The sequence below is a fragment of the Notothenia rossii genome, assembly GCF_949606895.1.
Source record: "Notothenia rossii genome assembly, chromosome: 12".
NCBI classification, from domain to species: Eukaryota; Metazoa; Chordata; class Actinopteri; order Perciformes; family Nototheniidae; genus Notothenia; species Notothenia rossii.
Window position 1 is genome coordinate 2,328,333 of NC_136911.1, and position 57,500 is coordinate 2,385,832.

The following is a 57,500-nucleotide window of genomic DNA, read 5'->3' on the forward strand; positions in this document are numbered from 1 at the left end:
TGTAAATGATTACATGTCTCTTATTTAGCACATAGTATGATATCCGTGACATATGGATCTTAACAAAGTTCCGCTGTACATCCAGCGTACTGTATCTGACTTTATTTCACATGAGCTCCAGTGTGGAACCCCACTGCACCCCCTGGTGGATCAATGATCCATTGCAGCTGGCTTCATTATAATTACATTTATCTATCACGGGGGCGGTCTCAAGTCAAGCTGGAGGTTTTCCCTTGAGCGAGGGCAGATCACGTACCAATCACGGCCCTCGCGTTTCAAACTGTCTGAAATGAATCGCTACATCTGTAACCTGCATTTGCAACACATAGATCACTCTTTCCCTTGGTAACACTTGTTTAAAAAAACAAAAATGGAACAATAATCTAAAGGTGTCTTCTCTGGAAACTGCAGCTTCCTTAGATTGTGGACCGAATGGTTTAATAATCCCAGAGAAGCACATCGATGTGCTAAATACTGGATTGGAAGATGATACAAATCCTACTGAAGTGCAACTGCAACCTACATGTATAAGGTAAAACTCATAGCACAAATATTCTCTTACATACTGCGACATTTTCAAACACTTGTTCTTTCCGCGAACCATCAAAGAGTAGAACTTGAGGTCAGAAAAAGCAGAGTTTGTGCTTCCTGCAAATGTTAAGGGACATTTTAGGATTATACGTCCACCAATGAGCGTTACCCTGCCCGTATCCAGATCAACCAAACAGGAGGCCTGCAGGAAGTGACAGGAAGTCCACAGGTGTGCTCTGACAGGTGTCAGACAGGAGGCGTGTGGTGCAGTGGGTTGTGCGTTGGTGTTGGGATCAGGGGGTCACAGGTTCAAACCCCACTGCAGTCAGCATGTCGTTGTGTCCCTGAGACACTTGACCCCAAAGTGCTCCTATGGCATGTAATATAATGTAATGTGTCACCTGCAGGCATTGGACTCTATTCAGGACCCTTTAACCCCCGGAGGTCACACTGTTCACACAGATCCACGTCTTCTCTCTACAGGCACAGCTTTGATGCTCTTCAATCCTTCAGTGTCCTCTTTGGTCACTTTAACTTCTTGCAGGGCAACCACTCTCTAAAACCAGGACACGAATCAAAGCTCTGCGCGCCCTTCTGATGTCGGGGAATATCGCTGCAGCTCTCTTTTAACAGAGAAATCCTCTTTTGGGCATGTGGGAGATGCTCTGTTGCATCAACGATAAGTGAGAATGATGTTTGTTGTAATTGAATCCATAAAGGAGAGGATTTACTGTGTGTCACAATAGTTTGTGTTGTTGTTTATTCACTCACATGTTTGTTTTTCACCTTCAAATCTTGTCACTTTCTGCAGCATAGCCAGGCGACCCGATAACAACAGCTCAGCTTCTTCTGTGTTTTCACTTATTCAACAATGTCGGCATTCTTCGACGCAGAGCGGCTGTGTGTGTTTTCATGAAAGGAACTCACAAACCGGCTGAACTCACCAGAAATAAAGGGTTCACCTTTGAAGGCAACGACGCTCCGTTTGAAAGTGCCTCTGACAGTCGCAGTACACCCCCCACAAGATCTCTGAAAGAGCCCGAACTTGACAGTTTTGTGACTGTCTCCATGGAAACGGTGAGAGGCGCTCATTAGGGTAGAGCCAGAAAAATCTGTTTTTGGAGGAGCAAAACCCCCTGACTAAAAAAAAGAAGCTGAGAACGGCATGATTTTTAAAGGAAGCTAAACGATGTGAAAGCAACAAAGGGAGGGAAAGAAAAGCCAAACTTAATGGAGGACAGCAGAGGACTGCGTTATTAAACATATTTGCAGAGCTGTGGATTTAAAATGGCTTTTGACACATCTGTTGAATCAGAGATACTTTTCAAGGGCAGCCTCTCGTCTGGCATCAACGTCATCTACACTGTCTCCTTCACAATGTGTCTTCTCACTCTTTTTACACCTCATAATATATTTTGCACCCACGTACAGATGTAACTGGCACGCACATCTTTACAAGACACTTTTTGTTTCTCGCATTTAATAAATATCTCTGCACTGCAAGAAGTGTTAGGATATTCATTTCAACTTATAGACGGTAAGGGGACATGTCATGCAGGGTGAAAGAAATTAACTAATAGATATCACAGTGACACTTCCCATGTTAATCACTTAAGACAATTACGTTTTGTATTGCATGTTTTCTGAAATTGAATGTTTAAATATGCAAATGAGGGACTATCAATGCAATTCTGCTCAAATTAGGAGAAATCTGTAAACACAAATACACCAAGTTAGTCAAATAAACACCTGTATGTGGATTGTAGATCCTTTCTCTCCATTACTCTAAAGCAGGGGTGTCAAACTCATGGCCCGGGGGCCAAATCCGGCCCGTGACTTCATTTTCTGTGGCCCCACAAGAGCTTGCAAAGAATATAATACGTTTATTATACGGTTACATGCCGATTTACAGAAGCACGTTGCCCATAAACTACATGTCCCACAATGCATCTCAAATTGGACTTATTTCTCAGAATGTTACTTTTTTTCAAAATGTTACTTTTTTTTAAATTTTACTTCTTTTTTTCTCCAGAATTTGTCTTTTCTTTTCAAATCCTTTTTGTGACATTCTCACAGAAGAGATTATTTTACCTAGACTTCTGCTCTCAGACGTAGTTAATTATGAAGTTATTACCCTACCCTATAACAATCCAATGCAGAGGCAATCATGTCATATAATACATTATTTAAATTAATACATATAAAATATATATAAATGTATATTTATATAGTCTTAAAGTTACAACTGGCCCCTGCAACCATAATGCTAATGTGGCCCGAGATGAAATTGAGTTTAACGCCCCTGCTCTAAAGGAAGACGTGTTATATATGTAAAAAAGCACAAATTCTTTAATTTGACCTGTGCAAAAACATGTTCTTTTAGTCTGTAGTTTCTCACTTTAATGATGCCTTTGAAGCACTTGAAATGAGCAATCTCTAAAGCACATGTGTCAAACTCAAGGCCGGGGGCCAAATCAGGCCCTTGGTGGTAACATTTTTGCTCCTAACTTTCCCAAAAGTCTCTTTATTTTAACCAAATTCAGAGACCTAATGTGTCATGATGTCCCGGTGTATGCATTTTTTTTTTTTATATATATATTTTTGCCCTTTAGTGCCTTCAATCAAAAACATCTAAATACATTTTAGTGAGGTGTCCAGGACATTATTTGATGCAGAACATGCAATGTGACTCATAATCATGTATTTTCAGATAATAAACCAAGAGAAATGGCGATTTTTTTCAGAGGCTTTTGGCTTCTGATAATTAACTTCATCCCATTCTTGTGTCTGAAATGCAAATCACGTCGTGTTGTTTTATATTTATATCATTATCGCAGCAGAATATGCAATAACATGAATTCAAATTCAGGAATCAATGGTTCTAAATAATGAATTAACGTTCATCTTGCATTGCATATTTCTTTTATATCTCCATAAAATGCCCCCAGGACTTGGAATAATGCAAAAACAATGACAAAGCGTCGCCAGAGGAGGACGTGAGCAACAGCTTCCTCTTCATGAAATATTTCAATTATTTGTCGGAGTTTTAGTGCAGCAGATGGTCCTAATGAGATGTGAGAGAAATGTATTATCTTTCATTATCACGGCAGTATGTGCTGCTATAATCAAACGTGAAAGATTATACAAGAGGATGGCTTGATTGTGGATGAAATAAATATGAAATAGAAAGAGGTCCAGCTGACTTCTGGGATTACGGTGTTTTGTTTCCAGAAGCTAATAACTTCCTGTCTCCGGAGGTTTCTAACCTTATATGCAAATGAGCTGTTGTAGCATTTATAACCATTACTCTGTTTATCACATATCATAAAACTGGGATTATCAATAATATTAAAAGAGACTTCTGTTATTGCCTTTTCTCAAATATTTAAAATGAACACACTCATTAAAGACTGCCTTCCACACATCTTTCATCTTCACGCCTCGATGCAGAACAACATCATTAATGTTCAATTGAAAGTAAGTGAAAGGCTGAAACGTTTGCATTTTCCGCGTCCGGCTCAGGAAGCTTACTGCAGCGAAAAGGCCCCAGCACGCCTCGTGGAAAGCTGGGAATTAAGACGCAGTATGCCAGGAAGAGAGGACTTTATTTATGGGAGCATCCGGAGTAAGCAAAAGGAAACATGGTAGCGATACCTGGGGACAAAGTGCTGAACAGTGAGGGACCGGTCCCAGGACAGAGACACTGTAGAAAGACAGAGAGGAAGAGCTGGATGTGGCTAATGAGAGCTGGATGGCGTTATGCTAATGCTGCAGAACTGCAAAGTAAAATAAATGAAAAGTTGATTTTGTCAGATCAGGATGAATCAATATCCTACAAATCAGTGATGGAGTAAGTACATCACGTATTGTAATTAAGTGCAGATTTTAGGTGTACTTGCACTTGAGTATTTTTCTTTTAATGCTACTAAGACCCCATTTATACGGGAACGTTAACGTTTACTTACCGTATGAGTTTTCAAAAAAGTCTTCCGTTCTTCACACGCATTCGAGTCATTTAACGTGTCCGTTCACGCGAGACCGCTCGACCCGCTGGAAACGCTGTAGTACATCTGCCAGGCCTGTAAGTGGCGCTGCTGCCGCCACAAAATACACCAAAAGCAGCGAAGAAGACCCGGGAGCATGGTTGCCATGGTTGCCCTTCTGTTTATTCTCGGCGGTGGACGGCGTGTTCTCCTGCTGTAGATCTCTCCAGTAGTCCACCAGCAGATGAAAAACACCCACCTCTTAGTTTAGTTTAGTTTATTATTTTTTTTCGAGCGTGTGAAAGCAAAGAAAATACAAATGAAACAAAAGATGATACAGACATGATACAGTACTATAGGCCTACAAATGAATGCAATAACACAACGAAATATTTAATTAATAATTGAATAATCTGTAGTATCATTGTCTGATATCAATAAACAACAAAGCTTTAGCTAATTACATGTCTGAAAAGGGGTCGGAAGAAGTTTACACTTATTTAATCCGAACCCTTCTCCCTTATTATTTTATTTTTTTACATCTTAATATATGTCAGTGGTTCTCAAACTTTTTCTGTCAGGCCCCCCTTTGGAGAAAAAAAAAAGTCGGGCCCCCCCCAACACAAATAGTCAGGCTCAGTGGCGGCACCAGAGATTTCTTTTGGGGGTGCTGTGGGGTAGCTTGACGTTTCATAGAGGGTGCTCAAACATTTAGGGTTTCCCATTAATGTACCGGGCGCTACAGTGGAATTTTCTACTGTAACAATCCACACGCAAATACACAACGTACCCACGACTGTTACAATGAAGGCTCGATAATCAGCTCACGGCATATAGGTGTAAGCAGGGGTAAAGTGCTATTTTTATAGGTGGTGTGTGGACCTCACATAGGGGGGTCCGAGGGCAAGCTCTCCCCTGTGTAGATTTTTAAATATTGAAGTTAAAAGCATCAATCTGGTGCACTTTGAGAGCAACATGAAGAGATCCATGGATACATCTCTCAACGACCATTTGAAACAGAACTGTAAACAGATTTACTTTTTCTCTATGGATATTTTACAAATCACTCCCTTTTAAACTTTATTCTTGTTTTAATGTCATATAGTATTTCATACCTGTTTTTCATTTATGCTCTTATTTTTGTATAACTATAAGGATCATATAAACGTGTGCCTCGGAAATAATTGTTTACATTAATGGTGACCAAAACGTTTGAGACCCACTGAGATAACACTGAGAGTCCTTTAGCTCACTGAGCCTCTCAGTCTGACAGGAGAGGACTCTGCTATCCGTTAGCGTAGCTCGCTAGCACCAGAAGCTAACAACAACGATCTCCGGTACCGGTGCGCTCTCTCTCTCTCTCGCTCCCGCATACACACAAAATGGCTCGTTCCACACACACACAGAACCGAGCTTTAATGAAACACAGAGACCCAGACGTAATAGTACTGTATCATATTATTTTCGAATCAATAATCTTTAAAAATATGATTTTCTTTTTATTTATTTTTTTTAATAACCATTTTTCCTCCTGGTCTCTTGCCTTAAACATGATTTGTGCAATTTGGAATTCAACAAGATCTGACAGTTTTAATAATTTTAGCTCTAAGAATAATGGGTTTGTATGATCCCTATAGCCGACATTTTTAATAAGTCTTATTGCTCTTTTTTTTAGAATAAATAGGGATTGTGTTGTAGTTTTATAATTACTGACCCAAACCTCTACACAGTAACTTAAATAAGGCAACACCAATGAACAGTAAAGAATGTAGAGGGAATTTTGATCAAGAATCTGTTTTGCCTTGTTTAATATTGCAATACTTCTTGAGACTTTGGAATGAATATGTTTTATGTGTGGTTTCCACCTCTCCGCCTCTTCCAAGGGACGAGGGAACCACGCGGCAGAGTTTCAGTTAACATTTTGTTTCGCCGGTCAACGTGTCCGTTAAAGTTTCAATCTTCCGGACAAAATTAGAAAAGTGCCGGTCAGAGGTCTTCCGTTTACAGATCTATCCGCCTTGGGACCCGTTATCGTTTGCGGGGTCCGCTTCTATCGTTTTGTTACGGCTATGCGGATACAACCCGTATCGTCCTCGTGTAAACGGGGTCTAAGAGGCCCTTTTATCGTTTTTTGGGGTGTTTAGTGCATGTCAATGGTCTCCAAAGGCTAAGGAGTACTTTTAAAGTGTGGTATCATCACTTTTACTTCATCTAAATACTTCCTCCAACACTAACATTTGATATTAATTACTGTTAACACGGAGTAAAGCTCTCACTATCAACACACACTCACTGCAGGAGAGAGGAAATACATGTATATACTGTATGTAAAGTGTGTGTGAGTGTGTCTTCCGTACATGGTTGGTTATACAGTATGTTAAGAGTGTGTGCATTTATCACATGTGACTATTCCTGGAAGGGGATGATACAGCGTGAGAATTTGGAAGGTTTCCAATCACTTAAAAGAGGAAAGAGAGTGATGCTGGGAGCCAAGAGAGAGAGTGTGTGTGTGTGTGTGTGTGTGTGTGTGTGTGTGTGAGTGTGTGTGTGTGTGTGTGTGTGTGTGTGTGTGTGTGTGTGTGTGTGTGTGTGTGTGTGTGTGTGTGTGTGTGTGTGTGTGTGTGTGTGTGTGTGTGTGTGTGTGTGTGTGTGTGTGTGTGTGTGTGTGTGTGTGTGTGTGTGTGTGTGTGTGTGTGTGTGTGTGTGTGTGTGTGTGTGTGTGTGTGTGTGTGTGTGTGTGTGTGTGTGCGTGCGTGCGTGCGTGCGTGCGTGCGTGCGTGCGTGCGTGCGTGCGTGCGTGCGTGCGTGTGTGTGTGTGTGTGTGTGTGTGTGTGCGTGCGTGCGTGCGTGCGTGTGTGTGTGTGTGTGTGTGTGTGTGTGTGTGTGTAGAGGCTAAAGCAGGGATAGTGAGTCCAAGAAAAGACAGAACCCCAATTTGGCTCCGCGCACCTGTCTCTTTTTTTGAATTTTGACATGGCCTCCACCTTTGTGCGCTGATGGCATGTGGGGGGGAGGGGGAGAGCTTGTTTCCCGCCCCCCCCCACCCTCATTTCCCCTCCTGAGGACACATGACAGGGAGCAGAACAGCCAAACTCCACTTCCTGCCAACCCCCCCTTTCCTGACTCTCCTCCCTGTCTATTTACATCGAGAGGCGGACAAAATATTTACTAATCCCCACTGCTGAACTGTGAGTGGGGGGGTTATAGTATATGAGGCTTGACAGCAAATTAGTGGCTGCCCTGACACATGGCTCGACAGCTCCCCTCCCTCCACACTTTTATTATCAGCCATGCTTGAATTATTCAGTGGCAGCCATTAGCATAACAGCAGCCATTTTATATTTAGCTCCCCCCGTGTTGACTGCATCAACATTTCACTCCAAATATTCCTCCAACATCCGAGAGCAATTAGCCACAAGAGGAGGGGTTCGATTCTGAAATCACAAGACGTCTAATGTCTGCCATAACAGAGAAGAAAGGGTCCATAATTCTGATTAGCAGGGAAAGTACTAATGGCATTCTCCCCCAAAGAAGTGTATGTGCAGTAGCCAATCACCAGGTCTCATTTTTCACCATTAGCTGAAGTGTGAAGGAACCCTAATCTCGTCTCACAGATCATTTGTCTTCCTGCACAGAGAGCCGGACTGAAGCTGCAACGAAAGCTCACAAAGCTCAAATGAAAACCTTTGCATGGCAGCTGATCTGCTCGGACACTTTCTAAAGTATGTTTGTAACTTAAGATAAGTAATAAAAAGTACTTTATTGATCCCAATTTGGGAAATGTTTGCGTTGCAGCAGCATACAAAACGTAAGTATATGTATAGAAGTATTCCCAGCTAAATGTGCTTAAGGTATCACAAGTAAAACTACTCATTATGCACCATGGCTGTTTTAAAAGTATTAAATATTATAGAATATTCAATTATTCCTTCTTTTAATTGCTTACAAATACATAGTTTGTTACTTTACACCATGTTAGGTGTTTTATTCATGTATTGGTACTGTAGTATCGTACTGCATTGTATCATTAAAAAAAAGTCATGTGTTTTTTATGTAAATAGTAGCTGCCAGCTATAAGTGTTAAATAAGTGTAGTGGAGTAAAAAGTGGGAATACTACAAAGAAGTACTTAAGTAAAGGTACTTATGTACTTTCCACCTCTGTATAAGTGAGAGTATATTTCCGTCATATACCGGTGTGTTTCTGTCTCTGCTCATCTCCACCAGCTGTAAACTTTGACTTTGTACACACATCCTTTCCTCAAGTAGAAGTACAGATACTCGTGTTTAAAAATACTCTGGTGAAAGTAGAAGTACTGACTAAACTTCTTTGCTCAAGTAAAAGTAAAGAACTTTGAAATGTTCTTCAGTAAAAAGTACCCATAACTAGCAGCTGTTTTAAAGAGTACCTGACCTCCCTTTATATTAATAGAATAATAATGTCATTGTTAGCTAATGAATGTTTCCATGCTGAACAACGGCAACATGACAACGTTTTCATTGGTCCCTCTTCTTTAGAGAAGACCAGGAAATGATGGATACACGGATCATGTTCAAATCAATAGACACGCAATGACTCTAAATAATAATGATCACGCCACCAAACACACATTCAGACTAAAGGAACCAGCCTGTTTGGAAAATGTGAGAAGTACAAAGTACAGGTATTTGTGTTCAACATGTAAGAAGTAGAAAGTACAGGTATTTGAGTTCAACATGTAAGAAGTAGAAAGTACAGGTATTTGTGTTCAACATGTAAGAAGTAGAAAGTACAGGTATTTGAGTTCAACATGTAAGAAGTAGAAAGTACAGGTATTTGGGTTCAACATGTAAGAAGTAGAAAGTACAGGTATTTGAGTTCAACATGTAAGAAGTAGAAAGTACAGGTATTTGTGTTCAACATGTAAGAAGTAGAAAGTACAGGTATTTGTGTTCAACATGTAAGAAGTAGAAAGTACAGGTATTTGTGTTCAACATGTAAGAAGTAGAAAGTACAGGTATTTGTGTTCAACATGTAAGAAGTAGAAAGTACAGGTATTTATGTTCAACATGTAAGAAGTAGAAAGTACAGGTATTTGAGTTCAACATGTAAGAAGTAGAAAGTACAGGTATTTGGGTTCAACATGTAAGAAGTAGAAAGTACAGGTATTTGGGTTCAAAATGTAAGAAGTAGAAAGTACAGGTATTTGTGTTCAACATGTAAGAAGTAGAAAGTACAGGTATTTGTGTTCAACATGTAAGAAGTAGAAAGTACAGGTATTTGTGTTCAACATGTAAGAAGTAGAAAGTACAGGTATTTGTGTTCAACATGTATGAAGTAGAAAGTACAGGTATTTGGGTTCAAAATGTAAGAAGTAGAAAGTTCAGGTATTTGTGTTAAAATGTAAGAAGTAGAAAGTACAGGTATTTGTGTTCAACATGTATGAAGTAGAAAGTACAGGTATTTGGGTTCAACATGTATGAAGTAGAAAGTACAGGTATTTGGGTTCAACATGTAAGAAGTAGAAAGTACAGGTATTTGTGTTCAACATGTAAGAAGTAGAAAGTACAGGTATTTGTGTTCAACATGTAAGAAGTAGAAAGTACAGGTATTTGTGTTCAACATGTAAGAAGTAGAAAGTACAGGTATTTGTGTTCAACATGTATGAAGTAGAAAGTACAGGTATTTGTGTTCAACATGTAAGAAGTAGAAAGTACAGGTATTTGTGTTCAACATGTAAGAAGTAGAAAGTACAGGTATTTGTGTTCAACATGTATGAAGTAGAAAGTACAGGTATTTGGGTTCAAAATGTAAGAAGTAGAAAGTTCAGGTATTTGTGTTAAAATGTAAGAAGTAGAAAGTACAGGTATTTGTGTTCAACATGTATGAAGTAGAAAGTACAGGTATTTGGGTTCAACATGTATGAAGTAGAAAGTACAGGTATTTGGGTTCAACATGTAAGAAGTAGAAAGTACAGGTATTTGTGTTCAACATGTAAGAAGTAGAAAGTACAGGTATTTGTGTTCAACATGTAAGAAGTAGAAAGTACAGGTATTTGTGTTCAACATGTAAGAAGTCAAAGTGGTCAGAAAAACAAGTAGTGGAGTAAAGTACTGACACCAGAAAAATGTACTTAAGTGCAGTAACTAAGTATTTGTACTCCACTACTTCCCACCTCTGATCACATAGTGTGTTCGTTAATTTAATTAAACTGCAGAAAGGTTTTAGTTATCAGGGGAAATAAAGCCCACGCAGCCCGGGGGGGGGGGGGCGCTGTCTCTTAAATATGTCCACGCTGTGTCTTAAAGTCAGCGTGTTGTTAACATATATTTAGACATTACAGTCGATGATCTCTGATGGGAAGCTTCTTGTCTTCATGTATAAGTTAGAGCGAGCATTTCTGACGACATTAACATATGGCTAAATAATGAATACAGTAGGTATATTATTTATGTTTTGTTTCAACGCAGCTCATAATTTATGGCTCCTGGTGACCCGATGGATTTGACATTAATCAAGCTGAGAGGTTCGCCCCGACACAGGAGAAACACGGAGAGACTGAAACTATATTTGACTCATTATTAACATTATTTGTGGGAAACTACACACATATAGTAAACCTTTCCTGATGTTTTGACTGGTTAAATAAACACTAAGATGGTAAATAACAGTATTTAGGGAAACACAATAAGCATACGCAGCATTTCCATGATCAAAACCTTTTTAATTATAATGTGCAATATAAAGAAATCCATATAACTAAGTACACATTATAAGTACGCGTACTTCATTCGAGCATTTCCATTTCCTGCTTCTTCACACTTCATACTTCTACTATAAGCATCAAAAAGTTACTTTACAAAATATAATAAATCAAAGTAAATATAACCAAATGTATTATCTGTTATTTAAGTCTTACAAAAAATGCATTCATCCCTTGGTTTACATCACAAGCTACCCAGAAGTATTTGTAATCATTTATCTTATAATATCATGTGAAACGAAAATAGGGACTATCCAAACGAGTACTTCTACTTTAAGGTACTTTGATACGGATACTTTTGGACTCAAGAAACATTTCTAATGCAGGACTTTTACTTTTTATACTGAGGTTTTCCTACTTTTACTGGAGCAGAATCTCTGTTGTATTGTTTTAAGTGTCGGACCCCAGGAAGAGTAACTTTTGTCGAGAGCAAAAGATAATGGGGATCTTTAATAAACATAACATAAACATAACCTCAACGCGCGAGGAGGAGGAGGAGGACATGTTCACATCCATTATTGTTTCCGTCTGAAGTGTCAAAATGTTTTCTTGGAAATTAGAAAAAGATTGTTTTAAAAGCCCGACACATTAGCCTCTGAAACAACAGCTGTAATTACACCTCCGTCAGCAGAACGCCACTTTCTCTCAAGTGGAAAAGCACAAAGAAAGCTTTCTGCAGACGCTGTTGCATCGAGGCCTCTGAGCACAAAGCTAATAGCCACTGATCTCACGCTGATCCCCCGGTATATCAGCAACATATGCCCGCTTCTCTCCGTGAAAAGAGGAGAACGGTATATCAGCAACATATTCCCGCTTCTCTCCGGGAAAAGAGGAGAACGGTATATCAGCAACATACTCCCGCTTCTCTCCGGGAAAAGAGGAGAACGGTATGTCAGCAACATATTCCCGCTTCTCTCCGGGAAAAGAGGAGAACGGTATATCAGCAACATATTCCCGCTTCTCTCTGGGAAAGAGGAGAACGGTATATCAGCAACATATTCCCGCTTCTCTCCGGGAAAAGAGGAGAACGGTATATCAGCAACATATTCCCGCTTCTCTCCGGGAAAAGAGGAGAACGGTATATCAGCAACATATTCCCGCTTCTCTCCGGGAAAAGAGGAGAACGGTATATCAGCAACATATTCCCGCTTCTCTCTGGGAAAGAGGAGAACGGTATATCAGCAACATATTCCCGCTTCTCTCCGGGAAAAGAGGAGAACGGTATATCAGCAACATATTCCCGCTTCTCTCCGGGAAAAGAGGAGAACGGTATATCAGCAACATATTCCCGCTTCTCTCTGGGAAAGAGGAGAACGGTATGTCAGCAACATATTCCCGCTTCTCTCCGGGAAAAGAGGAGAACGGTATATCAGCAACATACTCCCGCTTCTCTCGGGGAAAAGAGGAGAACGGTATATCAGCAACATATTCCCGCTTCTCTCCGGGAAAAGAGGAGAACGGTATGTCAGCAACATATTCCCGCTTCTCTCCGGGAAAAGAGGAGAACGGTATATCAGCAACATACTCCCGCTTCTCTCGGGGAAAAGAGGAGAACGGTATATCAGCAACATATTCCCGCTTCTCTCCGGGAAAAGAGGAGAACGGTATGTCAGCAACATATTCCCGCTTCTCTCCGGGAAAAGAGGAGAACGGTATATCAGCAACATATTCCCGCTTCTCTCTGGGAAAGAGGAGAACGGTATATCAGCAACATATTCCCGCTTCTCTCCGGGAAAAGAGGAGAACGGTATGTCAGCAACATATTCCCGCTTCTCTCCGGGAAAAGAGGAGAACGGTATATCAGCAACATACTCCCGCTTCTCTCCGGGAAAAGAGGAGAACGGTATATCAGCAACATATTCCCGCTTCTCTCCGGGAAAAGAGGAGAACGGTATATCAGCAACATACTCCCGCTTCTCTCCGGGAAAAGAGGAGAACGGTATATCAGCAACATATTCCCGCTTCTCTCCGGGAAAAGAGGACGTTTCTCTGTCTTACTTTGAACTTCGTGAATCGGATTTACACTCAATACTTCCTTTCTCTTTAGACTAGCACAGAAAAGGCTGCATTGATTCTCACTTCTCTCAGATGTAATCTAAAAAGTGTATATTTTATGACAGTTCCATATTTCAAAAAGCTTTAAAATTAATAAAGAAAGTAAGAAAATGGGATCTTATTAACAGACGTGTTGGTGTGCATCTCTTTGCAAAGCTCCCTTACATCTTTTTAAACTTATTGGAAGAACCTTTTATTGTATACCTGACTTTTTAACGTTTGTAAATGATTAAAAACAACTTTTATCCATCCCGAATATTATCAGACGTCTTGGCAATAGTGTCCCAAAAGATCTGCTTGAATCCTACGCAAGAGCAACTAAGGGCTGGCTCACTAAAAAGTTAACAGCTTCAACTTTTCACCCCCTGCTGTTCCAGGATCAGCGTTTTCACGGAGCTTCTCGCTGCAGGTCGTGCATGTCTTTGTGTAGAATAAACACCGTGACAGTGATGCAGTGTATGACCTGTGTGGATGTGACACATGTCCTCTCCCTCTCTCGTCCTCTCTCAGTGAGGAGAGGAACATGCTCTCTCTCTGCGCTCCACAGCCTCCTTGTTCTCTCAGCATACTGTGGGGATCCTCCGCAGCCGCCCAGGTGTGACTGCATGTCAGAGAGAAGTCCCACAATTACACCCTCCTCTCCTCCAGACCCTCTTATTAGCCCCTGCTGAGGTACACAGATGCTGTCATGCATTCAGATTTCAGGTGTGAAGCTGCAGGCCTCAAATGCCTTCTTTGAAACTTTTTTTAAATGTTATTTTTGTATTTGATTTGTTTATTCCACACATGGCAGTTATTTTAAAGCAAAGCATGTTTACTTGAACTGGTTTTTTGTTGATGTTTTTATAGCACATGGTGGAAAGGAGCAGGGAGAAGAACATCTTATTTTATTTCCCTCTTCTTACAAAAAATAACCATTAAAAAGTAAAATAAAAGCAATTTTCTTTCCGTCACAGTTGCTTACAAATACTGGAACAAATACGTGCAAAAACCCGTTCACCTTTGTGTGATTTCCCCTCAGTCTCTCTGTCTAGATCTGCAAATCAATTCTGCAAAAGTTGTCTTAATGCAGGGATATTATGATAGTTACTAAAGAAATCAAGATGTTTTTGATCTTATATTGAATTCACTTTTAAAGACCATCATTTCGTTGCATTGTTTGGGAACTTTGATTTGCAGATTTGTATTAAAGGTCCCATGACATGGCCATTTCTACTGATCATAATTCCATTGTTGAGGTCTACTAGAGTAGATTTACATTGTTCAATGTTCCAAACTCACATTGGTTACTCAAACAGCATCTCTGTATAGTATGTGTATTCACTCTCTGTCCTACACGGCTTGTTTGAGCTCCTGCCCCCCCCCCCACCCCCTCTCCCTGTGAGCCCAGTGCCGTCCTGCGAGACAGCGAGACACAGCGAAACCCAGCCCGAACACAAACACAAACACCCGCAGCCTGGCTGGGAGTTTTTGTGTGTGCTCAGGCTGAGTTCCGCTGTGCCCGCTGTCTCGCCGACCCCACACCAGTTAGCCAGCTCAGACTGTCCGCTCCTCGCAGCAGAGAGCCTCGCAACGTCCTGCCGATTGTGTGTGTGTGTGTGTGTGTGTGTGTGTGTGTGTGTGTGTGTGTGTGTGTGTGTGTGTGTGTGTTTGTGTGTGAGGAAGTCCGCAGATTGGTCCAAACGTAACAGCACTGCGGACGTAACGTAACGGCCATTTGGACCAATCTGCGGAGCCGTTACGCTACGTTACGCCACTAAACCCGAAATACGTCACTATACCCAAGAAGAACAAAATGGAAAATGAGAAATCCCCAACGAGGCGTTCTGGGGCAGCATAGACAGGTCTTCTCTGTGTTAGAGTTTTACTCCTACAGGGTGTACTTTGAGGGTTTTGACTCTGCAGAACGTTTACATGCAGAAAAACCTTCATAACACACAAGGGGACGGGTGATAACCAGAAAAGCATGACATGGGACCTTTAACATGTTCAATTCTTTAGCTAAACGACAATTCTATTAACTCTACTTCTGCACAGTACAACACCAACATGTATGTGTATAGTAATCTACGCTATGTAACCAAAAGAAGATAAAATCAGAAAAATATGTGATTCTATTTTAGCTAAAATGAGTCTCCCTCAAAATGTATCGTATGGTTTCAGAATAAAATGCACACGCGGGGCGATTTCTTGGCCAACTATCATGTACCAGACGAGTACTTCTACTTCTAGGTACTCTGATACAGATACTTTTAGTGTTTTATACTGAGGGTTCTTCTACTTTTACTCGAGCAAAATCTCAACTCAACGTGTTTTCATCTGTTATCTCACCAAGTATCATGATGTTCCTAAATTATGTACGGATGCTCTCTTTTCTATTATGTCAAATGGCTTGAAAAATTATGCATATGGTGGCTGTAAATGGAAAACAAATGATGGCTGACGCCTCCAGACCGCTGTGTTTGGGTTGAGATGTGAATTTGAACGTCTGGCTCCGTCTATGGTGGGGACCAAAAGGCTCAGGCTCAGGCTCAGGTGAAATGTTTTAATACGGCTGTCAGTTACTTTCTGACCCACTCACAGCCTTGTTTCCTTTGTCATTCCAATAAACAAACTTTGTGATGTGTTGATAAACTTTGCAAAATGTTTATTTCCTCTTGTTTTGTTGTGAGATTATTTCCTGGTGGGCGTCAGGTTTTGACTGACACTAACGTAACGTGTGCACTGACATGAAAACACTCATCTAAGTCACACAGAAACACAATAAAACAGATGAAATGAAATTACAACTTCACACAGACTGTGATGGATCCTCTCGCCTGGGACATTTTAAAAGCCGGTCTTTTGTTTTGTGCAAAATGAATGGGAGCTTCACGCAGAGTGAAACTCCAACTGTGCTTAAGTGGAGTAAATAAACAATTGGCTAAAGTAGAAAGAGTTAATTGTCTTAAACTAGAATTAAGTAACACCTTATCATCTGGTTTAAATCCAAAATGCTACTAATTATAGGAATTATTTTGCCTTCGCCCCTAATTTATTTGTTGTTTTGTCTGACTGTTTTTGTTCTTGTTTTTGTTCTTCTGTGAAGCGACCTTGGGTCCCCTGAAAGTGAATTATTATTGTTCTTGTATACATACTAAGACCCTATATAGTTAACTTGTAGTAAGGAATATGGGCACACACACCATCTGTCAATATTGAACTTTTTTGACCTGCAGTAAGTAGAGTCCCTCCTGTTTTACCCACAATGCATTTCTGCCTCGAGGTCAGAGCAATCCAATAGGTCAACGCTGCATGAGATGTGCTGCAGAGCGAACACGTTGTTTTAACATGAGACGTGTGCAGATCAGACACTTTGATTTCATTTAAAATAATAATATAACTCCCCAAACATGAGCCACTGAGGACCGGGAGGATCTGATCTGCGGCTAATGAAACGTAAAGCTTCATTTAGATGGATTCCTACCAGGAGAATTAGTCCCCCCAGCCCCTTTGATGGCAGCAGATCTGATGGCAGAGAAAGAAAAAGAGATATAATGATGTGCGGTTTCTTCTCTGAACCTGGGAGTATCCCTCGGAGCAGGCTGATCAGCGGGGTGGATTAAAGGGTGCTGCTTTTTACTCACTGCGAAGAGGGAAATACAAAACAAAATCTTACCAAGTATTTTCCTCTAATTTCTGCTCAGAATATGCAGTTGATATCTGACAAACAATGCAGTGAGATACAGGCTCTTGCATCTTAAGTATCTCTTTAAGTCTCTTGCAAACATGTTATGTTGAGTTGTATCTCAGATGAAACTAGTTTTTTTAAGCTGCTGAACAAAAACTAATTTTCGAGCATTCCAGCTTATTTTGTAAAACAACATTGAACTGTAAAAAAGAAATCTTGCCAAGTATATATTTGTCTAATTTCGAGTCAGAACATGCACTTGATATCAGACAAATTAAGAAGTAACAATGCAGTGAGATATAGGGTCTTGTTTATAGACAATTCATCTTAAGTATATCTGGAAAAACCTCTGGTATCTCAGATGAGTTTTTTGAAGCTGCTGAACTCAGAAAAAATAACACTTTTGAGCATTTCTGGCTTATTTTGCAACACAAAAACTTGTAATCTTGCCAAGTATATTTGTCTAATATCCAGTCAGAATATGCACTTGATATCCATATAACAATGCAGTGGGATATAGGGTCTTGTTTTTAGAAAAGGCACCTTGAGTATCTTTTAAAGTCTCTTGAAATCACCTTATTTTGAGTTGTATCTCAGATGAAACTAGTTTTTTGAAGCTGCTGAACTCAGAAAACAGAAATTGTTTGAGCATCTCTGGCTTATTTTGCAACACAACATTTCCAAATCCTGGTTCGAAATAAGTTGTCTAGCTTATTACAAGATCTAATTTATCCAAACATCCAATCCCATTTCAATAAATCTTATCAAGCTAATCTTAACTTGTTCTGATTTGTTTCCATATTTCAAGCGAAAACACCTCGTTTTTATTATTCTTTTCCTTGTTTTTGGAGCAGCATTTTTTCCAGTGTAACAAAGGGAGATGCATGCAAATGAGGGGGGGGAAGGATCGCATACAGTTAAGGTACATCGGGAAAGGGCTGGGAGGAGGATAAGGTGAGGTAGGGTGGAGGTGGGGGTGTCTGACATCGCCCCCACGGTCATAACAGCTAGGTCTGCATTTGGGAGCAGCTGCCGTGCCCTCTGCTTCCTCCCCTAGAAAATATGTTAGGAATATTAATCGTGCTGCTGACTCTGCTTAGGGCAGCTTTCGGCACTGAAGGTCCAGTGAGCTGCGATGATGACACAATACAGGGTGAACAGCAAAGCTTCATCTCTGGAAACTAACTGCTTAATTGGAGAAAGCACTCGAGACAATACCAGCTTATTTACAGAGGAGCATTTCACATTTTGTTTCTCAGCTGGCTCCAAAAACTCCTCGCTTCCCTTTGATGCTATTTCAGTATTTCTACCTTCGGCATCACCCCCCCCTCTCTGTCTCACATTGTCAGCTCGTTGTCTGACGGCTGCGATGTACTTCGACAGGAGTTAATTTGAAGTACCAGTCGGCACAAGTGGCTGTTTTGTGACCCTGTTTGTGTTGGATGAGCACACCGTCCTCTCTGGGGAGCCGCCTGCAGGCATCCCGCAGATCTGACACGGCTCTGCGCGCTCACACAAACACAGAGGAAGGGAAGGACAAACATACAGTTCCCCAAGAATCCTGCCTGAATACATTACTGAGAAATCAACTTTACCAACTTCCCAAAGCTGGGGTCCAAATAGGTAAATATGAAGCGTGCACTATACTCCAGAGCAGAGGTGGAAGGAGTACCAATAGGCTATTGTCAAAATACTTCATCACAAGTAAAACCTGCATTCAACATATTGTATTATCAGCTAAATGTACTTAAAGTATAAAAAGTACTCATTGTGCAGATGAATTGCCTTTTAGTGTGTATATAATTATATTTACATATGGGACATTTGTAGATGATATTGTTGCATCAAGTAGCATAGAGACCAACAAAGTTCTGATTGACTTTTTGTGGATTATTTAAATGAATTCTGACTTAAAGAGTTAGTCCACTAGTTTAATGTTTAGAGATGCATATTAGGGCTGCTCGATTATGGCAAAAATCATAATCTCAATTATTTGGGTCAATAATTGTAAATGCGATTATTCATTAACTTTGAAAACATCAATTTATTGGAGAGAAAAAAATGTGAACAGTATATTTTTAACAGTTGATTACCCTGAACTTTAAGTATAATTCAACTGAAAAAACTAAAAAAAAGAATTTATATATATATAAAAAAAAAAAAAGTAATAATAAAAAATAATAGTTTTATTTCGATTACGTTGTTTTCGTAATCGTTGCAAGCCATAATCGTAATCGCGATTAAAATATGATTAGTTGAGCAGCCCTAATGCATATAGCTTTAGGTGTTTAATAAATCTAGTACAGTAAAAGGACATTATTTCCATTAGTAGAGAAGTGTAAAGTCATTCAAATGAAAAGTAAAGTACCTCAAACTGGTACTTAACCTGAGTAAATGTAGTAACTTCTCACCTCTCCTCAGGAGCATGCAGGAACGTCTTCTGTAATACAAATACTACCCCCCCCCCCCAACCCCGGTTGTGTATGGGTGCATAAAAAAAAGGCAGCCACCATGCAGCATTTTGATATTCATGCCCTCCCCTTCCTCTCACAGGGATTTCTTTGCAAAATCAAAACCAGATTCAGGACCTTTGTGAATGTACACATGAGGGCCTGAGGGATTCTCGGGCTCCCCCCCTCATGCCACTGAAGCACCTCAGCACTCAGCGGGACCCTCAGATGACAGAAGGAGCCGAAATGTCAAAAGAGGGATGGAAGAAGTGGTGTGGAGGAGAGAGAGGTGAGGAGGAGAGAGAGGTGTGGAGGAGAGAGAGGGACCCTGGTGTGAGGCGGCGGGGAGGGGCCGGGAGGTCAGAGGCAGTGAGAGCCAGTTTAATCTGATAGGAGTTCATCCATGCAGAGGAGCACCAGCGATCTGCACACACTATACACCAGGCTCAGGAGAAGAGGGAGACATAGGGATGTGTGTGAGGAATGCAGATGCTGTGAGTCAGGGGAGAGAAGAAGCATCATGGTGGGCTTTGAAAACATCAGGGCACGAGTCATGCACAGGTAGATGTGGATATAAGAAGAGGGAGTACTTACATCTTCTACTTGAGTTATATAATAATACCACAGAGCAGCAATACTCGGTTCTACAAGTACAAGCTAGAAAAGTACACAAGTATTACCATCAAAATATACTTAAAGTACCAAAACTGAAAGTTACAATACGGCAGAATGGCCCTTCTGGAATAATATGCACTTCATCACTGGATTATTATGAGTAATGCATTTATGTGAACATCATGTCAGTGTTGCAGCTAAAGATGGAGCTAACTTGAATGCCTTTCTATTCTGTCAGGTATCTTAATCTATATTTCATTAAAAGTATGAACCTGCAAAATAACTTATTTGGTCACATTTCTTTTTTACTGCAGTGCGAGTACAATGGAAATACTAAAGTACCTCACAATCACACTTCCATACAGTCCTTAGTTACTCTAAACACTGATTGTAAGAAGGTACCTCTCGGTGGCTTGTAGCGTAACAGATTGAGACCAGGAGCTCATGATGTGGGATCCATACAGGTGAATATCGCCCCCTCCTCTCTTTCCTCTCTGAACAGCGAGGGTCACCCTGCTCTGCTTCCGCCACACTGCACCCCCTCGTCATGCTCTGTAATTAAAACCACAGGTGGGCCCCGTAATACTGTCTGGATGCTCCCAGCATGCAACAGGCACCATCTGGTTCAGAGGAGGCTTGCTTTTTATCCCTACAAACAGCCAGGGGTTCAAACATCAAAGACTCAGATCTTTGATCGGACCTCAGCGGGGTCGAGAGCAGAGGGAATAATATCCTCTGTCTTTTGAATCTTTCTGCAACACAAAGCGTGAAATGGGAGAGGCGAATCGGAGCTTGTGAGCCGACAAGTCGAGCCTCACCTGCACCGCCTCTCCTGTATCATGTCCTCCCAAAATGTCTGCCTGCAAACCTGTGAGAGTATTCTCCCAAGACTCCCGCGGCGCTGATTACTTTCGCTCCGGTGCACGCCTCGCTAAAGCCAACATGCTCACTGCTCCTTGAAACATGGCACAAGTCATGAGAGAACATGACGAGGTCACAGAGCTTTGACTACGATCAAACCTCTGGTGTGTTTGTTTTTCTGCTGAATTTAATATTCATTTCCGTGTAAGGGTAAGCTGTTTGTAATACTTGCCAATTGGGAGCAAATGCCTTTCAAATCCGAATCAGAGATGAGGAGTTATGAGGGAGGCAGAATCCCGTCTCAAAGCCTTCTCTCTCTGTGTAATACAGCCTTTAAACAAAGCAGCCGTCTCCAGACACGAGATGACAGACCAGTTTTGAGTTATTTTCTCTGACAGGAAAGTGTAACGGCTCAGGATGGAGCAGCTCATTTGAGATCAGAACAGAGAAGGACAGAGTTGCACCCGGGGCGGTGGCAGATTGCAGATGTCTGACTACAGTATGCATGATGGTGCAAGCGAGCGGCGCTCTTAGAACAGCGGAGAAATTCACTTAAAGTTCGGTCTCTGAGGAACAATAAAGACCCCCAACAGCGTGTTTAAATGTAAGCTAGCATGAACCCCCCCCACCACCTCTTTTCTCTGGCTGGGTCCCCTCCTCCCTCCTCCTTTAGTGATGTGACACAAAGTGTGCGACACAATTTGTATTTGCATGTTAGTTTTATGCATCAGGAGGTTTAGAGCGTGCCGTGTGTGTGTGTGTGTGTGTGTGTGTGTGTGTGTGTGTGTGTGTGTGTGTGTGTGTGTGTGTGTGTGTGTGTGTGTGTGTGTGTGTGTGTGTGTGTGTGTGTGTGTGAGTGAGTTAACTGAATGTGTCCTGAGCATCTGTTGTAGTAGTAAGGGCCTAATAGAGGTGGGTTTAAAGTGGGGGGAGGGAGCACTGGTGCATTATATGACATGCTGAACCTTTTGATCAGAGCTTAAAATGCAGCTTGAAAACTGTGTGACGGCACATAATAAAGCATGAAAGCTCATTTAAACAAATGTCTGTTTAAGCGTCCCTATTAGACATTTGTTAAATTGTCACTACTAAACCCCTCCCCAAGAAAGAAGGTTATCCACTCACAGCATAGCAACCGTAACTAGGCACGGCAGGCCTGAGCAGCTCTGGATTTCTCAGAGGATGTGAAGTTCTTTTCAAACGCTTAGTACACAAATACAAAAGCACAGGTATTAGGATCAGCTTAAACAATATGTTTATCTGTGGGCCAGTAGAGGGGGAGGAGAGGGCATGCCACTCCCCCTTAGTAGCAACATATTATAGTATAAATGTTGTCCTGATACCCAGGTTTGTGGCTTTAACGATGCCTCAAAGTTCAACAAATATCCGAGAAATGCTCCATGGCTAAATCCATGGCGCTGTCCGTGGTGCTGAAAGAGAAGACGGATTTAAATGTGACTTTTCCCCGCCCTCTTCTGTCAGTTTTGTCTTAGATTTAAAGTGTTTTCTCACCTATATATTTAGTGTTGTCCCCGTAGGTGTTAGCAAACACAATTAAAAGGGTTGTACATGAGGCGTGTCGTTAGTAAAACATGTGATATTACTCATAGTTGCTATTTTGTACTTAAAGAGTGGGGAGGTGGAACTGTTGCGTCAACGAACACAACCAACAGACTAACACATGAAGAGATTTGCTTTTCAAACCAGTCGTTAGAGTATATTCTCTTGATCTTGACAACTTTGAGGGGGTTTATTTTGTATAACTTACTCTTTGGGAACTATATTAAGGCTAGTAAGGGAAAGGTTAGAAAGTGACACATCTGTGCAGTAACACGTCACTAGCTGCTAGTTGTCTTAACTAATTTCAACTCCAGCTGATGATCCACCCCTTTGTCTATTTTACAGATTAGTCAAGAGTGTCGTCGTCAAAGCCAAAATCGCGACAACTGGAGACCCCCACATTGAGCTTCGATGTGACTTCACGGAGAGTATTCCCATGTTGTAAACAGTCTGTGATGCTAGCCAGTAAAATCACTGATCGCTGACTAAAACAGGAGTTTGATATTGTTGTTATTATTTAATCTGCCATGTGATTTCAAACCACATGGAGCGCAGTGTGAGTCGGAGGCGTATCAACACAACAGCTAGACTGTCGGAGCTACGCTGAAGATGCAGCTACCGCAAAGCATCTTGTTAATATGGAAGTGAAATAAGTTCCAATTCAGCCTTAAGGTTTTTAAATTATAAAAGGCACGCTCCACCTGTGGGAAATCTGTGTGAAAAATGATTTAGAAATAGCAAAGCCTTTCTGACTCAAGGAGCACTCGGAGCACAAACCTCTGATGTGATCGCTGACCTTGATCCAGATCTCTTTGTGGAGAGGGACCCACTCTCCCCCCGGTTTTTGCACTGGAAGAGCAAGAGTGAAGCATTCAATGGCAGACTATCCATTACGGCCGCGCGCAGCAGGGGTATTATTTATCAAAACGCAGCGCTCATTGATGGATTGAGATTCATGTCTAGCGGTTCGGATATGATAACCCACTCTACTCGGCCTTCAATTCACATCTCTTTCTGCCTCACAATTCATCCCTCAACCCTCACTTTCTTCACACTCCCCATCTGTTCCTTACCCCATGTGTCATAAGCCCCAGCACCCTCATCTCAAGCTATTCTCCTTCCTCTCCCCCCCCCCCCCCCCCCCCTACTCCTCCATTTCCTCACCTCTCCTCCCGTGCCCAGCGAGAAACCGGCGGCAGCAGAATCCCGATCAGCCACTTTGTGCTCTAAGAAGGCTTGCCAAACCGCCTTTCCCATTAATCAATAGCTCCGCTGGCTGCGGTTAACACCTGTAACCTCTGCATTACATGGAGGGAGATTTCCAGTCCTGGAGCAGAATAGCAAACACCTAACTTATCCCGGCTGCAGCCAAACCCTGCTCGGTGCAAAACATTTCACCCGCTGAGCAGATAAAGTCCCCGGGATTAGAAACATGGACGTCTCTCATGTATTTTGAGTGAAGGAGTAAGTGCTGATCAGAAAAGAGAAGCCTATCTGAGGGCTGCTTCTGAATCCACACTTTGCCATATGGATGGAAAGAGAGGTTTACACTTAGATGCTGAGATAGAGGTAAATGAAATTCATACCGCAGTATCTAGGTCATTTGTAAGGCCCAAAGCAACATCTCCTTCCCTGCCTGCTTTTCCGTGTGCTGCTGGAGTGTGAGGAACATCAAGGAGATGAAAACACTCTCCACATCCTGTGTGTGCAGCAACAACGCTGCGCTGCGAGCGTGCCAGCGTGGAGTTTCTTTTGACAGTTTCAAGATAGAGCGAGCTATTATTGTTCTACTAAATGCATCAATGTGGTATTTGCTGAAACAATGTGATTCGCTTAATCAGTCAAATAACTCTCGGAGTAAAAAACAATGTTATTAAGAATGAAAAACAAGATATTAACACAACTATGCACACAAATCTAAACCCTGCATTGGAGTTAAAGAAAGAGGTAGCACGGTAGCTAATTCCCCTACCGTCCAAACCTGCAATTAAGGATTTCTTTGGCCATTTAAGAGCACGAGAACGGCTATTTATTTCCAGTATAAACCCAAGTGACTGGTATTGTGTGTGAGATATTGACCCATTACAACTCGTGCAACGTACTGAACTTACATATATATCTAACAAACCTCTTTAAGAGCTCCTACTGACTAAAAAAGTCAAATAAATTCACTGCAAAGACTGGACCTATAACCTTGTGCAGAGTGTAACCTTTTAAGGGGCGAGAGATACATACAGTAGTTGTGTTTCCATTAAAAAGTTGCACCTGTTTGGACTCAAATCAAAATAGAAAATGAAACTGTGTGATTTTCCAGACTACCGAATGCAAAAGTGTTTCAAAGTATGCAACAAGGCTACATCATTAATCAAGCTGCAGAAACCCAACCCATGATAGCAATTCTTTAATGAATAATTTCTCTCTCTTCGTCATGTGTTCCTTTGGTGTTGTTATACGTTAAAGCATTTGGATGGAGGTTGAAATGGTGTTTCAGTGGCAGGAGAATCACAGTTAACACTATTAAAGTAACAGCGTGTACAATATCACTTTTATTCCTCTGCCTGTTTTATGGTTTCAGATATATTGTTTTGTTCCTGCTGGTAACCGGACAAACATATCCCAAAAGATCTTTCAAAAAGTTACTCTGGGGCATTTCAATATAGAAAGGTTTTAAGATGTCATTGAAATACGATGCTGGTGCGTGGGAATAAGGGAAATTCATCAATCATACGTTCACTAGCCTTTTTAATGTAACGTAGTCACATCAGTGCATAGCTATTGCAAAGTTACTATCGATGATATGGCTTTTGATGGTACTAAACAAACGTAATGTCTTTTTCTGTTGGAGCACAACTACTAGAAGACCGTGAGGAAATGCATACAACATTGTCCTTACTATTTATGGCCTTTCAAGTCTTCTTAAATACTTATTTTTGTAAATGAAGGACGCATTAAGAGCAGGGTAGGCTTTAAGGCGGGGCTAAATCGTGATTGACAGTTCGCTACAACAAGGTTTTACGGCGTGGGTATTGTCCGTCTTTTTTTACATTTTAAGTTACATTTTAGTCACCTTATAAATGTCTTGTTTAGGGTTCAGTTGTACTTTGCCCCCTCCCCCCCCCTCCCCCCTCTCTCTCGTGTCACTTCTGGTATTGAAAAAGCAAACACAAAGGCCTCGTAACTTTGACATCGAATGGTTTAGGGTGTTTCACCTCTCTGATACTCAGGGGTTTCCTTTGCCAAAAGAGAAAGACTCACAATAAACCAAGTGAAATAAACTCAAAGCATTATTGCTCAACAGTACATTTCAGTAGGATCAGCAACTCTAGGCAAGTGTTGTTAATGAAAGGCATTCTGGGAAGATTGTAGGAAACAACGACAGACTAAAGTATGCTTCTTCAAAAGCTGATGATTTACACCTTCAGAGAATCCTCCTTTCAAGTCATAAAAACACTGAGCCTCATTCAGCTGCATCTCAGCACTCATACATCACTGTTACGGTACGTCCACAGAGCAGCTTTAAAAAAAATCTTCCAACGCTTCTCTGCCCATTGACTTTGAATGGGGATGACGTCACTTTGCCTCGCTTTTCGCCGAACTGCATTGTGGGGAAGCAAAGCGAAGATTTCCAGGATTTTCAGGATTCAAAAGTGGAGCAATGTTCAACTTTTGAAGCTGAGCTGGAAGCGTCAGCCAATCAAATCCCGTTTATGCAAATCTGACAGTTCAAGCGCTATCCAATCAAACCGTGTGCAAGCTGGGAGAGCCAGACCGCAGTTCATTTCCTCATATTCCAAACGAGAAATTACGGTAGCAAATCACCCGGTTCTTTACGACCAGAACTATTTACCGGGATACAAGCTGGAGGAACCAGGCATGGAGGGAGGTGGCAGAGACAGTGGGTGAAACTGATAGGTTTTTGCCTGCTTGGGGAGTTTATATATATATATATATATTGCTCGCATAAAATCCCCGGGTTTTTTGCTTTGTATGTCGGGGGCGGGAGATTCATGTGATTGGTTGTTGGTCGCAAAAAATCCCCAAGCTCTCAGACATGCCCAGCTCCAAGATTTTCTCAAAGCTGCTGTGTGGACGTACCGTTACTCCTCCTCCACCTCTCCCTCCTCCTCCTCTTCCTCCTCTAATCTTCCACATATCCACCCCAACCCATCCTCCATTCCTCCCTCTCTCCACGTGAATCTCCAGTTCTCAGGAGTCTACGTTTCTCTGGCCCTGACCCTCAAACACTCACACACCGACCTCGCACACACACACACACACACACACACACACACACACACACACACACACACACACACACACACACACACACACCATGGAGTGGGCTTCTGGGAGGCTTCAGTGCACGTCTCCGTCTCACCTCAGCAGTATTTAGTCCTTGGTCGGTTGATTAAGACGCTGTGAGGATGACTTTGATGAAGGACGTTACATGATCAGTATTAAGATTCAAATGTTCACATGTCCACTAATTATGTAAAACAGCTCAAACATCACAGCGGAGACGTGAGGTGTGTGTTTGTTTCACGCCCTCTGCAGTGACTTTATTCCGAGAGACGTACCTGCCCTCCTCTGATGTTATTTTTATTTGCATTCAGTGAATAATGCATGAAGAAAATCACGACCAAAAGTTACTTCACAGCGCTTTTCATGTCCCAAACATACTTGACAATAGCTTAGCAGTGGGTAGCTCAGACGGGAAACAGATTTGCAGCGCAGACAGAGAAGCTGGAAATAAAAACAGATTGTGGCAGTTGACAGGTGGAATAAAAAAAGAGTGGAGTTTCCTTGATGTGGAAAAGCCTCAGAAGAACCCAGATCAAAGTTTTCCAGCTACTTTTAATATTTATCCAAGAAAATCACATGCGAAAAACATCAGTAGTTGTTTTTACCACTTTAATTTGAACTGTTTATTTTGATGAAAGCCCAACAAAAGCTGCCTGATTTTAAACAGTGTTCATTAATGGTGGTTCTTTTCAACATGCCACTTAGAGGAGGAGGGGGGGGGGGGGGGGGGGGTCCCATTAAATAGATTTTAATTATACGTTTTTAACATCAGAGGAATGTGCTTTGTCTGGAGAAGTGTTGTTAGACATCACATTTATTTGTGGGTTGAAGCATTCGTCCATCGCCATCTTTTTTTTACCCCCGCCCTAAAGCACATCTTTTCTGTGTGTTTGACTGTCGATGGGAAGCTCATTTACTAAATGGGCTTCATGCTGTAGGCTTTTGAAGAAGACGACCATAAATGTATTAAATCAATTCACAAGAAGGGAATGTTCTCATAGACTTCTATACAATTGCGTTTGTTTATGAGACATAATGCAGTTTACTGGATTGGCTTCACTTTTGCCCGCTCAGTTAAATAATTTGTTGTCCTTCGACTTTTACAGGAAACACTATGAATTCACAAAATAAAGTAGGAAATCAATCCTAAAGACACTTTATTTCTGAGTGAGGGTCGGAGTAAAACTTCATAACATTTACATTTTGCCCTCATTAGACCCATTCTATCCAAACCTTGAGAATTAATTATCGGGCCCTGCTACCAACTATATCTCATTGATTTCCTATCCTCTCCCTGAAACGATATAAATTATATCACTCAAGCATAATGCCGGCGCACACAGCTCTCAGCAGACTGGATTCCCCATGCATATTTTAGGAGTGTGTGCATGCAGGAGAGGAGGAGGTGTGTATGTCAAAGCATTACTATACTTGTGGGGACCTAAATCTGTTTACAGAGTCACGTGTGGGGACTCGCCTCCCTTATGGGGACATAATGGAGATCCCCAAGAGAGGAATCATTAATTTCAGGGTGAAGACTTGGCTAGGGTTAGGGTTAGGCATGTGTTGGTTATGGTTAGGATAAGTCTCCAGGAAATGCATGTAGTGTGTGTGTGTGTGTGTGTGTGTGTGTGTGTGTGTGTGTGTGTGTGTGTGTGTGTGTGTGTGTGTGTGTGTGTGTGTGTGTGTGTGTGTGAGAGAGAGCCAGATCGATTGTTGTGTTTGTCTGCGGTTCAGTTTCTGCCACGATAACATATCTCAAAACAGACGGCTAAGGTTTTCACTTTCAGGAAACAGAAACAATGGATGATGTGCAAAAAATATAGTGAGATTTTTCTGTATCTTCCTGTGAGGAGGAACATGCTAATTGTAATAAAGAACATGTGTTTGGATCTGTGACAGCTACACCTCGGTTTGACTCCTCGCTGTGTTTCCTGTTTCTCTCTCGCTCACTGATTTCCATTTCAAGTCGCCGGTGATATTCCCTCGTCCCCCGCAGGATTGTCATCAACTGTCATCAACGGCAGCGGACCTTGAACCAGATACAAGATGAGGGATTTATCTGCCTTGCTCAAGCGTGTGTGTGTGGCACCAAGACTGAGAGTGTGTGTGTGTGTGTGTGTGTGTGTGTGTGTGTGTGTGTGTGTGTGTGTGTGTGTGTGTGTGTGTGTGTGTGTGTGTGTGTGTGTGTGTCTGAGGCCTACCAGGAGACCTCGGGTATAGCCAGCGCACCGTGTCTTAAATCTTTACCCGAGTGTCATCTAGTGTTCCCACAGACAGCTCCAGCAGCTGGTAGTTACAGAGTGTGTGTGGAGTTACAGTGTGTGTGTGTGTGTGTGTGTGTGTGTGTGTGTGGAGTTACAGGAGTGTGTGTGGATGGAAACATGCACTTCATGCTTCATCGCCAACACTGTCCTTCCTCAACTGCTCCACATTGTTATTTCTCATGTACCAAGCTTTCAGTTACTTCTGCAGGAAACTTTGGTTATCATGGCCAACCAGAGAGTTTTTAAATAAAGCATGTTGGTCAGCGGCCTTTCAATCCAATGATACTCAGCTTACCAATCTGATATGAGTTGAGGACATTTAGAGCTGCCTTTAGTGGCTGAAGTTATAATCATAGGAGCACAGAAGGAAGTTAGGGGACATGGTGCAAAAAAGCAGGACTTGCACTCAAGAGAAAGCTGATTGTGTCCCTTGAGAAAAAAACATCGTATTAAGTTTGAAGCAAACTTAAGTTCACCTAACACAACATAATTTACTTGCACCACATATGCAACACATTTAACTTATGCAACAAATGCACATTTCTGAACCCATGTTTTTTCAACCTCAACCTAACCAAGAAATGTTTGATTGATTGTTTTCCATATATTCATATAATGCATTGGTTTGCAGACACTTCTTTCAGTGGTCCAACATGTCATATAAACATCTGCGTTATGTAACAGTTTGATCTATTATACTCTGCATCCTCCTCAGACTTCTTCAGAGACAATCTCTTAAAGCTTCCTTTTCTTAAATGATCACTGGCAGCTTGCTTTAGGAAGTCACATGATTAGTTAATGAGAGATCACCTGTTTGTAGGAGTGTCATTAGATAAACCTGTGAAAAGCCCATTTTCTGTTAAGCCAGTATGGGGTCAACACCTACAGCAAACTACAATAACTCACCCGAGAAGAAAAAAGGCCCAATAGCCGCGTTCACACCGCAGCACTTTTCCCACTTTAGTTCCGATATAGTTCCGAAATGTCGCGTTCACACCAAAAAGAGCCGGAACTAAAATTAGTTCATGAGAACCTTTTTACCCCCTTTTCCATCTGTGCTAGAGAGCAGGGACTCTCATGCGGCTCTCTTGTGAAAAAGAGCTATATTTCTGATTGGCTGGGCGGATTGCAAACCACGCCCCGTAAAACTCAAAAAAAGTGTTGTGAAGCCACCATTTTTATTAGCATTAGCATTAGCATTAGCCCAGCGCAGAAACGCAGAGAGACTAACTTATGGCAACACAAAATAAAACATGGAAGCGGTGGAGATGAGGAGGTGTCGGCGTTCTGGTGATTTACTCAGAAGGCTTCAGTAGAAGCTGCTGGGAGTCCCAGCAGCTTCTACTGGAGCCAGTCCCCAACTCCGGGGACTTCCGGCCGGGGATTTTGGGCTGCAGTATACGCCGTGAAGTTGTTTGCAGCCTGCCAATAAACCAAAGGCAGAAGAAGAATAAGTGACGTCAGCGGCTTCATTTGCCTAATCCACCCCCAGGGATTTATTCCGGTGTGAACGCGATCTGTATTTAGTTCATCAGAACCAAAGAGTTCTGATGAACTAAGTTCTGATGAACCTTTGTGGGAAAAGTACTGCGGTGTGAATGCGCCTATTGTGACAAATATACATACAACCTAATCACTTGATAGATACTTGCTTCTAGAAACCACACACTTAGTCATATTGAGATCACATGTGTGTAGTGGGAAAGGGAGGGACAGAAGCTGGAGTAAACTATGGTTCCTATCAGCTGAAAAATAACTCTAAAAATACTTTTTACAATCTCTGCCAAACCTGGGTCTGAAACATGAAAAAAAGGCCAAATGTAATCAATAATACTTACGATTCAAAGTACTTGTTTGCGAAATATTCACAACCTTTAACCGGAGACACTGGTGCAGAATCATAGTAATCCCCTAATTAGTTAAATTGAGATCACCTGTCTCTAACCAAGGGGCTGCATTGATGTGAAATGGGAAGAACCAGCAAAAATAGAGGGTAACTATCAGCAGAAAACTAGTTTTACTGCTGAAAACACGATTTAAACAAGGCCCATGAGGAAACGTACGTATAATTCAAAATTATTATGTGCATCGTACACCCTTTAACAGCAGACACCCATAGATCACCACAGGTGCAAAAACCTACTCTACAATCCACATAATGAGTTCAATTGAGATCACCTGTGTGTAATAAAGGGGTTTCACTTAATCAACACCTTGAAGGGTGAGAACCTGCAGCAACGAGGGAAACTATCAGCAGCAAAGTCACTTATAAATACTGTTTACAAAGACTGCCACAACTGCAATGTAAAAATACTGAGGAAAAAATCTGAATTTGGCAATTAAAGCTGAGGCTAAAGTTTGAGGTGGCGTCCTGGAGCTGAGGTCTTGTGTGTGTGTGTGTGTGTGTGTGTGTGTGTGTGTGTGTGTGTGTGTGTGTGTGTGTGTGTGTGTGTGTGTGTGTGTGTGTGTGTGTGTGTGTGTGTGTGTGTGTGTGTGTGTTGCACAGCTGAGGGTGTGGATGGTGACAGGTCAGCTCATTAGAAGCTGCCGGGCGATATGATGCTGTGCATGTCATCCAGCCTGTGGCCCCCACTCAGGCACACATGCATACACACACACACACACACACACACACACACACACACACACACACACACACACACACACACACACACACACACACACACACACACAGAACATTTCTGCATGCATGAGTGTGTGTATGACACATATGTATTTACTTTGTATTAAGTATGGTGGCCATAAAGACCTGTGACCTTTTCAGCTGATGCTCATGTGCCGTAAAGTATTAAACCTAAATGTTTAAAGGACTGTGAGCTGCAAGGTTGTGACTCTTTTTTGAATAAAAACGTTTTTAGAAGATAAAACAAAATGATCGTAAAGAACATCATGTGATCAACACTCAAGTATGGAAGTGAAACAAAAATGATTCTCCTGTCAACCATCATTAAGCAAAGCAGGAAATTAACCACCAAACAATTCCTCAAGAGTTATTAAAAAAGCCAAGAACTTGTCTGAGAACATTTTCATATTTCTCTATCCGGGCGTGTTACTGACATCTCAAATGGCTTGATTTAAAACAAATTTAAAAAGTCAAGTGGAGTGAATATTATCCTGCCATAAGTGCTGGGCTGACCTTCTTGAAGGAGTCCGCTGTATTAATAGTAAATGTAAAAGTATCCGGGATAACCATAAGCCGGCGTGACCTTCAGCGACGCTGTGTCACCACGACGACCCCCCCCACCCCCACCCCCACACACACACACACACACACACACACACACACACACACACACACACACACACACACACACACACACACCTGACCTCGCTGGGTTACGAGGTTTCGTCACAACCCGACACCTCGCCGTGACACAGTCTGACACCTCGCCCCGAGCATGAGCATACTGTAGAAACAGATGGAAGACACACACACACACACACACACACACACACACACACACACACACACACACACACACACACACACACACACACACACACACACACACACACACACACACACACACACACACACACACACACACACACACACACACACACACACACATGTATATTGCTATCTGAATGTAAGTGCTATCCTCTCTATGCTATGTCAAGCGTTATTGGTACTTTTTATCAAGCTTTATTTGATCAAATATCTGGTCATTTGAGATTTATTTTAGTCGAAGATAACTTAATTATAAGTAGAGATTAAGTCAAAGAAATGTGTCGACATCTTAGTGTTGTTAGTCATTGGATTATGTTGAACATTTAGTATGCATGCAACAAGTGTCAGATTAACACTATCAGGAGGACTGAAGTTAACAATGACAACAACAGAGCTAAAAAACACATGGTAATCTATAGATTAATAGATCAACCAAATAAACGTCCAAAACAGCCTGGTTAGGTAAAAATATTTTGATTTGGATTAATATAAGTGGCTTTACTTACGTATGGAAGTTGATTGATGAATACATGTATTCTGGTTTCACACGGGACCTCTTAGTTTAAAATCTGACGGATCCACATATCTGAAACCAACCAATACTTCCTTCTTCACAACTAAGCAGAATGTTGACATACTCTTTCTGAGGGATAAATACATTGAAGTGCACTATTTTTCATAGGTTTAGCTACATCACTGAATGAGACCAGGCAAATATGGGCAGCTCCACAAAATTGCTCCATTGAAAAAAAACTAAAACGGGGGTTACGTATTGTAACAGCCCGCCCACACAGCGGCGTGCGTTGTCGCTTGCCGGCGGGCGTGTCTGAAACTCGACCAGCAACCAATCACATGAATCTCCCGCCCCTGACACACAAGCAGCGGTTTGATTGGCTAGAGCTTGTACTGGCATATGATTCAATTGGCTGACGCTTCTGCCGAGGCGTCAAAAGTTGAACATTGCTCAACCATTGCAGCGAGCCACGCCAGCAACGCTCCACGTCGCTTCCCACGATGCAGTTTGGCGAAAAGTGACGTCACCCCATTCAAAGTGAATGGTGAAGCGTCAATGCACGCCGCTGTGTGGATGGGCTGTAACCCTAGTTATATAAGCACAAGCTCCGCCCTCTACTGGACTCTATGGGTACTACTCTCAACCATGCTATGCAAGCATTCACCTACTGAGATACATAAACGTAGCCGGCCAATCGGGGCGGGCCTACCTGAATGCGCTCGTAGGCCCACAGTATATAAGGCGGCCACGCCTCCTGACTGTCAACTTACACCCTCTTCAGCGAGCGGCATAGGAAAGACAGGGCCCCCAGTCAGAGGGCTCCGCCTGTGCTTATATAACTAGGACTACAATACGTGATCCCCCGTTATATCTTACACAGGCTCCGCCCTCTACTGGACTCTATGGGTACAGTGGGTGGAGCCCTGATGGATAAACGCCCTGTCGTTCAACGACATCAACCCATCACACTGCCCCTGACCGGCCTTTGGTTAACAGCCACTGCACCCCAACTTCCTCTCATCCGGTTGAGACCGTGGAGAAGTCAGGGCCGCAGCTTACTTGGCAGGTAGAGCACTAAGGGGGGGTCAGACCCACAGCCCCCCCCCCCAGTACTGTGCCCCAGCAAGCACAGATGATGAGAAGGAGCCAGAGATAAAACCTTATGAAGGGGCCTGGCGTAGACCAAGACGCCGCCGTGCATATGTCCTCCACACTCACGCCGTTGAACAAGGCTGTTGATACAGCCATACCACGTGTAGAGTGTGCATGGACCCCAGTGGGGAAGGCTCTCCCCGCCTGTCCATAGGCATGTGAAACACACTCGCAGAACCATCCTCTCAGGCGTTTCTTGGACAGAGCTTTACCGGCCACACCATCCCCAAAGCACACAAACAGCTGTTCAGTGCGCCTAATGGAAGCCGTGCGCCCTACATAACATGCCAGCGCACGCACCGGACAGAGGAGGTGCAATTTAGCCTCCCTGTCCCCAACATGGGGTGGAAGACTAAAGCCGTCTAACTGTATAGGCCTCGACCTGAACAAACTCCTTCTTGGGACCAAAGGAGGGGTTCGGTCTGAGTGTCGCAATCTAAAGGCAACTCGGGTGCTTCTACAGAGCGGTCAGCTCGCACACTCTCTTGGCCGAAGTCAAGGCCAGCAGCAAAGCTGTTTTCAATGATAGTGCCTTCAGGGAGGAGAGCTCCAGACGCTCAAATGGTTCTGTGACCAGAGCCTCGAGCACCCAGGAGCCGGGTTGTAACAGGTGGGGGCTCGTTGCTTTGGACCTGGGAAGCGTGTGCAAACTGGATGTCCGTTGTGGGGATTTCGCGCAGCTGCTGTTGTCACTGTGTGCGGCTGGTTGTTTGGGAGTAGCGTTACGGGGGTGAGTGTTTTGCAGTTCTAATGCACGGAGATGTGTGGCAGCGAGTACGAGCACAGTATCGTTAGTTACCGTGGTATCTGTCCCTGTTAGATCTAGTACGGTCTTCCTTGGAGGTCGTAGGGGGGGCTGTTAGTGCGGTGTGAAAGTGGTTAGAGCTATTAGCTCGGGAGCACGCCGAGGCTGCGGGTGGAGTAGCCGGTTTGCTGGTCGCTTCGCCGAGTTTACGGTATTTAGTGCATAAGTACCCGCCATAACTAGCACCTGAAGACTAGCGGGGAGTTTAGCTAGTTTCTGTAGGCAGTTAGAGGGACGGGCCGCGGTAGCGTGTAGGCTGTGTAGTAGCGTGAGCGTGCACTCAGTGTTGTAGGATGGAGAGTGTGGTCGGGTTTGTGAGAGCGCCTACAGAGGAGCTACTGGAGGGCTTCTCACGTGAGCAGCTGATCTGTGTTGCTGAACATTTCCGCTTGGATGTTGGGGATAAGAGGATGAAGGAAAACATAAGAGGGATTGTTGGAGCAAATCTGTTCGAGGTAGGTGTTTTCAAAGGGGGAAAAATTACTGTTGATTCTGGCAGAGACAGTGTCAACGTGTCTGGCTGCCGTGATACAGACCTGACGTTTGAACAGAGAGAGAGACTGTTAATGTTGCAGGTAGAACTTAAAAGGCTTGAGTTAGAGGAGCGGAGGTTGGGTTTACCTGCTAGGGCTGCAGGTCAGGCCTATCATTTCCCTGGTAGAGCTACTCCATTTGACGTTGCCGGTAATCTGCGGGTTGTGCCTCAGTTTAATGAACGAGATCCAGATACATTTTTCTCCTTGTTTGAGCGTGTGGCTGAGAGCAGAGAGTGGTCAGAGGCTAAGAGCACCTTATTGCTGCAGTGTGTGCTAACAGGTAGGGCCCAGGAAGCTTATTCTGCTTTAACGGTGGCGGACAGCAAAGTGTATGTGATGGTTAAAACTGCTGTGTTGAAGGCGTACGAGTTGGTCCCTGAGGCATATCGACAGAGGTTCAGGTCCTGGGAGATGACTGACAGGCAGACACATGTGGAGTTTGCCAGGGATCTGGTTACCTCTTTTGGTAGGTGGTGTAACTCTTTGAAAGTGGATACGTATGTCGCATTATGTGAGTTGATGGTGTTGGAGCAATTTAAAAATGCTGTGCCCAACCACATTGCGGTTTACATCAGCGAGCGTAAGGTGAAAACTGCTGCAGAGGCTGCTGCTCTGGCAGATGATTATTTGCTAACGCACAGTGGCGGTCGCGACGTCAGGGTCCAGGATAAAGCTGGTATGTATCGTGCAGGAGGTAGATGGGAAGAGAACGCTAATCCGCACTGAAGTGAGCGTGAGAAGCGAGGTCAGCCACAGGGTGATTCTGAATTTTGTCCTTTCTGCAGGGAGAGAGGGCACTGGAAGGTTGACTGTCCAAAAGCTAAGGCTAGCAGGGGGAACCATGTAGGCCAGGTTCACTCTGCTGCTTGTGCTGTATCTGTGGTGCCGTTACCTGTCATCTCTCCCTGTCAGCAGATGAATGAGCCATGCGGGTGGGAGGACCCACTGTTTTCTGCATTTGTGTCAACCGGATACGTGTCATTGGTGGGAAGTGATATCAGCGTGCCGGTAAAGATTTTGAGAGACACTGCATCGTATGACTCATACATTCTGAGCTCTGTGTTACCGTTTTCGGACAAATCTGGAACTGGGGATTTTGTCCGGATGCGAGGTATGGGAATGAATGTTGTGCCTGTTCCTCTGCATTCTGTTGTGCTTAACTCAGGTCTGGTGCAGGGTGAGGTCGCCATGGGGGTCCGTCCTGTAATGCCAATTGGTGGTGTGGATGTTATCCTGGGTAACGGCCTGGCTGGCAGCCGCATGTGGGCTGAGGGTCCACCGCCTACACTGTAAAAAAAAAATCCGTTGAAAAACGGACAAAGTGCTGGTAATTTGCTGCCAGGACATTGTCCGTTATTCTACAGACACTTCCGTCAACCCTTTAACGGATATTTCTGTAGATTTACAAGACTTTGTCTGTACCATATACGGACACTTCTGTCAACCTTATAACGGATATTTCTGTAGATTAACAAGACTTTGTCCGTAATATTTACGGACACTTCTGTTAATCCTAATACGGACAATTCCGTATTTTAACAGTCCTTAGTATGTACTATTTACAGACACTTCCGTTAATCCCAATATCTTTTTTTTTAAATCTTGGGATAAAAAATATATATATATCCTAATCCTAAATAAATAACAATCATTACACTTTCAAGCAAACTGAATAAAGCACAATATATAGAAATTGAACAAAATGTATACCATTTTTTCCATAAAAGTGCATTTATTTCCTTTTTGCTAATGTATAAAGTGCATTTAATGATGAAATGAAAAAACTGAACTTTTCTCCCACTGCTGTTGCACCCTACTGGCTCACCTGTCAGTGAGGAAGGAGGAGTAAACTTTTTTTTTTTTTAAGTGTGTGTGTGATGGTATGTTCAGTCCAAAAGTCCAGTCCAAAAAGTTCGGTTTTGAGCTTTGAGGAAAGCTCACATGTGCCAGTCAAATTCCTTCAGCTCAGTCACGAGCTTCGACAGTTTTGGAGGAATGTGATGCTGTTTCTTCCCCTTCATCTCAGCCTTGGACCCTCGGTCAGGATTCATTCCAAAGAAAACTCTAAGGAAACAGAAATATGTTTAGCTGCACATGCAACTAAATGAATGAAACTGAACTAAAGAGTAACATGCAGACAAAGCTGAGATACTACTTGTAGTGTGGCTCTACAGGAGTGGAGCCGTCTAAAATAGCATACATTTGTTTTCTCCACCATGCCCGTGTGTGTGTTTCCATCTACAGCTAATGTTGCAAAATACTACTACTACAATAACACTTTGCTCCTGTAAGCTGAGCAACTCAGACAACGTGCTGTTAAAGTCTGCTCATCACCAACATACTATACTGGAAATCTCAGCATAACCCGTGCACCTGTGACTTGTGTGGATATACTGTACGTGCAATGAACGATCTCAGGGCACCGTTAACTCAGTGCATGAGTAGCACAGCTAGTAGTAGTCGCTAGTAGTCACGAGTGCTGAAAGAAGTTGTGACGATTGATAACAAACTTTTAATCTGAAATGTATGTCTAAAATTAATGAACAATGAGTAATGGTCTATTTTGTGACAAAAAAATATATAATTTACATGAGCCGTCAAAAATGGCCGGCGAGTCTGTTGTAAACAGTCCTGTCCGGGAAGATTGTTTCAATGACAGTGGGACCTCTTTCTGGTCCCTCTGAACCCGTTCTGGATCACCACTCCTCGGTGGTGGTAATAGGTTTGCATTTGAGAATACAAACATTATGCACCTTTACAATATGAATTAACAAAACTATTATTTTGTGCTGACAAACTAGGCTATATAGTGTATTTAGTGACTTTTCCTGTCATAATCACCACTGTGACATAGCCTACAGCAGCCTACTGTAGCAGCCTCTATATTTTATATGTAAAATGTCTTGGTATTTGCTACATTTATCGTGGAGTTGTGTGTTTGTTAAACATACATATACAATTTAGAGGTGACAGTGTGCGGTGTTATAGTTTGTTAAAGGCACAAGTGAAAATTTGACAGGAAGAGTTACTAAATCCACAATGGTTTTGGTTATTGGCTACATACTATAGGTCAGGCATCCTCAAAGTCCGGACTCCGGTCCGGATCCGGACCGAACGACAACTGTCTCTGGACTCTGAGCGAAAATATACTTTTCATATGTATTATCTGTTATTTTTGAGACAACGCAACGAGTCAAAATTCTCCGTTGTGTACAAACAGCGCTCTATCTGTCTGTCTGTCTGTGTGTGTCTGTGTGTGTCTGTCAACGCATTGGTCCAATCACATTCAGCATCCCATCAGCGTTTTTTCCCCCCCACCAACAGTCTGCGAATCAGAGGCACAGTAGGGCGGGTCTTCACGGAATGCGGGTGGGAAAAATGTGTGTTTAAAAAAAAATAAGTCAGAGCGAGAGTTAACAGCTCATCTAGTTGCATCTGTACTGTAGCTAGCAGCCTAGTTTCACCTACCTGGGACCCCGGGGCGGCATGGCGTGGCAACTGCCACCCTAAAAATAGGCCTTGCCACCCCAGTTGGCAGCTTTGTTTTGAAAGAAAAGTTGCGGCTCATCAGACATTTATGAGAGAACATCTCTAATGTCCGAGTGCAAGTGAATGCAGCACAAGACACACGTCTTGTAACGCACGTCAACCCATGGCGCGAGCGTTGAAATATGATTGGCGGCGATTTCATTTGAACGGTACGGCGCAAAACGAGAAGCATTCGGACCATAGACTGATTCGGACCCAAGTACTGAAGGAATGAGGTATTTGCGGTCTACAATGACAGAGAAGAGACTGTCAAGTTTGGCTGTACTCAGCATTGAATCAAAACGCACTAAAGCTTTGGATCTTACTAATTTTGTGAGGCGTTTTGCTGAACAAAATGGTAATCGCCGCATTCAGCTGTAATAGACATGATGCTCTGTTCACGGGATGAGCATACAAAACTGTTAAGATGATGACCTTACGTGTTTTTTCTTTGTGGGGGTCTGCCCCCAAAAAACCGTTCTAAGTCCTGAGAAAGTCAAATAAGACGGTGTGTAAAACTACACTGCCCAGTCAAAAAAAAGTGACCACTAGGCCAGTAGGTAAGGACTTTCCACTCGATAATAACTGAAGTATAAAATAATGCATGACTGAAGTGATGGAGATCATGTTTGAAGGCAAACAAAAAGAGGAAATAACAGGTCAAATAAAGCAAATCCCCCTCTCAGATTCCACAGCAACCAGAAGATCATACATACTGGCTGGTGATTTGATTAATCAGCTTTGTGATGGAATACAAAATGCACAGTGCATTTCCTTAGCTGTGGATGAGTCCACTGGCACCACTGACAATGCTCAGTTGCTGGTGTTTGTGAGTTTTTATGATGAGGCAAAGGGGGAGTTCGTTGAAGATGTGTTGGGCCTGACGAACCTCAGTGGACACACAAGGGGGCAAGACATTTATAAAGCAATGATGGGAATGCTGGATGAAAGAGGGTGCGGCTGCCTTTATTCATAACTGTGCAGCTCTGCGACTCTGAGGGATCAAGCACAGACGCAATAACAATGAAAACTGCTGCATACAGATTATTTTTGTTTTTGCAACCTCGTGTTAAGAATCTTGTTGCAATTTTTTTAAATGTTGAATGACCGTAATAATCGGACCTTTGTCTTATTAAAAACTTTTTTTTGGACCTTTAACATTTGTATTTGAGTACCCCTGCTATAGGTGGATCATGTTTGTTTGTATTCTCATAATGCAGACCAATCCACATAATCACAATAGGCGAGTTGTGATCCAGTGCACAAAGACGGAGGTCCAGATTTCATTGCAGCAGCTTTACAGGCAACCAAGGTAAAGAGGGTTGATTTATTTGCATCGATTATGATTGTACACAGTCTATATACATTTTAGTCACAAAATAGATAACATAGTTGCTCAATTTTGATTTCACACATACAACCACTGCATTAAAACTGCATCTAAATTTGCTACTTTCAATATCGCAGTCTACTTGTCAGATTTCAGTCAATCTTAAGTGTGACACAACCACTAAGCTCATCTGCAACAAGAGCACAGGCGTCAAACGTTGAGTGGAGTGGTAACTGTGACACTCGGTGCAAATGTACACGTTACACAACAAGTATTAACATTGGGGCATGAATCCTGGTATGGATTTTGTTATATTAGTCACAAAAGCAGCTCACATAGAATAGCCTAAATGTGTGTCTTTGGTTAAAGAGATAGCTCAGAGATAGTTGTTAGGAATATTGTACATGTTTTCCCAATCACCCAGTGTCAGAGCCTAATAAATGCCAAATGCCTTAGGACAGACCTTTTCTATGTACTTGGTGTAGTCTGAAGTTATATGAAAGAGCATGGGCCTTCAACAGGAAGCTGCAAAATGTGCTGCCTGTGTTATAGGAACATTTATTAAGTATTGAGGGTTTAAGTGATTATATGTTTGATAATACACATTAACATGAAACAAACAATAGAAAAGATCATGTGTAAGCAAACAAACTTTACACAACACTGGTGATAGTGCTGTCAAACAGGTCTATGAACTCTATGAAAAAGTTGAATCTGCAATACAATTTTAGGCAGTATTTGGGTCCCTGGTTCATCTCTCTCAGCTAAGGGGTCCTTGGACTGAACAACATTGAAGACCCCTGTCAAAGAGCAATGAATATCTTGGCTCGATTGTAGAGTGTCAATGGGATCAAAACATATAATATATATTATATTTAATAATCATGATCCCATAAGCATCCTGGAATTGAGCACAACTATGCTAGTAATCTAAGGGACGATGAGTGGATACCTTTTTACATGCTTTGTCTGGTGGGAAGCCCTCAGTCTCAGAATTTGAATACCCCAGCTTATACATTTCAAAACAATGAGCTGCTTACCTTTGCATGAATTCCAGGGTAAGAGACATCTCCTTTGGATATTCAATGTTGCAGACATAAAACAAGCAGAAAGCATAGCTCAGGGCCACAATGGGGGAGGTGATGTGGTCATTCACAACTTCCTGATCAACAGCAATCTGGAATAGATGGTCACCTTAAACATAGATCACAAAAACAATATGTATTAGTAATTTAAAAAAATAATAACGTACACACGTGCCAAATCTTCCATACTCAGCCCAAACACAGGTTATGGTAAGAACAAGCAACAAATACTTTGAAAAGGTATTCTGCATTTAGTTTGTCAGACTTTACATACAAGTGTACTTAAATTTAAAGATTTTGGCCCTAATCAACATAGTTCTGAGCACCATTTACAAAACAAAATCAACCAACTCTATACCTTTTCATCACAACAAATCGTCTCATCAGTAAACCTAAGAACAAATGGAGAACATATCTCCAAGCTTGCTGGGATGCAAAAATGATTCAACTACAAACCTCTGATTAGGATGCATGGGGTACAGGGGAGGCTGAGTTCAGCATCTGCGGAGTACTGTTTTCGGAAAATAAAACAACAAAGATACACATATGAATGTGTTGATTTTATGTTTCCAATGTACGCAAACACACAGTCAGGCAGGCAAATAGACCATCTGCCAGCGTCTGTATCAGAGGCAACCATAGACAATAATGTTAATAGTAGTTATAAAAAAATATTGTTTACACAAACATAATCGATTAATGTTAAGATCAGAATCCTTTTCGGTCAGGGGGGGAAAGTCTGTCCTTACAAGACCTTGTTCTATTAGGGGACAGCATTTGGTCCTCCAAGACAGAGGAGCTCTGCCGGGATGGAAGTGTATAATTGTATGAGGGATTTTCTCCTGGTCGGGAAAATAAATCAAGGATTTTACTGATTTCCTTTTATCTTCGTTTCCAGGAGAGATGGTTTACCAATTTCGATATTATCAGCAGCGCAAAGTGGGGGTTAAAATCCATAAAATGTACCTCATTTTTGCAGAAAAGGTGATCAGGGTTTTCCTTGAAGTATCTCACAATGCCACAGATCAGCTGTACTGGACCTTCACCCATCTTCATCCCTTTGGTGTCAAGGAAGTTGTTGATGCCCGGTTCTTTTTTGGAAAGCTCCTGTGCCAGCTTGTTTTGTAACGAAAAGCCAAGGAGTCTAGATGCATGATCAAACAGGTGAGCAGCTTCAAAAAGAAATGGCCACTCTTCCTTTAGGACCTTTACATTGGTTCCGTCGTTGATGGTTTCACGCTGGATGGGATATGTTTCAGCCATCAGTTTTCGAAACAGATGACTCCTAAAGATATGAGGCAACAGTTAATCAAACTAATAAATTCAATCAATAATAAAACAAATGATCAATATAAATACAGATAAATCAATTTCGGGTGAAAATAGCTGATATACAAGCGCACAACGAGTCCCATTGTGAACTTGTAGATCAGTTATTTTTTGTTAGTTATACAAAACCAATTTGAATTGATATACCAAAAATAAATCAAACTCAAATATTAGCCTCTCAATTACTCAATCAAAAAGTAATCCATACATACACAAGAACATAATGGATGGTTGGAGCCCTACCTGAGGATCATGGGTTTTGAAGGCACTTTTCAATTCATTTCGTTTTGACAGCAGTTCTGCTCTACTCTCAGTTCCCTTGACAGCAACATCCCACTCCACACATCCATAACGATCGGAATTTCTTGACTTTTTCTTCCGCTGAACTTCACCCTCTCCACCCTCTGCTCGCCTCTTTCCTGGGGTTGATGTTCTCTTAATATTTTCAACTCTGTTTTCTAGCTGGGTAAAGAGAGGACCACAACCATCTTTTGCAAACGGCATATTTCCAAAAGGCTCTGTCTGTTTGAAAGACAGAGGATATTGTCCTACAATGTTCTTGGCGATTTCCATCAGCTTGGATCTACCAGGTCTTCCAGGGTGTTTATGGAGGTAATCATCAACAACGATCCGAACCATCTGTAGTCTTTCTTTCGACTTTACCCATTTCTTTTCACCCAACACATCCATGAGCTTTGAGGGCATTTTGTGCCATGGTATGGAATATGGCTCACAGGATGGGGAGTGGGCAGATGGGGTATGGGCAGGTGGTGCTTCAGGTGGTGTTGGGGACAGATCATCACTCTGTGGCAGAGGTGTAGATGTAGGGCCAGGGCCAGGGCTTCTGAACTGTGGTGCAGCTTGTGAATCTATGGATGACATACCCCATAAATTAACCACATCACCAATGCTACTAATTAATTAATACACTGGTTTTCAATGTCCGTTGGAGACCACCAGGGGTACAAATGGACCCTTAAGGGTCTGTGAATTTGTACAGACAGTATACAGGGTTGGGCAATATATTGATATATCATATGAGATTATTGAATAGGATTTTGGGTATCATATTGTGATACCTGTTGTGTTTTCCTGATTTTAAAGAATGAACTGAACTTACCCAACTGTTAACATTACATAGTCATAAATACATAATGGTGATATTTGATTTTGTCGGTGTTGTCCACCCCTCAGTACTGTGCAGATTAGGGTTACAAATAAAAAAACTTACCTCCTTGGAAAGCCTTAACGAGTCTTCTGCACTGAATGAGTGGCAGAGTGTCCTGAATGTCCGGGGCATCCACAAGGATCAGGTCATCTTCACATTGAACTCCTAATTCCACCAGTCTAGCCATGAGTGCATCCATCTTATCACTACTGAGCGATGGTATGGCTTTCTTAACCACATCTTTCACAAGCTCCATGTTGGCATGTGTTTAAGAGGAATGAGCAACCTCGCACCTCTCTGGTAAGAAGAAAGTGGATAATAATCATTAAGTTTGTCCAGATTTTGGCAGCTGTATTGACCGCAGTGTTTGGGGGGAAAACACTGTGCCAATGGAAGCTAACGGGAAGCTAACGTTAGCCCGCGTCCTTTTGCAATACTACTTTTAATCCAGATGTAACCACAACATAACACACACACCTTCAAATGTCAACGAAGCCTATCGAATATATATTAGTCGATATGATACTATTATAGCTGTATTGACCGCAGTGTTTGGGCGGAAAACACTGTACCAATGGAAGCTAACGGGAAGCTAACGTTAGCCCGCGGCCTTTTGCAATACTACTTTTAATCCAAATGTAACCACAACATAACACACACACACCTTCAAATGTCAACGAAGCCTATCGAATATATATTAGTCGATATGATACTATTATAGCTGTATTGACCGCAGTGTTTGGGGGGAAAACACTGTACCAATGGAAGCTAACATTAGCCCGCTGCCTTTTACAATACTACTTTTAATCCAAATGTAACCACAACATAACACACACACCTTCAAATGTCAACAAAGCCTATCGAATATATATTAGTCGATATGATACTATTATAGCTGTATTGACCGCGGTGTTTGGGGGGAAAACACTGTGCCAATGGAAGCTAACGTTAGCCAGGTTGGAAAGATACTAATAAAACAACAACACACAAACCTGCGAAAATAAACTAACCATAAATACAAACTTTACCTATCAATTCAATGAACTGGCCAACTTTTGCACGGGGGGATACTGCTTAAGGACTATATTCTAACTGGGGCCAGTTAGAAGAGAGTTACCTGCCAGACGTACACGTAATAAAACAAATATTTAACATTAACACAAATGTTATGTTTACCATAAATGTCCTTTTTGATTAAGAAATGAGGTTCCATTCCCAAATTAAACACAATGAACCAACCTACCGAGCAGACTTTCAGGTTCACTTTCAGTGCGGGATTCCTGTAATGGCGGCCACAGATATTTTTTACCGTGCAAAAGCACCCACAATGCAATGCGCAACCAGTGTTGCCAGATTCTGTGAGGGACACAAACAAGCCACAAGGTCTAGAGAAAATAAGCCCAAAAGAAGTGAAGTGGGCCACATGAGCACTTTAAACCTATACAGCAACTATTAGAAAATAGCAGATCACAACGTGCCGCGACGCGACGCGTTGTGAGCTTGTAGACCTGCTATTTTCAAATAAAATCTTGGGGGAAACTTATAATAAGCAGACCTGGCAACGCTGTTTTCAACGGCAAAAGTAATGTAAAAGTCGATTACAGTACTTAAACAGTAACATTTTACACCACATTGGCCATCATTTTACGGATTTTTCTTAGAGTGTACCATGAAGCCATCTTCACCAACTGTGATTGTTAAGGCAGAGGAGAAACACAAGTGCTCTCCTGCAGTGTTTGTGGCTTGCTCTGTGACCCGGGCTGTGAGCCGTGCACAGGAGGAATCTGAGCAGGGTGAAGAGGTCAGTGCGAGGGATTCTGTGGTTATTCCTGACTGGTTGTTGTCGGTATCCCGCAGTGAGTTGGTGATGGAGCAGAAAGCGGATGTCTCCCTCAGTCCGTTTTTTGAGGCGGTTCTCTCCACCAAGGGTTGAAATGGTGTCACCAGGGGTTGCCAGCTGCAAGGGGGATTGCTGGTCAGAAAGTGGTGGTCCCGTGGGAAAGGCTTCGTTGGTGGGCCAGTGTATCAGATTGTGGGTCCTTTCAGGTTTCGTGAGGAGGTACTCAGAAAAGCGCATGGGCAGTCGGGATATCTGGGTGTCCGTAAAACATGTGGTTACCTGTTGCGGTATTTATTTTGGCCTGGCTTGAGGAGAGATGTGTCTTGGCATGTTGGATCATGTCACGCGTGTCAGACGGGTGGGGCAGTTCGGCAGCGACCTGGGGGTCAGGTCTTTGGTTTGTTGCCGGGGGCTAGGTTGCGGTTTCTGGAGGGACATTCCGGGTTCTTCCAGGTGCTGGGTCAAGGGACTGGCCGGAGTGGTCTTCTTTCCACGCCGGAATATCAGAAAAGAGCTCCTAGCTATTTGGGTACTTAACGGTGTTCCTAGGGGAACTCCTTTCTTATGGGGGGGAGTGTGACGACCCCTCCACACCACGTGGGGTGCCGTCTGGTTGTGTGTGTGTTTTGTGTGTGATTGCAGGTTCCAGCTGCAGCTGTCTGACGAGCTGCACCTGGGGAAAGGATATAGGAGGAGCCCAGCGGTTACGTCTCTCTCACTCCTTTGGGCACTGACCCCGGGCCAGCTTCAGGGACCTGTCCGTTACATTGTTTATAAGAGAAATAAACAATTGTTATATTTCTTACCCTTCGTCTCACCTCCCTGCTTTTTGTTGCAGCCCAGGAGCCGGGTTGTAACAGGTGGGGGCATCTTGCGGAAGAGCAATGAGCGACACGCCCAACACACCCGTGTTCATTTGCCCAGCCTGCTGCCTGCTGGGAGCAGATGGGCTGCCACGCTGCGCCGCCCTGGTCATCACCAGGGGGAAGTACAGACCTGGGCGGTGGACTTCCATGGACGCCGGACCCGGAAGTGCCTGACAACGAGAAGTCCTCGTCATCCTCCTCCCCGGCAAACGGAGCCATCTGCCCCGCTGGAATGGCAAACATGAATGGCACCGCCTCGGCCATACCCTGGTCCCCCAAACACTCGAAGCAGAAGTGGTGGGGATCGGCACCCGCTGTTAAGCCAGGGCACAAAGGACAGGCCCGGGTCTCTAGAAGTGACGACTCCATGAAAGCATGATAACTTCTTTTTTCTTCTTTCAAACGGTCTACTTTGTGTTGTCCTGCTCGCTGAAGGGAAAAGGATGACAGTCAGGAGGCGTGGCCGCTTTATATACTGTGGGCCTGCGTGCGCATTCAGGTAGGCCCGCCCGGATTGGCCGGCTACGTTTATGTATCTCAGGAGGTGAATGCTCGCATAGCATGGTTGAGAGTAGTACCCATAGAGTCCAGTAGAGGGCGGAGCCTGTGTAAAATATAAAACGTATGATATCACAACCTTTTTTTTCAATGAGAACAAAGGGGAATTGGGGAAGTGTTTCTTTTTCTACGGGTACATTTTAGTCTTTGCTTTCTGATCGCAACATTGAGTGCATAACATTTTCCTGGTGTCTGTACATCATCTCCTCTCAATCATTGGAACTTATTAAGTGTTTTTGGTTAACTAAATGACCTCTGCTGTAAAAACAATTTCAATCTGTTATGAATCACATCTTCCAGGTTTCAGACTCTACCATCATATCTATATATATATCTATATATATAGATATATATATATATATATCTATATATATATGTATTTACAGGCTGCATTCAGTGTGAACTATCTCTGTAATATTGTCAGATGTTAAATGAACATGGGCACATTGACAGAGCGGTGTCTATATTGCTGCAATGTTTCTCTGAGTTGGGTCGAGGGAGGTCTTAGAGGTTGAGGAGCCTTTCTCTCGGATAAATTGCTTATTTTTCCTCCTCTTCCTCTCTGAACTGGACCTGTGCCCCGGTCATCTGTTTTTATTGCAGTTAATGCTCCGAGCTACAAAAGGTCCACGATGCACCGGGAGCCTCCAGCCCTGAAACCCAACTTAAGTGCCGATCCATTTTTAATCACAGCTGAATAAATAATAGTAGCTTAGTTTTGAATATATAAAAAACACTGATGGAACAATTGTATAAGATCTGACGCAATTAAAAGTAGTTATCTGTGGTCTCCAGAACCACGCCGGGGTCGCAGAGCTAACAACACAAAACACATTTAATGGCCACCTTCTGTGAGATATTTAAATATTAATTTTGGTCATTTACATTTGATATACGCTGCAGCAATAAAGTGAGATTAAAAGGCCTATTTGAGATCGTTTTTCACACTTGTTTAATGGATTGGGGAACTTTTTATGACCTGCACTTTGTCCCTGTTGTAATAAGAGCAATTTATACTTCACTACATAAAATCTAACTTTAATGCTTAATAGAAACTCTAATTGTGTAAATCCCAAACATATATTCATTATGGTGTGAGATAAACTAGATAGAAACTGTGAGTTTGAGCACAGAAGCTGCCTGTGTGCTCAAACTCACAGTTTCTACACAGGAAGGTAGCGTGTGGAGTTTTGATGTACGACTGCACGTCCAGGGGAAAAGACTTAATCAACAATTTGTGCTGCATGCAAATATGCAAATGACAAGACGGCATCTGAGGGTTGATTGTGAAAAAGAACAATAAATGAGTGGCATATGGTTGCAGTCGTCTCTTTGTCGGCAGTTCCTATACACAAGGCAATATATATAGGTGGAAGTGCAGAGGCAGCAGAAAGCTTAACAGGAGCCTTCTGCTGCCTCGCTGTAATGACAGAATGAAGTTTGGGAGCTTTTCTCAGGTGTTTTTTTCTGGGTTGAAAGCAGAAGAAACAATATTTCAAGAATGATTGTGCTTCCTAATCTTTGTTTAGCATGCTGCTCCGCTCTCTGAGTTTAAATGAATGTAAATATGTTTGTCTGTTAAGCTCCATTATTTCAGCGCACCTCGATGTGAGGCCCGCTGACTGAGTGCTGAGATGTAAAAGCTCAGATGAGTCTCAACGATATGCTAAGCTGCGAGTTAATAATTCATCCCTGAGTTTACAAATGGCACTGTTGCGTAGAGACGAATCAGTCGACTCGTTGAAATGCTGTTTGGAGGAGATGAAAGTTTAATTCCTGTCCTAGATTACTGCTCCTCACATCTAAGCAGGGCCATTCTTTTCTGTTTCCCGCCCGCTGTAATGGGAAGTGAAGGAGAGTTTCTCTGTAAGGAGCGTCCTGTTTGGACTCAAGGAGCTGAGGAAGAGGAGGGATTGTTCTGTAAATGATGCATGTTGAAGGTCTCCTATATATCATGCTATTTTCAGGCATATATTATGGGTCTCAGATATATACAAATATAAAAAACATGTCTATGAAGTGTTTTGCTCAAAATACCAAACAGATCAAGTATTTTAGAAATCCCTCATATCCCTCTATTCCAGCCCTGTTAGAGAAACGCTGAGAGGAGGGGGAGCTAATGCCTGCTCAGACTTCAGAAGCTGTGATGAAATGCCACATCATGTTCCAAACCACATCAAGGATTATTTCTGAAACAGTATGGAGCAGGTTTACCACAAGGTGAGTTCCTTTTTATTTCCTGCTTCTTCACACACATGCTCTCCAGTACAGGTTAGCTCTGAGTGTTAGCCATGCTAATGTAAACAAAGACCATATTACGTCCAAAACACGTCACACATTGTTTCTGATAGCAACGGAGACCTTTAATATGTGTGTGAGGTGTGTGTGGGACACATGAGTGGCCTCTTCTTGCTGGATGTGACCATTTGGCAAATCACATCTTGAGTTCAGCTTGTTGTCAATCCTGTATTGTTCAAAACAGATTTCTTAGAGCCGTGGACATCTGAATTTTTTCTGAACACACACAGACACTCAAATCCAGCACCAGACACTTTTCTTTTACGCTGCTATGGACAATCTTGCACTAATGTACATTCTCAAAGATATTGAAGGGACTGTTATTTTGTATATATGATTGTTGTGCTTTTATTTATGTCTTAATGTGTGCATACGTATAAATGTGTCTTTTGATTGTGTATATATTTGTATACATATTTGTATTTATTTTTGTATTGACAATGAAGTTGACTTTTGATTCTTGCTTCGATGCTGGGTTCAGACGACAGGATATTTCGTTTTTGTAAAGACTAAACAACATAACAAACAACCGTTCCTCTGCTCCACACTTTACTGCAATCTTTCTCTTTCACATCCCAGGCAAAAAGCCAGCCCTCTCTCTCATAACACTAAAGCTCTATAGAGAAACTGCATTGTTCTTCCACAGTGTATTAGGATCAGTGATTAGATTGTATTTCAGCAAAACCCCGGTTTCCTACATTTTCTAATGTTAACGTTACAAGAAAAGGCTTTGAGGGAGAGTACTAACCACAAAGAGTTTCATGAATGGTAACCTTCCTTGAGTTTATCTCAGAATAATGACGATTTTACGCCCAAACATCAACAAAAGCTCAATTGAAAGTCCTTGAGTGTGCTTAAATGTAGCGCTGAATGATTACTCAGTTGAAAATAGATTCTGAAAAGCAATCAACGCATTCATTAGAGTTTCTGTTCCTCTTTGGCTGCTGCTTACATCGTTTCCCAGCTAAAGCGTTTATTTTGTCAGCACTAAAGAGCTCTGTAAGGCATTTCAAACAGCACGCTCACCTTGGAGTGTGTGTGTGTGTGTGTGTGTGTGTGTGTGTGTGTGTGTGTGTGTGTGTGTGTGTGTGTGTGGGCTCCTGTACATCAGTATGCCGCTGCAGAAAGTCAGGAAGCGTTGTCAAAGGCTCTGAAAAGCTCTTTGATAAACGCTGAGGGCCACCACCCCAACCCTGGATCCTCCCTCTCTGCACTTCCAGACTTAGGAAATCAGAGGCGATAAACGGATTATTTGAATTGTTTCTTCGCCTCCAGGTCTGAGGTCAAAACATGTTCTGATAAGACAAGGTGAGCCTCAAAATACCCCCTCTTTTCGACAACTTCTTGATACCGGATGCTCGGATATGAAGTCTCACCTCAACTTATTCACACAGTGTTGAAAGTAAAAGTTAAATCGGAGGCTTTGCTTCACACGTGTAAGTGAATATGGATCACACACACACACACACACACACACACACACACACACACACACACACACACACACACACACACACACACACACACACACACACACACACACACACACACACACACACACACACACACACACACACACACACTCTTGGCTGCACATCACTCACACCCTCACACTGTAACACGTATGAGATTATCTATATCGGTGGCTAATATAAACGGAAGGCTTTAGTGTGAGATGACACCAGAAACAACAACTCGTTCATCATGTGTAGCATGAGTGACGCACCGTTAACACGTGGATGTATTTTTAGCTTATTTCATGCTCTCATACGTGAAAAAGATGAGAAATACTTAATAATTTATACATAATAAAAAGAGCAACAATCAAGAGCTAAACGGTTAACATTGCACCATAAGTCACTACTCCTTGCTGCATTACAGTGTGATATGATATTACATTAAATATAACACAGTATATCAGCTGCTGTATAATTAATTGTTCTCAACACCTTTCAAGGCAGTGAGAAAACAAAGGATTCACACAACAGATGCTTAAATATCACAAAACAACCTTATGTAAGGAAAGTGTTGACATTACCGCTGTACATAAATACAAAAGTAAGAAGTCATTTATTACAACGATAATGTTTTGGATAATTAAAGTAGAGAAGAGGCGCTTAAAGGCATCAGAAATACTTATTACCGACTAGTAGAAAACATGAACAATACACGTTTAGATCACGGATGTTATCTATTTGGGTCTGTAGATTTGTATTAAAGGTCCCATGTCATGGCCATTTCTACTGATCATAATTCCATTGTTGAGGTCTACTAGAATAGATTTGAATTGTTCAATGTTCCAAACTCACATTGGTTTCTGATACAGCATCTCTGTATAATATGTGTATTCACTCTCTGTCCTAAACGGCTTGTTGGAGCTCCTGCCCCCCCCCCCCCCCCCCCCCTGTGAGCCCACTGTGCTCTGATTGGTCAGCTCACCCAGTCTGTTCTGATGAGTCCACCACCGTTACAGCGGAACATCAGTGATTATGGGTTACAATGGCGTTTGTTAGCAACCAGGAAATGACACCAGTAAGGACAAACAGATGAGAATGCTGCGTGGGGTCTGGGTGTCGTGTTGGAGGGACGTTGAGGGGCTCGCTGCTCCGCCCTGTGGGGCTCGAGGAGCGGGCAGTTTGAGCTGGTGTAGTTTCCTGGTTGCTGCGTGGGGTCTGCGAGACACCGCGAAACTCAGCCTGAACACACACCCGTGAGTGTGTGGCGCACTGTGAGTGGAGATCCACGGAGCCGAGGCTGAGAAAAGATAAGGCTGAGTGTGTGTGTGTGTGTGTGTGTGTGTGTGTGTGTGTGTGTGTGTGTGTGTGTGGGAAGTTTCTTGGTGGAGGAAATTATTATCAGTCTAACTCTCTTCCAAAATCGTATCACAGCGCACTGAGATTTGTGACAGACTGTAAAGCATTAATCCATCACTGTGCCCTGTATGCCACGGCTGGTTTGCTTTCACTAACTGTACGGAGGCTCAGTCACTGATACACTTTCATATACAAAGCCATGTTAGGGAAACTTCCATCCTACATCTGCCCCCTGATCTCACGGCGAATTGTAAGTGGCTACTGCCTGAGATCGCATGCTGTGTTTTTATTAAATGTGCCAACTGCTAGGACTGTCTTAGGGAGGATAGCTTTTAGATGTGCAGCTCCACTGACTTGGAACAGTCTGCAAAAGGAATGGAAGCTGAGCAATCTGGTGCCACTAAATGTTTTTAAAGCAAGGATAGATGCTATCCAATCGGAAACTGTTGGAACCTGTAAATGTTATGTAAACTGTAGTCGCTGTAAATATGCTGTATGATGTCCTTTTTGTTTTTCTGTTATTTGTATATGTATTCATGTGGAACCTACTTGCAGCAGGTCACCCTTGAAAAAGAGATCAATGATCTCAATGGGATTCACCTGCATAAATAAAGGTTTGAAATGAAATGAAAAATGAAATGAAAACATGCGTGTACATTTATTAGAGGCTAAATCATCGCTCACACATCAAGCTGAAGAAAGAGAAGTCAGTCAATTGGAAGCTGAGCTGAAACAAAAGGAAAAATCATGATCTGGAAATCATTGTGAGGCCTTATTAAAACAAGAAGGCTGAATTCACCGTGTTCAGACTCATTACTAAGGGTGGAAAAGTCGTGGAAATGGGCAATTAAGTGAAAAAGAAGCCACGTGTTAACATTATAACTGACACCGTGTGACCTCTCCGCAGAAAACCTTTATTTGTACCGGTTCATAAAGGGAGGAATTAGTGCTTTTAAAGGATTGATATTTCCAGGCTGCTGCTTGGTCACGTAGAAATGTTTGACGCTCCTATTAAGAGTCAGAAAAGTTAATTAAATCAGGAAGGTCTCTTGGGTTAGATGTATAAATATTGGATATTAGACGTTGAAACACTTGTTTGAACTCAGGTTTATTACGAGGCGATGGTAAAGGTCAGGTGCATTCAGTCAGTCAGTGATATCAGTTCAACTCAGGAAAAAAAAATGAGCAGACTGCAGGTTTATTAATATTTCAACGTTAATCATATACGTACATCCTTTCATAATTTCAGACAGTTTTTATTGGGATCTTTTGGATTTGGAAACTCATTACAGAAACGTTCTAAGTCTGAGATCCTATCTTCACTCAGCTCAGGAAGACAGCGAGGATGTGGGGTTTTATAGAAACATGTTCTCTCACTAAGTCAGGAAAAAGATCCTGACTTATTTTAGGATATTAATTCAGCTTTTACAGATTCCGTATTACTTTCAGAGTAAGTCATCCTTGGCATAGATCCTGAACACACTCAATGTCTGTGGACTTCTAAACAAACATTTGTCATATATTGTTTTTATCATCTCTTTTAAACACTTTTTAAACCAATGATTACAAAGATGCTACACGCTTCAAGGCTATTTACAAAGGATTAGATTAGCTTGAGTGTATTTGTTGTCTTTAGCTTGTATTTGTCTCTAATACATGAATTTCCCAAGTTTCAGTGAGCTTTTAATTTCACATATTTCCACTATGTCCATTAAGTTATCCTAGAAGCAAATTAGATATTGTAAGGTCTGTATGGCAACAACAACAACAACAACAACAATAACAACAACGAAGGAGGAGTGTTAAAAGGTTTCTCAAACCATCTGTTGACGCTTTTAATGTCTGCACCATGCATAGAGAGGTTTATTTCCACTGCTTGCAACGCATTTTTAACATCCCAAAATGGTGGTTTCCTCTCTTCCAGCAACACGAGCAGGACGTTCAACTCTTCGTAAATAAAAAGTGGCCTTATTTTTGCTGCGGATCGAGGATTGAGGAACTACCAGACCATCCTCCGGTGAAATCCTCAGACACTCGCCCCGCCCCCTTCGCTCACTGATTGGACGATGCAGCGCATGCACTGATCTGGCTGCTGTCCGGCGATCAGCTGTGCGGCGTCATCACAAACGGACGTTGCTTCACGTGACGCTCCGGAGGAAATGACGTCACATTGCTCTTAAAACTAATTTCCCTGCTTCTCGTGGTTTCCTTGCATCTCTCCATGCTTCCCTGGAGGGAGGAACTAGTCACAGCGAAACGACGCAAGTGAGGAAAGCAAGGAATCAATTTAACTGAAGCGAGATGCAGCTATAGAGAGGAGGTCTGAGATAGGAGGAAGCCAGGAGTTTAGTAAACTTGAAAAAAGTTGTAAAGTCCTTTTAAATCTAGTCTCTTTTTATTAGAGTTATTATGAAACATAATCAAAGATATCAGGTTATACATTTAATTGGCTCACGTCTGAAGTAAAACATGTCATTTGGAAATGATTAGCTCATCCTAAACGGTAACAGGGACGTTATTTAGAACAAAACTCCATTCAAATCTTAGCATTAATTGATATGTTGCAATTACAAATAATCAAAACAGATTTAAATAGATGTGTATTTGGGTTGATGGGGTAGATGAACATTATTAAAATCAGGTTGATTACCTTTCTGTGATGGTGCCAGTCAACATACTTCGACAGATCTTTAAACAGTTCAATCAGTTAATTAGAGACTTTCTGTTAAACTCAGAATGAACATATGTAATGTAAAAACGACCAGGTGTTCAGGTAGCTTTGCATTACCTCATGTAGAAGGAAATAAATAGCTAAGCATTGGGATAATGGAGATATTAAACAATTTGTAGTGGTACTGACAAAAGGAAAATAGGGGCATTGTTGTTAAAAAAGTGTATCAAGCATAGATATCAATGCAGAGATATTTGATTAAAGCTCCAAAACGTTTCTATATCTCAAAATAAACAAGACATTTGTTTTATTTCTTACTGCTTATCAATTATTACCCAAATATGCAAAGCAAACGATCCAACGGTAGTCCTTGTTTGATCGGAAAACAAGAACAATCATTTTGTTTTAATAACGGATCAGTCTTTATAGAAAAAGATTGCAAACACTCCTGCCTAAGAATGCCTAATTTTAAGATAAGCAGCTGATAATGACATTTTCAAACGTCAACATTATGCATCTTTTATGAACCACTTGAACCTGTCTCATGGGTCACGTTTTGGAGAGTGTTTGCAAAAAGTATCGACATAATCTCCTGGTTTTGTGCAAATGTAAGAAGAAGCGTCTCTTCTAACATCAGGGCCCAGGAGTTCAAAACTTTTAATCTCAATCAGATCCGATCAGATTTTGAAATCCCATTTTTTGTGATCCAGGATCAGACAAGTCGGCCAGATGTTGTCCCTGGAGTTCAAAGCAATTCAGGATAGGATCAGCCTGATCCAGATTACGACTTTTCAAGATTACTAGATCCTGAATATCAGTGCTTTAATCCTACCGATCGCCATCTAGTGGACAGGAAAAATATTACAAGGAAGACAAGAGACCACATTGCAGACATCGATTGTCCGCAATTACTTTTGAAAGGTGATGACAGATGAACTTTTTTTTTGTTGAAGGTATTTTTTCGTTAATCTAAATTACATTTGTGATTGACAATCTTTGTTGTGATACTTTCATGAGCATAAACATTTATGTCATCAACATTTGGTTGAAAACAAAATAGGCCACCACAAACGTGACCAAAAAATGAAAAATAAAATGTATTTCCCATGAAGGCTAAAAATTGTGTATTATTTCAGTTCACAAACTTTGCCATTTTATTTAAATTGAAACATATTTTTAAATAAATGGTACAGTACATTTTGCTCTGGTAATCCACTGGAAATCCACCCCTCTGGTGGGATCAGGATAATCCAGTTTTTTGGGATCAAACTGATCCCAATCCTGTGTTGTCGGTTTGAACTACCCGTTTTGAAGATTTGATCCAGATTAAAGCTTGGATTGGATTTCCTGATCTGATCGGATATCAAAGTGATCCTAATCCTGTTTTTTGGTTTTGAACTCCCCAAAATCCAAATCTGATCTGATCAGATATGGATTAAAAGTTTTGAACTCCTGGGCCCAGGTATTCATATATTGGTTCATTCATACCAACTAAACTAAGAAAAAGCATGTTCCCTATCATCTATCTGAGGTGTTCACACAGTCCCATGGAGTGCAAACACTAGATCTTATCCATGCTCACTGTCTATCATGTACAACGTATGCATTTCAATGCAGAGAAATGTGATTAAAGCTCCAAAACTTTGATGTATCCCTCAAAATAAACAAAGGTGTTTGACTTGAACACAATTACTCCCCAAATAGGGAAATGATCCTGTGGGAATCACTGTTTGATAGGAAAACAAGGACAGTAATCTTGTTTAATAAAGGACTGAGTTTGTTGCCTAAAAATCTTGATCTAAACACAGACGAAGATGTAGGAGAAACATAGAAGCTGATGACAGTTTTGTGACAAAATTATGTATTTTAAATGTAAAAAAACTGGGTCTCATGGATGAAGTTGTGGCTCTTAATTGAATAAACCATCATCATAGGATCCCAAATTTTGCTTTATAAGTAGACAAGTTCCTTCTAACACCAGGTATTCATATTTCTTAGACTTCATACCAAGAAAACTAAGAAAAAGCATTTTCCCTATCATCTGTCAGATGGTTTCACACAGCCTCATTGAGTGGAAGCTACACAAACACTGGATCTATGCATGCTCACTGCCTCTCATACGGCCACTCCAGCAGTTATTGAGGGGGGGGGGGGAAACCTCTGATTCATCCCCCTCCCCTCCATGTTAATCCCAGATGGTGTTGGGAGTCAAACTGGCAACCCTGCCGTCACACAGCCTCCTCAGCAGCCTTCAGGCCTCAGCTGCCCTGCCTGTTGATTGGTGATTTCTTCTTGAGGCTTCACGACGTAAAGTGCACTCCAGCTGTTTGAAGTGTCACAACACAACAATGCAGGTGGTGGAGAGACAGCCAGGAGAAATCTACCGTAACACCGCCAACAAGTATCTTTAGTCACACGAGAAAAAGCTGGAATTTTGCATTTAGTGCCGTGTAGTTAAGGTAAGAAATCTCCAGGGAAGCTACCATGTGTGCACACTGAT

At 42.1% G+C, this 57,500-nt stretch overlaps 1 protein-coding gene across 2 annotated transcripts; it reads right to left on the reverse strand.

Annotated features, from left to right (window-relative positions):
* Positions 1-37,359: 37,359 nt before the first annotated feature.
* LOC307026238 (uncharacterized protein) lies at positions 37,360-45,601 on the reverse strand. 2 transcript variants are annotated; one of them, XR_013804362.1, is made up of 7 exons: positions 45,198-45,601; positions 44,018-44,251; positions 43,030-43,655; positions 42,424-42,742; positions 41,914-41,968; positions 41,413-41,566; positions 37,360-37,578 (listed from the first exon to the last, which is right to left on the reverse strand). XR_013804362.1 is itself a non-coding variant. In XM_079661473.1 (6 exons), exons 2-6 carry the CDS (start codon positions 43,038-43,040, stop codon positions 37,452-37,454), a joined length of 666 nt encoding a protein of 221 aa, XP_079517599.1. In that variant the 5' UTR covers positions 43,041-43,655; positions 44,018-44,709; the 3' UTR covers positions 37,362-37,451. The 2 variants fall into 2 exon arrangements, 1 of the variants encoding a protein (XP_079517599.1); XM_079661473.1 differs by lacking the exon at positions 45,198-45,601 and having other exon boundaries at positions 37,362-37,578; positions 44,018-44,709.
* Between the last annotated feature and the right edge of the window lie 11,899 nt (positions 45,602-57,500).

Excerpts from the sequence above, each read along its gene's own strand:
- LOC307026238 (XM_079661473.1), bottom strand. Across the intron at positions 41,969-42,423 it reads ACCTTTTCTGCAAAAATGAG|TACTCCGCAGATGCTGAACT; the intron begins GTACATTTTATG and ends TTCCGAAAACAG. Across the intron at positions 37,579-41,412 it reads ACCCTGGAATTCATGCAAAG|AGTTTTCTTTGGAATGAATC; the intron begins GTAAGCAGCTCA and ends CTGTTTCCTTAG.